Below are 72,089 nucleotides of genomic sequence, written 5' to 3' on the forward strand. Positions count from 1 at the left end.
AAGACGTTATTGCTCTTCTTCCTACGGGATTTGGGAAAAGCTTAATATACCAGTTAGCCCAGTTAACGGCGCATTACATGCGTCACGACCAAATAGCAGCGATTTGTTAAATGAAATAAAGTACCCGCCTACTGTCGAGCAAATGAAATCTAAGGCTGTGAGGTCAGATGGTTTCTATGAAGTGAAACCATCTGGTGAATCAGACTAGTGATTCCCAGCCCTAATCTGAAATATAATTGTTGATAGTACATGTATATTGTATTGTATATTGTAAAGAGTCCATATTACGCTATTTTCTGATATATGTTTAACATTTTGTCATAAAAATATAAGGACATTCATTAAAAAGTGTACTCTAGATATTTTGATATGTTTTTGAGGAGGTAACAACATTATAACATGGCTCACAAGAATCCATTTTGAGTTACCAATGAAAATAATTGCCTATTGTTCTTGTAAATAGAAAACACGTGGGGCCCTAGTGTTGATCCTTGCGGGACACCATCCTTTTACTGTGTGCATATGAGCGCATTTCCTGCCTGTATCACAGTGCTGAAGGGTAGAACTGAGAGGGACGTGGTGTAGAGGAGGAGCTGCTCTTTCTGAGGCTGAACCACGGGGGTAAAACGTTTTCTATCTCCCCCTCCCACACACACACAGCACCACAGAGAGGGGCGGGACCATTAGACCAGCCACTATAACACTTTGATGTCTTCATAGTGGGGGACCTGAGCCAGGCTTTTCAACTCTGAAACTACTGCGGATGCTCAATTAAGGGGAAAAAATCGCAACCACACTTATTTTGGTCTTACTGAGTCTTTTTTTAAATGTTGGATGTTCATAATAACAATGAAACAAGAACAAGAAACAATGATTTAGTCAGAAAAGTACTGTAATGTTTGTAGATTTAGGAGGGTTTCAGAGGGAATTATGGAAAAAAAAAAAAAAAAATTAAGGGGAAAAAAAGCACTATTTACTGATGTATGTTCTATGTAATAATGTTGTTTCCTCATCACAAACATATCTGGAGTTGTGTTTCGTTTCACTTAACAGCATTATTTAGTTTAGTTCTGGTTTACTCCTGTTTAGTCCTAGTTCAGTCCTGGTTCAGTTCTGTTTTAGTCCTGTTTTAGTCCTAGTTCAGATCTGGTTTAGTCCTTTGTTAGTCCTGTTCTAATCCTGTTTTAGTTCTAGTTCAGTCCTGGTTCAGTCCTGGTTCAGTCCTGTTTTAATACTGTTTCAGTCCCGGTTCAGTCTTGGTTCAGTCTTGGTTTAGTCTTGTTTTAGTCCTAGTTCAGTCCTGGTTCAGTTCCGGTTTTGTCCTGGTTCAGTCTTGGTTTAGTCCTGTTTTAGTCCTAGTTCAGTCCTGTTTTAATTCTGGTTCAGTCCCGGTTTAGTCCTGGTTCAGTCCTGGTTTAGTCCTGTTTTAGTCCTGGTTCAGTCCTATTTTAGTCCTGTTTTAGTCCGACTTCAGTCCTGGTTCAGTCCTGTTTTAGTTCTGTTTTAATCCTACTTCGGTCCTGGTTCTGTCCTGATTTAATCTTAGTTCAGTCCTGTTTTAGTCCTGTTTTAGTCCTGTTTTAGTCCTGTTTTATTCATGGTTCAGTCCTGGTTCTGGTCTGGAAATTACTGGAAATTACCACACTGGAAATTACAACCAAAAGCCTCACAGTGTGGCATTAAATCAAGCACAAGTGTTAACAAAACTGATCTTAAGCACAAGTTGAACCCGAAGACAGAAGACAACAACATTGTGAAAACACTACCCAGAATGCTTTGCGACGTAAACAAATAGGGCAAACTACTAATGAAAACATTTTCTACTTTTTTTTTTACTACAAACAAACATATCTGACTTTTTTTTATCATGTTAATCATATAAGACCAGCGTGTTAAAGTTGCCGGGGATCCTTTTAAAGCTCACAAGAGTCAAATTTGTGTAATATATGACACATCCAGGAGCATAAACATTTGAGAGAAGATTTAATATGAATTGCTAAACCAATAACCACAGAGCTACAGAGTATTTATCGATCTAAACTACACAATTGACAGTTTTCTTTACAAAAAATGCAACAACTTGAACTGCTATTTTGAGCTGTGATTCAGTGTTCAGTGAAAACCCTTCCCCCCCCTTCGTCTCCTGCTGTGGAGTCCTTGGACTTGACTGTTTCCTCGGAGATAGTTTTATGACGGTCGTTTAGCTCGGCGCTAACGCACAGACAAAGGCTGTTGTTCTAATGAGATCTGGGCTTCAGCTGATTAGCTTTGGGAGCGCTAACTTTCACGCCTCACATTTTTGCCTCCTCCGTTGTGTTGTTACCACACTCCAAACAGGCCAGAGCCACTCAAAAGAAACACACGACTCTATCTGTGTCTCTGCTGTGTCTGCTGTCAAAGCTCAAGGATTTCTACTGAAAAGTCATGAACATCACGACAGCCAAAAAGAAAAAAAATGAACTTAGACTTAAAAACAAATAATTAACAATGAATTATGTAACATTGGTTTTATAGTACTAACAAAAGGAGCATTCAAGTTAAGTGTTACTAATATTCTGTAGTTATACTGTAGTTAAGTTTAAAGTTTAAGTTTAAGTTTATGTTTTACTTTAGTTTAGTTTAGTTTAAGGTTTAGTTTAGTGTTTAGTTTTAGGTTTAGTTTAGTTTAGTTTTAGTTTGGTTTAGTTTTAGTTTAGTTTATTTTAATTTAGTTTAGTTTTAGTTTAGTTCAGTTTAAGTTTAGTTAAATTTAGTTAAAGTTTAGTTTAGTTTAGTTTTAGGTTTAGTTTAGTTTTAGTTTAGTTTAGTTTGGTTTAACTTAGACTTAAAGACAAATATTTATAACATTGGTTTTATAGTACTAACAGAGTATTCAATTTAAGCATTTTAGTAATATTCTGTAGTTATACTGTAGTTTAGTTTAAGTTTAAGTTTTAGTTTTAGTTTAATTTAGTTAAGTTTAGTTTTAGTTTTAGTTTAGTTTAGTTTAGTTTAGTTTAGTTTTAGTTTAGTTTAGTTTAGTTTTGTTTAAGTTTAGTTTAGTATTAGGTTTAGTTTAGTTTAAGGTTTAGTTTAGTGTTTAGTTTTAGGTTTAGTTTAGTTTAGTTTTAGTTTGGTTTGATTTGGTTTGGTTTAGTTTTAGGTTTAGTTTAATTTTAGTTTAGTTTAGTTTTAGTTTAGTTTAATTTAGTTTAGTTTTAGTTTAGGAAAAGGAAAAAGGAAGTGTGCATGGGGGCGTTTCTGGCCCCATCAGCTCCAATCCACTTTACACTGAGTGCGTGTACATGTGCTCGAGTATTCTGGGTTTGGGGATCGGGTTTTTTGAGTATCCTGGTTATGTGAGTGTCCATGTAGACACAGTATTCTGCTTTCAGTATCTTGGATCTGCCAGTGTCCTGATTAGTTGTTCATTTGGAGAAAGTTAGTAAGCTGCTGGTAAACAGCTTTTTCAAGGACTTTGCCAAAAAACGGCAGATTTGAGATGGGTTGGACGTCGTTCAGTACTGTGGCATCAAGACCGCAGTTTTCAAAGCTCATGGGAATGTTCCAGATTGAAGTGACATGTTAACTATGTGAGCGAGTGGTGAAAGTAAACTGTTGAGGACGGACTTTAGAAATCTAGTGGGTAACACGTCGAGGCATCATGTAGATGAACTCAGACTGGTGACGATCTCTAAGACTAAGTTTTGTCAGTTAAAGGTGCAAAGTGACTCAGCTCTAAGTGTCTCTGAAGCTGAATGATTGTTATTTGCATTGTGGAATTAAACCTTGTCTTTAAAAAATACTGCAAACTCATTACACTTAGATGTGGAAATTAGTTCTAGTGGCAGTGGAGCTGGAGGGTTTGTTAATCTGTTCACCGCTGCAAGCAGGACACGAGAGTTGTTACTGCAATTTTCAATTATATACTCTTGTTCTACCCAAACTGAAGTTGTACATGTGCATCTTTTCTCTGTAAATCTCATAATGAACCTGGAGGTTTGACTCGCGCCATTTCCGCTCGGCCCTCCGGCACTCCCTTTTCTCTACCCCCTTTTTTTTTTTTTTTTTTTTCGAAGTTGTGACAGAGCTCCACAGTCTCATGTTTTTCTTGAATGTGTGCCTTTTTTGTTGTTAGAAACCTTCTAAAAAGCCTTAATTTGCAAAGTTTCTGCATGTTTAACTCCTCACCATATCTTTGCCATAGTTACCATAGCAACCTGTTTAACTATCCAGGATACTCTGATGGTGTAGTTGGTGTGGCGGTAGTTTTCAAGTTAATATCTACATTTTACCGTTTAGTTCAGTAGAGGTTGGCAATTCCAGGGCTGAAATTATCCTGAATGAGTCTCGCGAAGATGTATGGAGTTTAAAAGCACAGTGGAGCACTTCCTGTATTACCACGTGACATCGCAAAGAGATCAGAAAACAGCATAACATGTGTCCTTTCTTCATCTCTTTTACCATCGTACTGTAGTAACCTGATACCGAAGTGAATGTAAATAATTCTCTCTGTACAGGTCGGTTATTTCAGATGCCGCTCTTTTCTCACAGTCTCACTTAAGCCCAAACAAATAATTAACGAAATCAGTGGGACATGTTAGCGCATAGGGTCAGGCAGGGTTCGGCATCTGTGTGTGTGTCTGTGTGTTTGTGTGTGTGTTTGTGGTGGGGGGCGTGCTCGGTTTCTGATATGGGATGCCTCGATGTAAACAGCTGGAGAGAGGGGAGAGAGGGAGAGGAGACAGGGGGTCGGAGGAGGGACATGACCGAGCACCTCCCTGTCGGATAAGGATCAAACCAAGAATGTAGCGGGGACATTGAAAACGAACCGGCCTGCTGAGATGAAACGGGAGCCCCGAGTTAAATTATAAAGTCATTAATTAATAGAAATGCAAATTGTGCGCACTGAAAACATACTGGTATTTGTTTGTTTTATTAAATGTATTAAAAGTACGATATTATGCTATTTTCTGAGCTATTATAATGTTGTTTTCTTGCCAAAAACAGACCTGGAGTTGTGTTTTGTTTCATTCACACAGAGAAGAATTCAGCCTAAATATGCAGAGTTTGTGTGTTAAATGTGTGTGTGAATGAAACAAAACACAACTCCAGGTCTGTTTTTGATGAGGAAACCACATTATAATTATAACATAAGTCAGAAAATAGAGTAATATAGGCCCTATAATTGAGTTGGGGTCAAGGTAAAAATACTACGACTGTTAGTTTTAATAATAATCAAATAATAATCAAATTCAGGTACAGCTCCACCAAAACAATACAGTTAAAGGTGCATTGTGTGAAATTATTTTCTCCATGGAGATGTTACTGTTTTGTCTGGAATGTTTCGGGTCCGTGTCCGTGTAGATTTTTGACCTTTATTTCCTAAATCTGTTTTTTTTTTTTGACACTAAAACGGAAAAATGAAATAAAATGTTTTCATTTTTTGTTCGTAATTGAAATTCAAAAGAAAGAATGGTACACGGACCATTTTGCAGTGTGGTGTTAAACCTTTTTATCATCACGGAGACCAAACCAGACCAAGTTGCAAGGTGGTTCAGGTGGTTTTATAGCTCATAAATACCTAGAAAAACAGGCGTTCTGACTGCGAGTGGGGTCGCCTCTCCACAGATCTGACCTGTAACTTGGTCTGGCTTGGTCTCGATGAAGACCGAGGTAAATAAACCAGAGAGAATCAAATATCAAAATTGAAATAGGCATTTTGAGTGGTGTTATTTAAAATTAACTTTAAATTAAATATAGAGGTCAGAATCAGTTTTTTATTTGACACTAAAATGGAAAAATTAAATAAACTGTTTTCCCATTTTATTGTTTTTCATTCTTAATTGAAATTCAAAAGAACGAACGGTACACAGACCAAGGTAGAGCTGTTTAATGCCAAACTGTGGAACATTTCAGGCAGAGCAATGGGATATCCACAGAAACAAGCAGGTGACGGACCCTCCACTAGAAAAGTTACACAATGCACCTTTAATGTAACCACGGCAGGATGCTTTTGACCTGAGTGGAGGAGGGACAGGGGTCAGAGCGGGTTCAAAGTGAGAGCACAGTTAAAGCTAATCAGTGGAACTTTTCATATTCAGTCCTCATACAGGCCTTAATAAAAGAGCTTTGTGGAGACTGTGAAAAGAATCTCAATCAACATTTTACTAATTAAGCCCAGTTTCACAAGAAGTCATGTGACACATTCAGGTCATTTATTTAATCCTTAATTAGATGGGCTTTTTAAAAACAATATCCATTCATATTATTAGAAAGAAAAGGATTATTTAACAAGACAGATTTAAGGTAAATAACAGGACAAAACTATTGAATGAAACACTACCTTTTGCTTTTTCTTGTAAACTTTTATCAGCTTTAAATTGTTCTTGATGATTTTCAGTTGCAATGGTGTACTCACTGGTGGGTAGACCTTTTATTTTTAGCGTTACAATCGTGGACTTTATGTATAAGTGGACATCGCTGACAGGTAGACTGTGTTCCAAATAGGAAGTGCGCATGGAAGTGTTTCTGGCTCCATCGACTCTGGCTCCAATTGGCTCTGTTCAAGTTTATGTCATAAACCAGAAAGATGGGAAGATGCGATTGCAATTTCCCAGGCCCAGTTTTCTTCATCTCCATGTCATTGTAGTTTTCCGTTATGTTCAGTTAATCAAAAGTTACCACACCTCAGTTTTGATCATTTCCCCACTGACACAAAACTCCGAGCGCTCTGGATTAGGAGAAATGAGGCACCAAATTCAAGATGATTCCAAACATCTCATAAGTATGCAGTCTTCATTTTACCGCTGATCACATTTACTTCAGTGGGTTTTATCACAGTCGGTTTTAATAGATCCATGTTAGGCGAGTCTATTGTCGGTAACAACACTGGAAGTTGTAATGACAGCTTTCCCAACATCATCCTGGTTTGTGATGTAAGTGTGAATAGAGTTTATTCACTTTACATTGAGTACATAATACACATGCGCTCGAGTATCCCTGTTATGATCAGTTTTTTTTGAGTATCCTGGTTATGTGAGTGACAATCATCAATCAATCAAACTTTATTTACAGAGCGCTTTTCATACAAAAAATGCAACACAAAGAGATTTAGACACCTAATTTCAGTATCATGGATCTGCCAGTATTCTGGTTATGAGAAACCAGGATAATTTTACTGAGTCTTTCAAAGAGTATCCAGGATACTTTGGCATGTATACACAGTATCCTGATTTCTCAAAACTGGTGCTGTACTGATCATGTGTGAACTGAAATAACAAAAACTGGAGGAGCAGTTACTTTTTCAAAATGACTCAAACTCTTAACAGGACTTTTTAAGTTATAATATTTTACACTTAGAAACAAAATAAAACAGTCTACTGTTTTACACCAGGCTCAGCTCGGAGGCTGTTTGTGTTGCTCTTGAAGTAAGCAACATAAGCAGATAATTTTTCAAATTATACTGAAGCTGCAACAGTGCACCACTGTTTCATGTTCTTACTTGAATGTTTGTCTTCTTTTTTATTGTTATAAACCTGTTTAAAAAGCCTTAAGTTAGCAAAGTTGCTTCATGTTCAGCTCCTTGTCATATCGGTGCCATAGTAACCATAGAAAATATATAAATATATACTATAATAAATATCAAGGATATTCTGATTCCTCATGTGCACAGTAATATGAGTAGCCCTATCCTGGTTTCTCTTCTCTTCTCTTTGGGTTCATGTAAACACCATATCCAGAATGCTGTCAGAACCGGGATAAGACGCATAACTGGGATTCTGATGCGCATGTAAACACACTCATTGAAAAACCTTCCGCATTAACCTGCTCTGCATTTTAGTTTAGAATCTTTTAGTTTATTTATTTAACGAGACAGGGACAGTGCACACTTTACATTAACCTTAACAGGAGAGATGTATTGTACCAGGTTGTAGCACTAGAGTTAATTTCCACCTGTAGTCCCCGGGCAGGTTGATGTTATAGTTCATAAAATGATGATCCTGATGTTTTTATTTCACTGTTTTGTCCCTGAATCAAGTCCTATTCCTGATATGGAACTCTACTCCGGATTCACCCCTATAACTGCTAGCATCATGAACTTCATTTGACTTGAGGGTCACGTCACACTCCCTTAATTCACTTCTTGATGCGGTCTGTGGTCTTACCTGATGTGATGTTCATTCATTTCTTTCATTTTTCATTTAATCCATTATTTTGAACACTGTAGACAAAAAAACAAAAAAAAAACAAAACATGAATACAATAATATTAATCATGTATATGCTCAAAAAGAATGAGAAGATGTTTTAACAATGTGTTTAGTCCCGCCCCATGTTGCCGTGGAGATCCATTTGGGCAGGTAAAGTCCAGTCTTCAGTCCGAGATTAAGATTCTTCATTAATTACCACTGAAGCCTCCTCTGTCTCTTCAGGCTCTTTGTTGCCAGAGAGAATTAATTTGTGTGTATTGTGTTTGGAATCATCTGTTACATCTGACTCACCCTCACATTAATGTTTAACCTGACTGTTTTGAGACCGGCTGTAGTCCAGGTTTGAGGCCAACCTCCAGGACCCCCCCAGAGGACCCCCGTAGGACCCCCTTTGGTCCAGTCCAGTGTTTGGTCCCAGTGCATCACAAAGACCTCGGCTTGTGTCATTCTGATGCAAACGGACTCATAATCATTAACACTGGACTCAACAATACTACAGTTACCACAACAGCGGCTAATGACCAAGACCAAGACTCGGTCTAACCCGGGACCGCCCTGGGTTTAGAAATGGATTTGGTCTGCTTTGGTCCTGGTTAAGAAATGATTTAGGTTGCAAACAGAGAGAGATACAGGACTACATTCATACTATAATACTCCCTACAACTGTACAAAAACCCACTCTTATGGAACAGATAATACTCCTTACAACTGTACAACAATTCACACTTTTGTAACAGATAATACTCCCTACAACTGTACAACAACTCACGCTTATGTAACAGATAATACTCCCTACAACTGTACAACAACTCACCTTTATGTAACAGATAATACTCCCTACTACTGTAAAACAAGTCACCTTCATGTAACAGATAATACTCCCTACTACTGTACAACAACTCACCCTTATGTAGCAGATAATACTCCCTACAATTATACAACAACTCATCCTTTTGTAACAGATAATACTCCCTACAACAACTCACCGTTATGGAATAGATAATACTCCCTACAACCCTACACCAACTCACCGTTATGGAATAGATAATACTCCCTACAACTGCACAACAACTCGCTCTTATGTAACAGATAATACTCCCTACAACAACTCACCCTTACGTAGCAGATAATACTCCCTACAACAATTCACCCTTATGTAACAGATAATACTCCCTACAACAACTCACCGTTATGGAATAGATAATACTCCCTACAACCCTACACCAACTCACCGTTATGGAATAGATAATACTCCCTACAACTGCACAACAACTCGCTCTTATGTAACAGATAATACTCCCTACAACAACTCACCCTTACGTAGCAGATAATACTCCCTACAACAACTCACCCTTATGTAGCAGATAATACTCCCTACAACAACTCACCCTTATGTAACAGATAATACTCCCTACAACAACTCACCCTTACGTAGCAGATAATACTCCCTACAACAACTCACCCTTATGTAGCAGATAATACTCCCTACAACAATTCACCCTTATGTAACAGATAATACTCCCTACAACAACTCACCCTTATGTAACAGATAATACTCCCTACAACAACTCACCCTTATGTAACAGATAATACTCCCTGCAACAACTCGCTCTTATGTAACAGATAATACTCCCTACAATTATACAACAACTAGGGGTGTGCAAAAATATCGATATACATTATATTGTTTAATGTGATGATACAGTATCGATATCATGGGCTCCTGTATCGAGTATTTTTTGGTAAATTTTACTAAAATATTTTGTTACAGTGCCAGAGTTTTGTTGTTTGTTTAGAGGAAGGAAACAACACATTTGACATTTTCAGTTTAGATGATTAAAATGGGTTTGTTTCCTGTTCACTGACACATTCATACACCAGTGTACACAGACACTGGGGAGGGATTCGAACCACCAAACTTCAGATCAGTGGACAAACACTCTCCCAACTGAGCTACTGTCACCCCTGTTCAGCCAGAGACCCCTGTACGACCCTTGTCCCACATCACTTTCCCCCCTCGATCTGACCTGCACTCTCCTGCACCCCCCCGCACTCTCCTGCACCCCCCCATCATCTGTTAGCTACTGACAGGCTCCAACCACACATTTACATCACATATCTGTCTTTATCATCATTAGCTCAATTAGCATTAGCCTGTGCTATCAGAGCATCAGACCTGAGGCTCCGGGAGGGCCCCCAGGATCCCCCTTCAGCGCTCTGCCCTCTATCTGATCACAGGGGCCTGGTTTTGGATCACCATACATCACTGCTGACCCAGGTGAAGAATCCAGAGAAAGAGTATAATCCAGACACGGTATAAAATAAAATGAATAAATTAAAAATAAAAATAAATAAATACATAAATAAATAAATAATAAATAAATAAACAAATAAATACACAATAATAAATCAAATTAAAGAATAAAAAATAAATAAAGTAAAAAAATAAAATAAAAAAAATTTAAAAATGAATAAAATAAAATACATACAAATAAAAAAAATAATAATAAAATACAATATGTATGTATATATATGTGTATATATACATATATATATATGTATATAATATATGTATATGTGTGTATGTATGTATATATATATATATATATATATATATATATATATATATATATATATATATATATATATATATATATATATATGAAATGAAAATGAAATGGGCCCTGTTTTATAAGCCTTCTCAAAGAAAACCAAAAAGTCCATAGAAGACCTTCATTAAAAAAAAAAATAATAATAAATAAAAAATAAAAAATGCTCTATGCAACTTTTTTGTCTCTATGGAGACCATTGCTTTGGTAGAAATGTTCCTCAGACAGTATCGCATTAAAATTATCAAACTGTGGAGACAAGCAGGCCAAGTTACAGGTTAGATCAGCGGAGAAGAGACCCTAACTTACAATATTTTTTTTTTTAGATATTTTTGAGCAATGAAAGCAAATGTAATTGAATAAATGCAATATATAGCTTTAATGTCATACTGTGGAACATCTTAAGATAATGTTAAAGCTCTTGATTACGAATAGTTGATAGTGGAATCCTCTTCAGAAAAGGCAACAGGAACAATTACCCTATGGCATGTTTTCATTAAGCGTCTCCGACAAGTTTGTAGCAGACCTTTGCTTGGGTGAGGCTTTGGACTGGGGTGGGAGGTTGTTCTTTTTTTTTTCTTTTTGTATTTTAAAAAAACAAAAAACTTGGATTGCAGTAATTGTGACTATGTATGTATGCAAGCTGTACTCGTGATTATTTCAAGAATTTCTGAACTCATGAATGTACAGTCAATGTGATTAAGCAGCATTTCAATAAAATAAAAAGTTGATCACAAAAAAGAAAAGGCAAATGGAGCAATGTATTCAATGGATTCTACATGGACGACAGAGGGATTTTTCACACCTCTTCAGAAAAGTTACACAGTGCCCCTTTAATTAACCAGCTTCATGAATAGATTGTGAGTTTTCTCCCACGCTACAGCGACATCCTCGTCTCCATTCAGGTTTACATTTACTCCATGAGCTATAAACCCATTCTGCAGACAGTGGAGGGACGTTAACGCGTTTAATCCTCTGTGAATCAGGGGTCATTAGCAATGCAGAGTTTTCTTAGTCCAAGAGAGAGCGGAGGAGAGCCCATGTTTCTGAATGAGAGGTGTCTCCTGCCTCACCTGTGGGACTGAGTTTACATAAGAATGGGCTGTGATCGCATTAAGGCCAAGGCTAAACACACACAGACTCTGGCCAGTCAAAAGGATTAATATGGTTAAGCTACGGGAGGGCATCAGTGTCTATTATGTCAACAAAGAAAGTGACCTGCAGTGATAAAACAGGACTTTCTAAGGGTTCATATTACACTGTTTCCTTCATTAGAACCATTTGGGTAATTTCAGCCCTGGGATTGTCAATTTTTACTGAATTAAAGATTTAAAAAAAAATTACCGCTATATGACATCACAAGTTGGAACGGAGCATTTTTGAGCTTTGGAGATGTAGACAGATCAATAATAAAGATTTAACTTGAATTATAAAATCATGAGAGTCAATTTTGTGGAATAAAAGACATTTAACAAAGCCATATCTTCATTTGGAATTTAATCTTATTCTGATATAAAAAATAAAAATAAATATATTTAAATTATGACCAACCAAAAATAATCAAGATAATAACAAAAAAATGTGTTTGGGTTTGGGATTGCGTTTAGGTCTTAATTTGGAACCACACTAAGGTTAAGACCTGGTTTAGTTCTTGTTCAGTCCTGGTTTAGTCCTACTTTAGTCATGTTTTAGTTCTTGTTATGTTTTACTTTAGTCCTGGTTTAGTCCTTGTTTAGTCCTGGTTTAGTCCTTGTTTAGTCCTGGTTTAGTCATGTTTTAGTTCTGGTTAAGTTCTACTTTATTCCTGGTTAAGTCCTGGTTTAGTCATGGTTAAGTGCTGGTTTAGTCCCAGTTTTGTACTGGTTTAGTCTCAGTTTAGTCCTCTCAGTTTAGTCCTGGTTTAGTCCCGATTTAGCCCTAGTTTAGTCTTTTGTCTGGGTTTTTTACCAATTAGTTCGGGACTGGTTTAGTCTTGGTTTAGATTTGACATAATCTGGTATTATTCTTGGTTTTGACAAGTTCTGAATCTTGGTTCAGAAGTTGTTTAGTCCTGTCATGATTTTGCCCAGTTTAGTCCTGGTTTAGACTAGTCCCAGTTTAGCTTAGTCCTGGTTAGAGCATGGTTTTGAGCTGTATGAGTCCTGGTTTAGTCATGCTTTAGTCCTGGTTTAGTCTTGCTTTAGTCCTGGTTTAGTCATGCTTTAATCCTAGTTTAGTTTTGCCTTAGTTCTGGTTTAGTCTTGCTTTAATCCTAGTTTAGTCTTGCCTTAGTCCTGGTTCAGTCTTGCTTTAGTCCTGGTTTAGTTTAGTTTAGCCCTGGTTTAGTCTTGCTTTAGTCCTGGTTAAGTCTTGCTTTAGTCCTGGTTTAGTCTTGCTTTAGTCCTGGTTTAGTCTTGCTTTAGTCCTGGTTTAGTCTTGTTCAGTCCTGGTGTAGTCTTGCTTTAGTCCTGGTTTAGTTTTGCTTTAGTCCTGGTTTAGTCTTGTTCAGTCCTGGTGTAGTCTTGCTTTAGTCCTGTTTAGTTTTGCTTTAGTCCTGGTTAGTCTTGCTTTAGTCCTGTTTAGTCTTTAGCTTTAGTCTTGCTTTAGTCCTGGTTTAGTTTTGCTTTAGTCCTGGTTTAGTCTTGTTCAGTCCTGGTGTAGTCTTGCTTTAGTCCTGGTTTAGTCTTGCTTTAATCCTAGTTTAGTTTTGCCTTAGTTCTGGTTTAGTCTTGTTCAGTCCTGGTGTAGTCTTGCTTTAGTCCTGGTTTAGTCTTGCTTTAATCCTAGTTTAGTTTTGCCTTAGTTCTGGTTTAGTCTTGCTTTAATCCTAGTTTAGTCTTGCCTTAGTCCTGGTTCAGTCTTGCTTTAGTCCTGGTTTAGTTTAGTTTAGCCCTGGTTTAGTCTTGCTTTAGTCCTGGTTAAGTCTTGCTTTAGTCCTGGTTTAGTCTTGTTCAGTCCTGGTGTAGTCTTGCTTTAGTCCTGGTTTAGTCTTGCTTTAGTCCTGTTTTAGTCTTGGTTTAGTCTTGCTTTAGTCCTGGTTTAGTCTTGCTTTAGTCCTGGTTTAGTCTTGTTCAGTCCTGGTGTAGTCTTGCTTTAGTCCTGGTTTAGTCTGGTTTAGCCCTGGTTTAGTCTTGTTCAGTCCTGGTGTAGTCTTGCTTTAGTCCTGGTTTAGTCTTGCTTTAGTCCTGGTTTAGTCTTGTTCAGTCCTGATGTAGTCTTGCTTTAGTCCTGGTTTAGTCTGGTTTAGCCCTGGTTTAGTCTTGTTGAGTCCTGGTTCAGACCTGTTCCAGTTCTGAGTCCCATAATGTCCTGGAGCATCAGATTTACTGCGGTCTCTTGTGAACCTGTCAGGATTATTGTTTTAACCTTTGGCTGCGCTTTTATTGTGAAGAGGAACAGGAAGTACCGAGAGGTCAAAGGTCCTGCTCCGGATCCGGTGCTGTCATATGATCCAGACATAAAACAAGATGGGAATGATGCAACAGTGAATGCTGGTTTAGTTCTCATTTAGTCCTGGTTTAGTCTTGGTTCAGTCATGGTTTGGTCCTGGTTTAGTCCTTGTTTAGTCCCGGTTAAATCATGTTTTAGTTCTGGTTAAGTTCTAGTTTAGTCCTGATTTGCTCTTTGTTTAGTCCTGGTTCAGTCTTGGTTTAGTCCTGGTTTAGTCCTGATTTATTCCTGGTTTAGTCCTGATTTATTCCTGGTTTAGTCCCAGTTTAGTCCTGGTTTAGTTATGTTTCAGTCCTGGTTTAATCATGGTTAAGTGCTGGTTTAGTCTCAGTTAAGTCATGGTTTAGTTCTGGTTTAGTCCTGGTTTAGTCCTGTTTTAGTCTTGTTTTAGTTATTGTTAAATTCTAGTCTAGTCCTGGTTTAATCCTCATTTAATGACACATTTTAGTTCTTGTTAAGTTCTAGTTCAGTCCTGGTTCTGTCCTTGTTTAGTCCTGGTTCAGTTCTTGTTTAGTCCTGGTTTAGTCCTTGTTTAGTCCTGGTTTAGTCCTGGTTTAGTCTTGTTTTAGTTCCTGTTAAATTCTAGTTCAGTCTTGGTTCAGTTCCAGTTTAGTCCCAATTTATTCCTGGTTTAGTCATGGTTAAGTGTTGGTTTAGTCCCGATTTAGTCTTGATTTAGTCCTGGTTTAGTCCTAGTTAAGCTCTAGTTTAGTCTTGGTTTAGTCTTTGGTTTGCCCTGGCTCTGTCCTGTTTTAGTCCTGGATTAGTCCTGGTTAAATACTGGTTTAGTCCTGGTTAAATACTGGTTTAGTCCTGGTTTATTAATCTCAGTCTTTGGTTTAGTTTTAGTTTAGATTTATTTTAACCCTGGTTTAGTCTAATTCTGATATTTAGTCCTGGTTTAAGTCCTGGTTAAGTTTAGCTGTGGTCCTTCCTTGGTCATTCCTTAGTTTATTTCTTGTCTTGGTCTAAATTTTTTTCTAGTTCTTGATTTAGTATCTACAGATTTGACATTATTTAGTCCTTGATCCAGCTTCCTTAGACCTGTTTTAGACCTGGTTTAGATCTTCTTCCAAGTCTGTAGGTGTAAACCCGCGAGAACGATTTTGAAATATTACCTGCTTATAAAAATAAACACCGACATTTCTCAATCTGTCCAGTTCTGTTGTGTTATTCTCTTGGGTTTAGTGGAGCAATGTTTTACAGCGGAGGTCAAAGTTCAGTCCTGGTGGAAGTCATAAAGAGATAAGAGAGAGCTGTTTGTCAGACTAGACCCGGCAACGCGTGGCACTCAACTAAACAAATACACTAAAAATACACTCCAAATTACACTCTCTAATGTTCAAAAACGCTTACACTGCCTTATCTCTCACTATACTCACTCTACACGCCGCTATAAATGATGAATTATTAGTTTTTATTATTATTATCGAGACACAATTCCCACAAGACGAGACGAGATACACGATTGGGTCCACGAGATCGAGACAAAACGAGATTTTAACATAATTCCTAATATACAGTGTACATTTGACGACTCAGTTTCCAATTTTGTCTTAACAATTTTGGATTTATTTGATTTCATGGTTTTGTTTCCATTCTCGTGCTGCTTTTTGGACCATTTTTTGTCCAAACCAAATGTAAACAATTGGAAAAAAAATCTCATGAGATCATTTTCCTCTTAACTCTGTGCATGATCTTGTGGCAGTTTTCTAACCACATTTCTTGTAAATGAACCTTGGAGTCAGTGGGAAGTGTTGAATCTTCATTATTTACTGGAATATATTTTTGCAATTCCTCCAAAATGTTCCAAAAAGTGCTGGTAAATGTCTTGGTTGAAGTTCAAGTATTGCAAACGAAGTGAATGGATATCCGACGAAAAATTGGCATATTTTCAAAAATATTGGGTATTTTAATGTAATCAACCCAACCCAACCTAATAAATAAATAAAAACAAACAAGTAATAATAATAAAATATAAATAAATAAATAATAATAATAATAATAATAATAATAATAATAATAATAATAATAATAATAATAATAATAATAATAATAAATCAATTTAAAAAAATAATAAAATAAAAATAAAAAATAATAATAAAATAAATAAATAAAATAAAATAAAAGGTCTTCATGAATATTCTAACATTCTACAACTTCCATTTTAAGTTACAAATACTGAACCACCCCAATGTTTCCTTAACCCCTTAACGCCTGAGTTTATATAGATGTATTTAAAAAATCGTAGTAAATTAAATTGAGATTATTAATTTGACTATATCAAAAAAAAATTAAATAAAAAATTAAATTGAGATTTGGGTATGTTGCCAATTTGCGACAACTAGAAACAAATGCTTGCCAAAGGTTCCTAGGAAGGTCCTGCATATGCACTAACCAATGTTCGGGGAATACAGTTGCTATCCCGGCTTATATCTTGATCAAACAGTTTGTTGCATATTTGTGACAGTCAGCGTTAAGGGGTTAAAGGGATCAAAATAAATGGTAAAATGGTCAAGAAACCACTCACCCATTCACACACACACACATTCTTTATAGTATATCACAGTTATATACAAGAGGTCGTGAGGAAACAGTGCAAAGATGACGTGTTTGAAAGTTATATTTGATTCTATGGAAGTGATTATTCAAATGTGCACTGCGTAACTTTTCAGGTTTGAGGAGTCCGCTACTGTGGGGATACTATTGCTTTACCTCCGATATTCCAAAGCACGTCATTAAACTTATCAATCTTCACAGAAACAACATCATTTAAATTTTAAAATATTATAAAAATATAATAATTTGTTTTTGCACTCATCAGGTCCCAATCAGCCCAAACAGAAGAAATGAAAAAAATCAATAAAGCCTGCCATGCAAGAGTTCAGGTCTTAGGAGGCTAAAGGTATTTTTGAGCAATAAAAACACCCATAACTGAATCTTTGCATCTTATATATGTTTAATACCATACTGTGGAACATTACAGGCAAAGCAATAGCATCTCCATGGTAGCAGACGATCCCGAACCTGAAAATTTACACAGTGCACCTTTAAATAACACACTTGCCTAAAATCAAATGTATCTATTGGAGCAGAGAAGCCACATTTTTTCACAAAATTTTGTCAACAAACTGTCAAAACATTATTAATTTACATTTACAATGACTTATTTTTAGAGTTCAAAGCACTGGTTGCTGGAATAATACTATAGTAATCACAATGTATTAAAAAAGTCAAGTAATTGAAGTAATCAGGAGGCCAACAGTTGGTGCTCTACATTTTCAGGACTCAGTTGTGCGTGTCCTGGTGGTTTGACTTGTGTAACGCACCGTGAACTGTGGTGATTTTGGCCAAGCGCCGTAAAACTGTGGACTTTATCTCAAACGGAAACAGCTGCTGATAAGTGGCACACGCTTTCTCAACCTCTACAGCACAAACACACTGGGAAATACTCAGAAAATCGACTCATGTTACTTTAATAGACAAAATGGCGCTATTATCATGTTTTTTTATGTTTATGTATTGACCATTTGCAGCTGGCATTCTCTGGGTGTGACGCTAACTGTAGACATGCTCTGTCTGAGGGTTCGTTAGAGTTTAATCTGAGACTTTAATCTATTTTTTGGTTGAAAAATTTGATAGTAAACTGATTAAAGCTCCTATGTTATACAAAACTGACTCTTGTGAGCTTTTAGTCGTGTTATAATGTTATTACCTCCTCAAAAACAGATCTGGAGTTGTATTTTGTTTCATTCACACATGTTTGAGTAATCTTTTATTATTAGTCCAAAGCTCAAAATGCTCAGTTCCACTTTGTGATGTCATGAATTGGTAGTTTTTAGCTACATTTTGCTGTATTTTCAGCAGAAATTAGGACTTCCAGGGCTGAAATTATCCAAATGATTAGAGTAAAAGTGTGTGGAGTTTAAAAACACAATGGAGCACTTCCTGTATCACCACATGACATCAGAAGGTGCACAGAGTGTTTTCAGATTGAGAGAAGAGCTCAGCCTAAATACGCAGGGTTTGTGTGTTAAACATGTGTGAATGAAACAAAACACAAATATTGTAAAAAAAAAAACAAATACTGTAATATACTGTATTTATACTACAATATTTGTTTTTTACTTACTGCGCATTTATATCATTTATGTCTTATTTGACACTGGGTATCGTTAAGAATTTGCTGATACGATACACATCCCGATACATAAACCACGATACGATACATATCTCGATACCTAAGCCACGATACGATATACATACCTCAGTACATAGGCCACGATACGATACATACCTCAATACATAGGCCACGATACAATACATACCTCGATACATAAGTCATGATACGATACATATCTCAATACATAGGCCACGATACGATACATAAGTCACAATACGATACATACCTCGATACATAAGTCACGATACGATACATACCTCGATACATAAGTCACGATACGATACATACCTCGATACATAAGTCACGATACGATACATATCTCGATACAGTGAGCTTTCGATTTGATTTGATTCGATATGGTTCAATAAAAAAATAAAGGCTAAATCATGGCTGTGATACTAAAAGTCTTTGTTAAACCACTTGTTTGTGCAAAGTTCATCATCAAAACAGTGAAAATGTCAAATGTGTCGCATAAACGAGTTTCCTTCCTCTAAACAAGCAACAAAACTGTAGCGCTGTAACAAAATAATTTCATAAAATAAATCAAAAAAATACTCTTGGCGATATATCGATACAGCAGACCGTGATATCGATACTGTAACATCACATTAAATGATACGATATATTGATATTTCAATATTTTTGCACACCCCTATTTGACACCAGCTTTTTTTTTTTTTTTTTATTGCAAATTATTTAGAAGTTTATTACCATTTTAATATATTTTACTCTTTGTTTTTGCATTATAATGTGATGGTATAATGTGGTTTCCCTTGTGGATAAAAAAAATTTGTCTAACACAACTCCAGGTGTGTTTGTGGCGAGGAAACAACATTTTTGATCAGAAAAGTCTGCAGTTACATGTTTTTTATTACTGTATATGTTGACATAGTAATGATACATTAACAGCAAAATCATATGTTTTCTTTCTCATCATGTCCTCCTTGTTTACTCATCATATTTTGAGGTTTACATCTCATTTAAATAAACTTAAAGGTCCAGAAGTCTTATTATAATCAGATTTCGGTATGCGTTATAGTCGTTTGAGGTCTGAATGAGTTTGACTTGTTTGTGGAAGTCAGAACAAAATACCACCGGTGGCTCGTTCCCCACTATAAACATTTCAGCTTCTATTGGAAAAAAAGATGAAGAAGATTTATGATGATCAGAGTGAGTGGAGCTGTGTTTTGTTAGTGACTAGGGGCTAATGGGATTTCCTCATTACTGCGTTTTATTGATGTAATTAAAGCACAGGGTCGTTCACGATCATTGACAGAGGTGTGGAGACCGGCAGCTTTACAGAGCCCGTCCTAATGCTCTGTTTACTTTAGCTACAATTAACAGAGAAAACATAGGTTGGAATTAGCATAGAGGAAAAAATGCCGACTTCCAAGGAAAGTGGAAGATGTGTGGAGGACCTGGTGTAGAGACGATTGGAGGATTGGAGACTTGAGCTGATAAGAAATGTCTGTGAAGTAATCTGATAACAATTAACAAAAAGATGCTAAAGTGTAGTTTGAGCTTATCTTGTTTAAGGTCAAAATGTATCTTGTTTTTATTTATTTTAAAGGTCCTAAAATTGACTCTTGTGAGCTTTAAGACATGTTATAATGTTGTTACCTCCTCAAAAACATATCTAGAGTTGTGTTTTGTTTTGTTTCATTCACACACGTTTGAGTAAAACTTTATTTTTAGTCTACATCTCCAAAGCTCAAAATGCTCTATTTCACCTTATGATGTCGTGTAGTGGTTAGAGGTGTGCAAAAATATCAAAATATCAATATATCATTTCATTTCATGTGATGATACAGTATTGATATCAGGGAAAGCTGTATCGATATCGCCAAGAGTCATTTTTTGTATATTTTACTATATTATTTTGTTACAGTGCTACAGTTTTGCTGCTTGTTCACAGGAAGGAAACTCGTTTGTGCGACACATTTGACATTTTCACTGTTTTGAGGATTAAAATGTTTGTGTTTCATATGAACTTTGCAAAAGGAGTGGTTTAACAAAGACTTTTAGTATCACAGATATGATTTAGCCCAAGGTTCTCCAACCTGTAGCTCGGGAGATACCAGTAGCTCTCCCCCCTCTTCCAAGTAGCTCGCCACGGGATTTCAGAATTATACATATTGCACTGAATAACTCAAATTTGACTGATTAAATGCCTGTTTTCCTTGTAAATGTATCACTTTGATGCCTAATTTTGTGGATAATGGCTTATGTTTTGTAGACATCTAACTGTACCTCATTTTCGGCTTACCACGGCTTTTATATTTAAAAAAAATTCTGGCGACTGGTAAAATGAGTAGCTCTCTGGCATTTTAGTTTTACATTTCATAGCTCATAGGAGGAAAAATATTGGAGACCCCTGATTTAGCCATTTTTATTGAACCGTATTGAATCAATTTGAAATATATTGTACTGAACCAAAAGTGCACTGTGTTGAGATATGTATCGTATCGTGGTCTATGTATCGAGGTATATATCATATTGGCAACTTCTTAATGATACCCAGCAGAAGTTGTAGAAGTTTTCAAGTTCACAGCTCCTTTTACCTTTAGTTCAGTAGAGTACCTATTACCACATGAATGTAGTTTGAAATGAAATGAAAATAAACTATAATGCCAAGGGGATAAATGTAAATAAATAAATATATAAATAAAAAGTAAAACATTAAATATATGCAATTTTCACATTCGATGTTATATTTCTGTTTAGAGCAGAATGTTACATGATGCCGTTTAAGAGTCATAATTTAACCTGAAAAGTGCATCCTGAAATTGTAATACATTTTTATTCTGAGCAGTGTTTAAATAAAATACAGTGTTGTTCAGGTCTACATTGGCCATGTGTCTGAGTGTCCGCTAAAAGAGGGTCTTTCTGTGTCCCTCCCTCTGCTCCTCGTGCGCCTCTTTTCTCCCTCTTGTTCATTTCAGACCATTGTCCTCGTGCAGCAGCGGCACTCCAGGAGCGTGCGTGAGCCGCTTGCGTGCGTGTATGCGTGCGCGCCCTCATGAGCGTCATTCATTCACTCTCTTTCTCCCTCCTCTCTCTCTCTCTCTCCCTCCTCTCTCTCTCCCTCCTCTCTCTCTCACTCTCTCTCTCTCTCTCCCCCACCTTCTCTCTGCCGCTGCACGAGCTGCTTTTACACACCAGCCTCGCGCAGCTCTGGGGCAGACCATTTGAGAGCGAGCAGCGCGAGGACGTGCCGCGTATATACGCACGAGCACCAGCATTAGAAAAGTTACGCACGGTCATCTACAGCAACTTTTATCAATTACCTGAACCGGTCCGTGAGTCTTGAGCGCAGAAAGTGGATGTTTATCTGATTTTGGACATTTTCTTCCAGTTGTTTTTGGGGCAATACGAGCCCGGACTTTGCACCCTGCGCCCATCGCTTGTTTTGGATGGATTTATAACATTTTTTAAAGGAACCAACCAATAATTTTAGCTGGATTGGAGACTGTTCACAATCAACAAAAACTGTTTTTTGGATACGTCTCGGGACAAATGTGGAGTTTAAGACCGAGGCGAGAGGACGCGGAGTAGCCCCGGGACGAGGTGGGTGAGCGGGGGAACCTACGCCTAGGGACAGCTGCGGCTCACCAGGAGCTCCGGCTCTGATTAAACCAAAACAAAACGCGTTTTTCACACTTGGAACCGCTGTGTGTTCTGAGACAGGCTTGTTTTCCATTAGTGAGGTGCCAGAGTCAGAGGTAGTGATTGTGTTTGGGCTTTCGCAATGAGCTTTCATTCATTGGCGTCTCTCAGATATTTACAACTGATTACGACGTCTCCCCAATCAGCTCCGTAATGAGATAAGCTATTTCACGGAACCGCGACGTTTAAACACAACTTCATGTCAAATTGCAAAGTGTTAGTGGAGCTGTTATTGAGATTATAAACTACTTTTGAACAATAGTTTGCTCACAACCCTTTTTAATCGCTTATCTTTTCTCTATTCGTGCGTCTGTGATTGTGCATCTGGAAATACATTGATTATTTTCCATTGTTGGGCTTTTGTGAACCACTATTACACTGTCTCCATTGACGTGTGCTGTCAGTCAAACCCTCTATAATGTAATTTTATCCCGTTATTATTACATTCCCAGCATAAGGTTTGGTTATTTAGTGAAGCAGATGGGTCGGTTTGCACAGAGGGAGGCTGCAGAGAGGAGGAGGAGGAGGAGGAGGGGGAGAGGTTTTTTGGAGGGGGGTAGAGGATTGCTCCATGTATTGACTTGTCATTTGCATTGTAAACTAGAACAACCACGCCACGGCACATTTTACATTTCAATTCCACATTGTTAGCCAGCCCTGGTTGGGAAACACTGGGAGGTTAGACATTGGACTTCAGCTGGGGCTTGGACTCTGACCACAAACCCACAAGATCTTAACAACTGGAAGAAGAAAACTGTTTAGGGAAAAGAGGAGACTGCAAATGGGTAAATACTGGAGACAAGACTTGGTTTAGACCTGGTTGGCACTGATTTTGAGTCAAACTTAGTCCTGGTGTAAGATGGGAAGGCTAATTCTGATTTTATGCATGATTTGATTCTCGCGGCAATGGAACGGTGTAATCTTTATTTAGTCCTATCTCAGATCCACTTGATTCCTGGTCTAGACTTGGTTTTCGTGCAGAGAAGTCTTGGATTTAGTCCTGATTTGGCACTAGATTAGTCCCGCTTTAAGATGAGCGAGATAATTATGATTGAATGTTTTTCGGTGTACTTTGATTTGCACATAAATCGTACACAGTCTAATCTTTATATAGTCCTGTCTGAGACCTGTTCAGTTCTGGTTTGGTTCCTGGTCTAGACTTGGTTTTGGGTCCCAATTTAAAACAGTTTTGTGTGTCATCTTGGTTTGGTGCAACTTAACGCCACGTACTTATCACATTTATAATATCGTTCTTTTTCCAGTAGCAAAACTGGTGGAACATAACAAAGTAAAAGTAGTAAAGTACTGCAGTTAAGTATAAATTTAACCTGTACTTTACATTTTACTGTGGATACTTTTTACTTTTACTTCACTACATTTGAGAGCAGCTATCTGTACTTTCTATTCCATTACATTTTTGAACAGAACTGAAAAGTAAAAGTATTTTTTTTTTGTATTGTTTTGAAGAAAATACTTTATTTTTAACATGTTAAAAGTTTGAGCAAAGAAAAATAGCCAAGGAAAAAAAATGACAGATTCAAGTGTTTCTACTGAACAAAATTCAGCACAAATCATTACCAAAATCACAAAATTTTAAGCTTTATAAGACCTCAAAATCGACGTGAAGTTCTTTTACTTTTTACTCTTTAAGTGTGTCTTCAGTACTTCTACTTAGGTTGATTTTTCATGTGCTACTTTTACTTTTACTTGAGTATTTTCTCACACTGGTATCTATACTTTTACTTAAGTGACAAAATTCTGATCTTCATGTATGTTAGCTTTCAATCTTAACCTTTCAGAACTTGCTGCTTCTGTCCTTGCTCAGTATTTTTGGCAGAATTAGCCGGAGTGAGAGGGTGCCGTTTGGGTATAGGAGCTTTCCAGGCTTTAATTGGGAGAGAATGGGGCTCATTCACTGGAGACTTGTTCATTAAAAGTGCACTGCTGCCTCAGACCTGGCGCCTGCCGTTCACCACATGTTGATTTTTCCAGGGTAGACCTCCCCAAAAGGCACGCACACAAAATATAAAGAGTCTTAGTTTCAACCTGAGCTACAATCAGCCCACTTTTCTCGCCATAGGAAGCGATTCATTGAAAAAACGAAGACGTAGGAATAAGCAGATTTCAAGTTTGGACGTTTCATTTAAAGGAGCATTGTGTAACTTTTCTGGTGGAGGTTCCGTCACACACTTTTTTCTCTGAATATCTACAGTAATTTCTTTATCTGGAATGTTCCACAGTATGAAATTAAACAGCTCTACCTTACATTTACTCAATTATAGTGGTTTTATAGTTCAAAAATACCTTGAAAAACAGGCATTCTGACTGTGAGCGGGGTCGCCTCTCCACAGATCTGACCTGTAACTTGGTTTGGAAGGTTTACTACCACACTGTGAAACATTAGACTTAGACTTAGACACATTTTATTGATCCACAAGGGAAATTATTTGGACACAGTAGCTTACATATCACAAAACGTCCAGACAAAGCAATAACATCTCAAGGAAAGTTACACAATGCACCTTTAATAATGATAATAACACATTTTATTAGTCTAAGAAGTCCAATATTACACGAAATTGACTCTTGTGAGCTTTAAGTCATGCTATAATGTTGTTACATTCTCAAAAATAGACCTGGAGTTGTGTTTTGTTTCATTCATGTTTGCATTATTTCTTTCTTTTTTTCCTTCTTATTTCTTTTTACATCTCCAAAGCTCAAAATACTCTGTTCCAAAGTGCTGTGTTTATTCGTGTTTTCACCAGCGAGTCCAAAATATTGATGAAATTGTATGCTTAAATGTTAACATGCAGGATTTATTCTTACAGTTTTATATAGATTATCATTGTCAAAGATTTAACAGTATTATCTTAAAGTTTTATAGCTCAAAAACACCTAGAAAAACACACATTCTGACTGTGAGCAGGGCTGCCTCTCCACAGATCTGACCTGTAACTTGGTCTGGCTTAGTCTCCATGAAGATAGAAAGGTTTAAGACCATCCATACTGTGACACATTCCAAACAGAGCAATAGCATCTCAAAAAAAAAGAAAAATTACACAATGCATTCACCTTTAAGTCAATGCAAATCTACCTCTAAAAGTACTTTAAATCCCGTAATTGTAATATTAACATCCATTTTAAGTAATCTATGCTGCCAGTAGAGGCATAATTATTTAATCCGATAGTAAGAATGTTTCTAGGCAGCTCTGGAGTGTTTTGGTCCAATTCAAACCCATTGTCCAAACTGTGCCCTTAATGCACATTATTCACAGCTCATTGGGCTCCATTTGAATTGGACATTAACCTGTGTGTGTGTGTTTGTGTGTGTGTGACCGGCGCGTCTCCGAATGTGTTTAAATATTCACGTGTCTAGTAAAGTCCAATGTACATGACAAATAACATGGCATTGAGAATAGTTCATTTTGTTTGTAGTCTAAGTTAAAGGTCCCATATTACAAAAAAGTGACACTTGTGAGGTTTAAGTCATGTTGTAATGTTGTAACTTCTTCAAAAATAGATGTGGAGTTGTGTTTTGTTTCATTCACACATTTGAGTAATCCATTATTATTAATCTGTCTACATCTCCAAAGCCCCAAATGCCCTGTTCCACCTTGTGATGTCATATAGTTCAAGTTAACAGCTCCTTTTACCTTTTTTGGAGTAGAAATGGACAATTCCAGGGCTGAAATTATCCCCAGTGATTTCAGTGAAGGTACGGAGTTTAAACATAGAACTATAATAAATCAAATCTGGAAGATGAATCCAAGATGGTGCCGTATTGTTTTCAGTGGTCTGTGCTCATTTAACTTGATTCATCAGCCGGTTTCACTTCGTAGAAACCATCTGACCTCGCAGCGTTAGGATTTGTTTGCTTGACTGTAAACGGGTACTTTTTTTATTTAACCAATCGCTGCTATTTCGTCGTGACATATGTAATGCACCGAATTCCCCTTGATAAAATTCACCAAACATTCTCTTTATTCCGGCTTTAAATCCTCGATCTCGGGAATCGTTGACAACACAGAATGTATGGCTCTTCGCTCTTGGCTGGTGCCCGAACTGCACTTCTAGGCTTTTTGCGAACCGTCTAGTGTATTTTGATTCCTGACCTTGTTGCTGGAGAGAAATGAAATGGAGTGGAGGCACTAGGCGGCGCCAGCCTGGCTACAATGGCGCATGGGCCCCAAAAAAATTTCACTTCCGCATTTACTTCCTCAATCCGGGCGAGCTCCTCCCACCCGTGTGACATCTGTAATGTACATGGCGTGGTTAGGCTAAGTCTTACAAACAAAATTTTTGGCGCCTTGAGGATTTTAAAAAGTTTATGTTGTGAAAATAGAAAAGAATCCCCACAAAATCTAACCTAAACTGAACACGGACCGTTTGAATTCCCAAAAAATGCACCTTGCTTTTACAGAGCTGCAGTACCTGGAGCGGCCACTAGTCGGTCTCGAGCCAGGACAGAGCGTAAATGCCTCATCCAGTTTTTATTATAGATCCATGAGTTTAAAAACACAGTGGAGCACTTCTTGTAGTACCACATGACATCATGAGGTGGAACAGAGTGTTTTCTGTTTGAGAGAAGAATTCAGCCTAAATATGAAAGATTTGTCTGGATTCTTCCATAGAAGGTCGTAGTGAGTGGTCGCTTCTCCACTGATCTGATCCATACCTCGGCCTGGTGGCATCTCCTGCTCGTCTCCATGGCAACAGATACATTTAGGCAAGAAAACTGTCGTTGTGTCCTTAGGCAAGACACTTCACCAGCATTGCCTAGTATGAAAGAGGTGTGAGCGTGAGTGACGGTGGTGGTCGGAGGGGCCGATGGCGCAGATTGGCAGCCTCGCTTCCGTCAGTCTGCCCCAGGGCAGCTGTGGCTACAATAGTAGTTTACCACCACTGAGTGTGGAGTGACTGAATAATGAACTGTAAAGCGCTTTGGGTATCTTGAAAGGCGCTATATAAATGCTATCAATCAATCAATCAATAAATCAATTTAATGCCTGGTTTGGTTCAGCGTGGTCTTACTGAAACTGAGCCACGAGTCTGTTCTAGTTTGCTTTGCTAGACCGATCCTGGTTTGGTCCCATTTCGAGTCCAGATCAGATATACAGTCTAAAGGGTTTAGTCCGAGTCCAGTCCAGGTTTCCAGGTGCTAAACGCTGCTAAATTTAACATCTTTAACTCTGACCTCTTTTTCCATTTCAGGTTTTCCGAGGTCTGTCCGATGCCTTTTTCCGGACTGTGGTTCTGAGGCGGTCTCCAGCCTTGGTCCAGTCCAGGTCCAGTAGTTCTTTGGTGGGATCCTGTCAGTACTTCGCTGGAACCATGTGCGGGCTAAAACTGGTCTTGGTCCTGGTTCCGATCCTTCTCCCGAGCCTGTTCTCCTCAGTGACCTGCAGATCCGTCGAGCACAAGAACAAAGGTAAGACATAAGTTTAAAAATATAAAAATACCGTTTTCAAAAGTCATATTTGTCAGATTTTTCTTTTGAAACCTATAACAATTTTCACTTTTTAAACAGAAAAACTGGACAAAAAAGTGTTTAGCTTATTTATTTGCACTGGTGGAAGGTAATGAAGTACAAAATTAAAAGCTAAATACTTAAGTACATCCCTTGGACCCCATACTAGACTAAGTTACAGGTCAGATCTGTGGAGAGGCGACCTTACTCGCAGTCAGAATGCATGTTTTTCTAGATATTTTTGAGCTATAAAACTACCTGGAATTGGAAAAATGTAAAATAGAGCTGTTTAAAGTCACACTGTGGAACATTCTAAGCAAAACAGTGACATATCCGTAAAAACACGCAGGTGACGGATCCCAAAAAAGTTCCACAAGGCACGTTTAAGTACATTTTACCACTGATAATTTTTACTTTTACTTCACTACATTTGACTTTTATGGTTTAAGAGCTGCTGAAAACAATGAGGCTTATTTTTAACACATTTAATTTGAGTTAATGCCCCGACTTTGAGCAAAACCAAACACACAAAAACACAAAACACCTGCAAAAATTAAAACATCAACTCCTGAATCACTTAAAATCCACTAAATCCACTAAACACATGATCAAAATCACCACATTTTATCCTTTAATTGTTCTGAAACTCTTTGCGAAACACTTTTACTTTTACATTTTTAAACAGATACTTTTAAAACTTTTACTTAAGTAGTTTTTTCAGGTGATACTTTTACTTTAATTTAGTAACTTTTTAGTTTTATATCTGTATTTTCACTTAAGTAACAAAACTGAGTACTTCATCCACCACTGTCTATTTGATATTTGGACTGTATTTTTGTGGAGGAAAATGTGTAAAATGTGAAAATTGTGTAATACTAGAACAAAAACTGGTGATACAATTTAAAATGTATGCTTCTAGTGTTGTCAAAACAATCCACAACTAACTGAATTTCATTTGTTATCAGTGCGTTTTGATTAATACCTTAAATTAATGACATTTATACTGAAGTATTTGACGGGCGTTCCACCAGAAAAGTTACGCAATGCAGCTTTAAATGTTACTAAATAAAATGATTTAAATGCTCGTGCCTGTGGGAATCGCTGTGACCCAGAACACATGCTTCTGAAAGTGCAGTTTGTCCTCTCCAGGCACCTGTAGAGATTAGTAACAGGAAGTGTTTTTAACATTTGACAGCTGTGGTCCATTTCAATGCCAGGACTCAGATGGTTCAGAGATAGAGTTTAGTCCTGACTAAGTCCTGGTTTAGTTCTTGCTTGGCTTTGGTTTAGACCTGGTTGAGTCCTTCTGGTACAGCCCTGACTTAGTCTTAGTTTACTTTTTGATTAGACCTAGTTTAGTGCTGGGTAAGTCCTGGTTTAGTTCTTGCTTGCCTCTGGTTTAGACCTAGTTTAGTACCTAATAGACCTGGTTTATTCCCTGGTGTAGTTTCTTGGGTAGACCTGGTTTAGTCCTTGGTTTATCCCTGGTTTAGTCCCTAGTTTAGACCTGGTTTAGACCTGGTTTAGTACCTGGTAGACCTGGTTTAGTCTCTAGTTTTGACCTGGTTTAGCTCTGGTTTAGACCTGGTTTAGTCCCTGGTTTAGACCTAGTTTTGTTCCTGATTTAGACCTGGTTTTGTCCCTGGTTTAGACCTGGTTTAGTCCCTGGTATAGACCTGGTTTAGACCTGGTTTAGTTGCTGGTATAGGCCTGGTTTAGTTGCTGGTATAGGCCTGGTTGGTCCCTGGTTTAGACTTGGTTTAGTCCCTGGTTTAGACCTGGTTTAGTCCCTGCTTTAGACCTGGTTTATTCCCTGGTGTAGTCTCTTGTTTAGACCTGGTTTAGAACTGGTTTAGTCCCTGATTTAGACCTGGTTTAACTCTGGTTTAGACCCAGTTTAGCCCCTGGTTTAGACCTACTTCAGTCCCCGGCTTAGTCCCTGGTTTTGTCCCTGTTTTAGACCTGGTTTAGTCTCTGGTATAGGCCTAGAGTAGTCCCTGGTTTAGACCTGGTTTAGTCCCTCGTGTAGACCAAGTTCAATCACTGGTTTATTCCCTGATTTAGACCTGTTTTTTTTTTTGTTTTTGTTTTTGTTTTACATTTGACAGCTGTGGTCAATTTGAATTTCAGTCCTTCAATGGCTCACAGATAGAGAGTTTTTGCCTCGCTTTGTTGTTTTCTTTTAGAACAAGATAAGCTTCTTTCTTCCAAATCTCCCTCAGAAGTCTCGGGTTTCCTCTCCAGAACCCCGCAGACAGTAGCCCTGCATGTTTTTACACAAACGCTGACACTCAATGCTACACAACTCACCGATAAAGAGCTCAGATAGTGCCGGACCCCGGGCTCCACAGTGCCATCCATTCACCGGGGTCCACGTGCACGCCCCTCTGCTCACGTGCGCGCCCCTCCGCTTCCGTGCGCGCGTACAGAGGGGCGTGCATGGGCAGTTAGTGTAAATGAGCCGTTTTTCCAGGGCAATTTTCGATGTGATTGCTTCCTGCGGTGTTCGTTTAGTGAAAAGGTGATTTGTGGGTTTGCAAGGGGAAAGGGGAACAGAGCTCGAGGAGGTAATGACTTCTGAGAGAGGGGGGGGACTAAACGAAAAAAACAACAAAAAAACTAACAAAAAAAAGACAAAATTGTACAAGCAAGAGGCTGACTGAGATAGGAAGATTTTTGTTAAGTTTTGTTTTAGATTTTAATTTTGGTATGAATTTATTGTTAATTACTCAGATTATTTAGCTTGTCCAATCCTGGTGTAGTCCTGGTTTAGTCCTGGTGTAGTCCTGGTTTAGTCCTGGTTTAATCCTGCCTTAGTCCTGGTTTAATCCTGGTTCAGTTCTGATTTAACCCGGGTTTACTTCTTGCCTTTTCCTAGTTTAGTCCTAGTTTAATTCTGGTTCAGGCCTGGTTTGGTCCTTTCTTGGCTCCAGTTTAGACCTGGTTTAGACCTAGTTTAGTCCCTGTTCAAACCTGATTTAGACCTAGTTTAGTTCCTAGTTTAGATCTGGATTAGTCCCTGATTTAGACCTGGTTTAGTCTCTGGTTTAGACCTAGTTTAGTCCTTGGGTTATACCTAGTTTAGTCCCTGGTTTAGACCTGGTTTATTTTCTGATTTAGACCTGGTTTAGTCCCTGGTGTAAACCCGGTTTAGTCCTTGGTATAAACCTGATTTAGTCCCTGATATAGACCTGGTATAGAACTGGTATAGACCTCGTTTAGTCTTTGATATAGACCTGGTTTACTTGCTTGTTTAGACCTGGTTTAGTCCCTGGATTTGTCCCTGGGTTAGACCTGATTTACTGTCTGGTTTAGTTCTTGGTTTAGTCCTTGGTATAAACCTGATTTTCTCCCTGGTTTAGTCCCTGGTATAGACCTAGTTTAGTACCTGGTTCAAACCTGGTTTAGACCTAGTTTAGACCTGGTTTACTCCCTGGTTTATAGGCCTGGTTTAGACCTGGTTTAGTCCCTGGTAAAGACCTGGTTAAGTCTCTGGTTTAGTCCTGCTTTAGTCCCTGGTTTAGACCTGGTTTACTCAGTGGTTTAGACCTGGTTTAGTCCTGGTTTAGTCCCAGGTTTAACCCTCTTTGCTCTCGTCCTATAGCTCGGCGCGCACAGTAGCTGCCTGTACCTTTTTGTTACATTGAGGTTAATTGAGACGCAGCTGAGTGTGTGGATTCCTCCGAGAACAGGCCTATAAATAGAAGAATGAAGAGTTGGCGTAGTTGGCCGGGCAGCCTTTGTTTGGTTTGTGTTGTGTTTGCCCTCTCGCCTTTGGGTGACAATTCACACTCCGCCGAGGGTTCAATTCCAGGGCAGCGTACCCTGGTCTCTGCAAGTTCATTAGCAAGGCACTTCATTACAGATATTACAGAAACAGATATAGGTTTAGTTAAACTTGAGTTTTGAGAGTTTTGGCTCAATTTTGGATCTTGGAACTAACCTTGCATCGCATGAATCGTCACATGTTGAGGGACTATTTTCTCATATATCAGTCCGCCGCTGCCAAGCTTTCTATCAGGAAGTACAACCCGCTGCTGTTGCTCAGACATAAATCCTTCAAATGCAAGGTGGGTTTTACTTCTAAAATTATTTTATTGCCACAAACATTCACATCGACAGTCTGGTGTAATAACTGTTTTGCTTCGGGTGTTTTGTGGAGTGGGTAAGACTGTTTTTAGTGGCAGGCTAACTATGGCCATTGACATGCACTAGCCTAGCACCAGCGACCTCGGCAAATACAAGGACTGGATGGAATATTTTAAAAAGTTTCTCCACATGTCTCCAACACTCTGGCTCACTAGGAAATGAGGTCCAAAATTCCAAACTGTCCCTTTAATGTATCTTTATATCCTGCTTAGTCCTGGCTTGGTTGATACTGGCTATCAAATGTGATCCCGGTTTAATTTTGATCTTAGTTCATCTGTATTTCTTTCTACTTTTGGCCCCAGTTTCTTTATTCCAATCAGTTCAACCTCATTCCATTGCATCAACGAATCTAACATACACCGCTTTGTTAGGAACAAATTTCAAAACAAGTTCTTAATCCAAACATGACAGCACTGTGAACGGCGTCCAAAAAGCTATTACTGATTTTTGTTTCGAGGGTGTTAAATTTAAAAGAGATTGCTACTTGATTTTGAAGCAAGATAAAACCTCCCTGGGGCGTTTGGCTTCTCGGTCTCCGGTCTGTCCCAAAAGTCCCCCCCTCAGTTCAGTTTCTGAAGTCTGGAGGAGCCGGTTTAAAGTCAGCGCTACTGTTTGGAGTGCCGATGGAAAAGCCCTGGAGAAAAAAAGAGTGAATGTTATCAAAGAAAGGAGAGGCAGCTTCAAGGAAAAAACACCCAGCTTTGAAGTGAGGTGAATGGGGTGGAGAGCGAGGAGGAGTGGGGCTAAACCTGGGCTGCAAATTGAGTGAAAATGAAGTCGTAACTAGGACCAAACCAGGACAAAAACTTAAAGATATAGTCAAAGCTCCTATATTACACAAATTGACTCTTGTGAGCTTTAAATCATGTTATAATGTTGTTACTGCATCAAAAACGAACCTGTTTAAGAGAAGAACGCAGCCTAAAAATGCAGGTTTTGTGCGTTAAACAAGTGTGAATGAAAAAAACACAAGTCCAGGTCTGTTTATAATGAGGAAACAACATTATAACAGCTCAGAAAATAACGTAATACGGGCCATTTAAGGCTAATTTAGAACAAAGATAATTGTGGTAGTACTTACTTGGACTAAACCAGGATTAAACCAGTACCGAAACCAAGTCTACATCAGAACCTAATGTAATCTAATTGTCATAACACACTGATAAACACACCACTAAAAGATTTACAGTAATCTCGCAATTATCTCGAACAAAAACACACGTTACAAAGGACTGACCGCAAGACTCAACCAAAGATACACCCTGTTACTACATTACCAAACACACAGATCCAGCGCAATTACTAATACCAAACAAAGATTATCCCGGGATCAAACCAGAATTTATCACGGCTCTAAGTCAAATATTGCCTTGACAGAAAGCAAAGCTGAACCAGGTCCAAACCCGCGGGCATATTTCCAGTGGTGGAACGCAACGATGTAAAATTGGTAATAAATGTGCGCTGTGTAACTTTTCTGGTGGAGGGTCTGTCACCTGCTTGTTTCTATGGATATGTCTGCCTGGAATGTTCCACAGTATGGCATTAAACAGCTGTATGTTACATTTATTCAATTACAGACTGTTTTATAGCTCAAAAAACGTAGAAAATCATGCATTCTGACTATGATCAGGATCATCTCTCCACAGATCTGACGTGTAACTTGGTCAGGTTTGGTTTCCAAGATGATAGAAAGGTTTAATGCCATACTGTGGAACATTCTAGACAAAGCAGTAACATCACCTCGTCATGGAGAAAAGCATTTGAGTGCATTTTTAAGAGGATACTTTTTACTTTTACTTACGTTTGAGAGCATGTATCTCTGTTATTGCTTTGTCTGGAATGTTCCACAGTATGGCATTAAACCTTTCTACCATCTTAGAGACCAAGTTACAGATCAGATCTGTGGAGAGGCGACCCCGCTCACAGTCAGAATGCATGACTTTCTAGTTTTTTTGAGCTATAAAACTGCCTGTAATTCAAAAAATGTAACATACAGCTGTTTAATGCCATACTGCAGAACATTCCAGGCAGAGAAACAGCAATGTAATATCCATAGAAACAGGCAGGTGACGGATCCACCACCAGAAAAGTGACACATTGCAGCTTTAAGTCAAATATTGCCTTGACAGAGCGCAAATCTTGAACCAAAGCCGCGGGCATATTTCGCTCAAGGTAAATCCCTGTGGAGTGTTTTATGGAAAGAATGCACCTCTTTCTCCTCTCAAAGCTGTTGTGATTAAATGGTTTTCAACGAGTGGAGCGGGCGTTTCCTGTCATGTCTCCAGAGATCGTAAATCTGTGCGTGCTCCGAAAATAATTACACGTCTAATGACACCCACGCGGCCTGTCGCTACAAGCAGCTCTCATCCACTACAGACACATTCACTCAGCAGATTTAGTCAATACAAGGAGTCAAAACACAATACACAAAACAATGCTACTGCCGCGATTGTAAATAATAATTTGCTTTTCTTTTGTTGATGCAAGAATATAATATAATTTGTGAAAGGCTTGTAGCTGTAGGCTGTTAGTTGGTTGTACATGTGGTGATATCTGAAATACAAAAGTACAAATTTTGAACTTTTTAGACTACCGGTATATAAAATTATAAAGTAGAGTGACCAGATGTACCTATTTACTCCATCAGATTTATCCAAAACCATTCATTTGTCCGTCACCGGTCAGTTTTATACCAGAAATGTTCCTATTTTGGCCAATTTGATGCTTGCCAAAAGTAAAAAGGAGAATATTATCATTTGTTTAGCTAAAATACAGAAAACTGTGCTTGAAAATTACCAGATTATATACAAGAATGAACAATTATACACTCTTTTTTTATAATTTATAACAGAAAACACTGTTAGTAATAATTTTAGTAATTTAAAGCTGCAGTGTGTAACTTTACGGGTGTGGTATTGACCTCCTACTTGTTTCCATGGAGATTTTTATGACATTTCCTGCAATGTTCCAGAGCGAAGCATTCGCCTCTCCACAGATATGACCTGTAACTCAGCTTGGTGGTGTCATTTTCAGCTTGTCTCAAAGGAGAGAGATCTATTTATTGGCGTCCTGTAGAATATCCCAGGCAATCAATGAAATCCCCATGGAGACAAGCAGGTGACAGATTCTGCACTAGAAAAGTAACACAATATAGCTTTAATACAGATTTTGGCAGTCTAGTTGGTCATTTCTCATAAAGATGGTGCATAAAAATAAAACATAAACTAACTGAGTGAACTACTATTGTACTATTGCATGGTGTAAACTAGGGTGGCCAGATTTTCTAAATCTGGGATATCCCCAGTTTTTTGGTGGTTGGTAATAAAAGAATTGTGAAACGAGTGCGTAATTAAGGAAAATTGTTATGCAGAGACCACTCATGACTAACATGTGAGTCAGTATGGTCACATTTTCTTTATGTTTTGGTCATTTCTAAGCAGCTTTCCTGTATGTTACCTAAACAAATGACAATTTATGCCTCATGACTAACATGTGAGTCAATATAGTCACATTTTCTATATGTTTTGGTGATGTTTAAGCAGCTTATCTGTATTTTACCTAAACAAATGACAATTTATGCCTCTCTTTACTGTTGGTCATAAATAGGGACACCTGGGATATTTCTTGTATAAAACTGGGACAAATTACTGGTTTTGAATAAATCTGCTGGGACAGGGGACAAAGGGCTCAAAACTGAGACTGAGGTAAATAGGGATGGCTGGTCACCCTAACAATACACTTTTAATACAGATTTTTGAAGTTTAGTTGGTCATTTCTTATAAAAAACAATGCATAAAAATAAAACATAAACTGACTAACTGACTACTATAGTACTTCTGTATTGTGTAAACTCACATATTTAATTTATAGTCTCATTCTTGTCCTTTTTCTCTTCAGGTTTGCGCGTTTCCAGACCCCTCATCCTGCCCGGGTTCCCAGAGAACAGCAGTGTGGCTTTGGGCGGACAGGCTAAGCTCCTCTGTAAAGTTCACCGACCAGACAAAACCCAGGTCCAGTGGCTCAAAGCGGAGATCAGCAGCAGTTCAGAGGAGAACCAGGGCCAGCGTTTCCATCTCCAGGCTCTGACGGTGAAAAAAACAACACAAAACAACCATTAGCTCCCTACACTGCAATGCTAGGCTAATTAGCAACACCAGGCTAACTGTTTACATTTTTAGACTGACTTTTTCTAAGTTTGGTATTGCATTCACCATTTTAATTGAGCTATAGTGACTTCTTTCTAACATTTATACAATTTGTAATGTTGTGGTAAAGCTCATTCTTTTTTTTTTTTCGGGGTATGTGGCCCATTCCGACATCCCTTCATTCCGGCATGCCTCAATTTAGACGTGCCATTTTCCAACACTTTTTAGTATCACTATTCTGACACATCATATGTAGGGCTGGGTATCATTAAGAAGTTGCTGATATGATGCATGCCTTGATAAATAGGTCACGATATGATACAAATCTCAGTTAGCTTTCGATGCAATACGATTTGATCCAATATATTTCAAATGAATTCGATACGATTCAATAAAAATAATGGCTGTGATACTAAAAATCTTTGCTAAACCAACTCCACGCCCATTTTAATCCTCAAAACAGTGAAATGTCAAATGTGTTGCATAAACAAGTTTCCTTCCACTAAACAAGCAACAAAACTGTAACGCTGTAACAAAATAATTTTGTAAAATATACAAAAATGACTGTATCATCACATTAAATGATGCAATATATCAATATTTAGATATTTTTGCACACCCCTATATCGCATTAATATTGTTCGTGTCAGAAAAGCTGAATGTTTTAAAAAAAATAGTAAAGTGCAGCTACTCCGACAATGGAAAAAAAAAGTCTAAGTAGTGGGATGCGTGAGAAATAATGTTTATACGGCTACTCCGACAGTTAGACGTCAATGTCTAAATAGCTGCATGTTAGAATAGCAGCATGTGGGCGGCTCTATTCCTACATACCATCACTCCAACAGACTCCCACCCCGACATACTGTCATTCCAACACTTTTTGATACCCTCATTCTGACACTTTGATGCAGCTCTAATGGCACCAGAGGTGGCCGCATACGGAATAGCGCCTACCGACCCGCATTCAACATAGAGCCGTACCAGGACAGAAAGACAGTCTGCGGACAGAACAAGCTGTGTCAAAATGGAGGGATGTTGAAAAAAAGGCTTAAGTGCCGCCACTCCGACAAAAAAAAAAAAAAAAAAAAAAAAGTCGGAGTGCAGGGACTTTGATTTAAAAAAAAATGGAAATGCCGCCACTCCGACAATAACACGTCAATGTCGGAGTGATGGTATGTCAGAATGGCAACGTGTAACGTAACCACTCGCTACACTGCGATGCTAGGCTAATTAGCAACATCAACAGTTTAATATTAAATTTTTCGACTGCTCTTTTCTTAGTTAGGTTTGCATTCACTACTTTAAATCAAGCTATAGTGACTTCTTGCTAACATTTCTACAATTTCTAATGTTGTGGTAAAACTCGTTCAGTTTTTCACCTAACTAGCTAACAAAAATCAGCGCTAAATAGCTAACAAGGCTAACCACTGTAGCCTAATCATCTCTTTTCTCAGTTAGGTAATAATGCAGCCAACTGTTTCTTTTATCAGTAATGAAGCTATGCTGATTACTAACATTTCTAATTACTAATGTTATGGTTTACTCTTTTTTTTAAACTAAACTCAAAAGCGGGTGCTAAATAGCTAACACGGCACGGCTACCGCATCTTTTCCAACACAAAACACAAGTATAATTAATGGAGAAATGTTTTGTGTGTGTGTTTCATCTTTAATGTATAACTTAGAATTATTTTTATTCTTTGTCCAGCCTTTACAGAATAATGGCACTAAAACCTACTCACTCCATTTGAGCAACATCACAGCAGAGGACGGAGGAGAATACATCTGCCTCGCCCAAAGTGTCCACCAGGGCCAGACTGTGCAAGCCATGGAGTCGGCCTGGCTTCAAGTTATCCCGGGTAAATAAAGGATTTCCTAACCTGATTTACAAAATAAAAAATTGGACATCCCTGGTTTATGGTGGTTGGTAATAATAAAATTGTGAAATGAGTGCATAATTAAGGGAAATTGTAGTCACATTTTCTTTGTGTTGTAGTCAGCTTTTCTGTATTTTACCTCAATAAATGAAAACAGGGTAAATAGGGATGTCTGGTCACCTTAAAAAATAACTACAGGAACTTTCAGTATTTGCTAATAAGTCAGATTTGAACATTTTTTTTCTTTTTTAGGTACGACTGTATCCAAAACAGTGGACCGGTCATCCTCTGAAGCATCTCAAGGTTGGTAAAAGATGTTGTAAATTAAAAGTAGTAGTTGTAGTGGTGAAAGTAGTACTAGAAGAGAAGTATGTAAGTAATCTTAGAGTTAGCGAGTAGTAGGACGATACAAGACACATATACAGAAGCAATAATTATTATCTGAACTTTGCACTGAGAAGTAGTAAAAATTGCAGCAGCAGTTCTTTTAATAGCTTTAGTATTAATAGGTTGTGGTAGTAGTTGTAGTAGTAGTTAGTAGTAGCTTACCAGTGGCCTCATAATAAGTAGTAATAATAGTAGTCATTGTAATAGTAGTAGTAGTAGTAGTAGTGATAGTGCTGTAACCGCAATATTAGAGTAGTAGTAGCAGTAGTAATAGTAGTAGTAGTAGTAGTAGTGGCCTACTTGTGATTGTAGTATTTTAAAAGTACTACTCTCTTCCCAGACGTTCTGGTAGTACTAGTAGCAGTAGTAGAAGTAGTAGTAGTAGTAGTAGTAGCAGTAACAGCAGCAGTAGTAGTAGTAGTAGTAGTAGTCGTCTAGTTGTCATTGTAGTATTTTAACAGTACTACTCTCCTCAGATGTTATGGTAGTACTCGTAGTTGTAATAGTAGTAGCAGTAGTAGCCATAGTAGTAGCCTAGTTGTGATTCTAGTACTTTAAAAGTACTACTCTCTCTTCAAACATTCTGGTAGTAGTAGTAACAGCAGTAGAGAGTAGTAGCAGCAATTTTGAAGCAGCAGAAGTAGTAGTATTAGCCTAGTTGTCATTGTAGTATTTTAATTGTACTACATTTTCCTCAGATGTTCTAGTAGTAGTAGTAGTAGTAGTAGTAGTAGTAGCAGTAGTAACAGTAGTAACTGTAGTAGGAGCCTAACTGTGATTGTAGTATTTTAACAGTACTACTCTCTCCTCAGACGTTCTGGAGGACCTGCTGGACGACACCACAGAGCACCTCTTGCTGGAGCCGGGGAACGTGCTGAAGCTGAGGTGTGACCTGAGCTCTCGACCCGGGATGGCGGTCTCCTGGTACAAAGACGGACACCGGGTCTCGGCCACGCCCCGGGTCCAGATGAGAGGGACCTCCATGGAGATCGCCGACGTGAACTACGACGATTCTGGGGTCTACGTGTGTGCCCTCAGAGGAACTAAAGCACCACTCAGGAACTTTACTATCACTGTCACTGGTAAGGACCTGGTTCAGACCTGGTTTATTGGTCTAGACTGAAGACCAAATGTTTTTTGATGTAATTTTTTGCCTTAAGTACTGGTTGTTTTGGTTTAGTCTTGATTTTGGACGGTGTTTAGCTCGTTTTTGTCCTTTTCAGACCAGTTTTATCCTCTTGTCTTAGTCCTGTTTCAATCCTGGTTTAGTACTGGATTACTTCTGCGTTTAGTCTTGGATTTGGACCTATTTATAGTCTTGGTTTAGACCTGGTTTAGTTCTCATTGTCCAAATAATTTCCCTTGTGGATCAATAAAGTTTGTCTAAGTCTAAGTTCTAACTTTTGTGACTTTCTCTGCACAGATGCTCTTGGCTCCGGTGACGACGATGAAGACAACGGTTTGGACGATGCTTCGGCTGAAATTGAAAACGACCAGGTTTACATTTCACGAGGTACGTTTAGAAAATCTCCCTAAACATTTTACCAATCAGTTTCTCATTCTTATATATGACATTGTTCCTGTGTCTGCGCTCAGGCCCTTACTGGACTCACATACAGCGGATGGAGAAGCGGCTCTACGCTGTTCCCGCCGGCAACACTGTTAAGTTCCGATGCCCCGCCATGGGAAGCCCTATGCCCTCAATACGCTGGCTAAAAAACGGGCGAGAATTTCGGGGAGAGCACCGCATCGGAGGAATCAAAGTAAGAATATAGACATAAAATGAAAAGTATATTGCACACAAAATTGACTCTTGTGAGCTTTTAGTCATGTTATAATACTGTAACTTCATCAAAAACAGACCTGGAGTTGTGTTTTGTTTCATTCTCACATTTTTATAATTCTGTCTACATTTCCAAAGCCCAAAATGCTCTGATCCCCCTTGTGATGTCATATTGTGGTAATACTGTGGTAGTTTTCATATTTAAACACTCCTTTTACCTTTAGTTCAATAGAGATTGCTAACATTACCCATGATTCTAGTGAAAGTGTATGGCGTTTAAAAACACAGTGGAGAATTTTGTGTATTGCCACATGACATCACAAGGTGGAACAGAGTGTTTTCTGTTTGAGAGAAGAACGCTAAATATGCAGGGTTTGTGTGTTAAACGTGTGAATGAAACAAAACTAAACTCCAAGTATGTTTGTGATAAGAAAACAGCATAAAATAGTAGGGATGTAACGATATCCAAATCTCTCTGTACGATATTTATTGCGATATTTTGAAGAGGCTGATATAATTGTAGATGGGACACTTTTTTGCTTTTCAAATACCTTGACAAGATTTTGGTGTGAATTATTTCTGTCATAATCCCAAGAATTCATTTAGAAAACATATATATTCATGTTGTCTGTGCTGAAATGAATCATGGGATATGTAGTTTCTGACGTTTCTAAGGTGTTGCTGCTATAAACCATGAATTTAAGCAAAGGAACTTGTAATTCGTTTTATTGTGATGGTACACAATATTATTGTGAGACTTTTGACGATACGATATCACGATATTTTGGTTATTGTCTGCCCATTAGACTTTGTACCATCATATGAGATGAGAATTTGACCTAATTTTGTTGTTTATCTTTCACATTTCTAGCTAAGGCATCAACATTGGAGTTTGGTGATGGAGAGCGTGGTTCCGTCTGATCGAGGAAACTACACCTGTGTGGTTGAGAACAAATATGGTTCCATCACTCACAGCTACGTCCTGGATGTTCTGGGTAAGAAAACTGTATTCTTGGGATAATGTATTGTGTGACGCATTTATCAGTCACGCACAGTTACTCAACATGGTTTAAGTCCTGGTTTAGTTTCAGTGAGATCTTTCTTTGTTCTTATTTAGACCTCATTTAGCTTTGGGACCTCATTGATCTTTTTTTAGTTCTGGTTTGGTCCTGTTTCAGCTATTATTAAAGGTCCTATATTATGCAAAATTGACTCTTGTGAGCTTTAAGTCTGGTTATAATGTTGTTACCTCCTCAAAAACATATCTGGAGTTGCGTTTTGTTTCATTTACGCATGTTTGAGTAACTTGTTTAAAGTTATATAGATCAGAAAATAGCGTAATATCAGCTCTTTAAGTCTAAGGTTAATATCTGATTGGTCCTTCTTCAGACCTGTTTTAAATACTTTTTTTCATATTCACACTTCCTTGTTTTTTCCTGGTTTAATTCTAGTTTTGTCATGGTATATTCCTGGTTAGCTTTTGTTCCCAGTCCTGGTTCAGTCCTGTTTCCAGTTATTGATGCATTCCTCAGTCTAATCCCCTTAGCCCTACCTCATTTAACTCATATGCTTCTTCTCTCTGATCACTCCTGAACTTTTGAACTTAAGTTAAACCCTTTCTTCTAAGTTGTATTTTTCTTTCTTTCTCCACGTCCAGAGCGCTCCCCCCATAGGCCCATCCTCCAGGCCGGTCTCCCCGCCAACACCACCGCCATCGTGGGCCAAGACGTTCGGTTCTTCTGCAAAGTTTACAGTGATGCTCAGCCGCACATCCAGTGGCTCAAACATATCACCAAGAACGGGAGTGGATACGGCCCAGATGGGATGCCATATGTGCAACTTATCAAGGTTAGACAGATAAATGAATGTGCAGATAGTCCTGGTTCAGAAATGGTTTAGTCTTGGTTTGGTCTTGGTTTGGTCCTGGTTAAGGCTTGTTTTAGTCCTATTTTAATCCTGGTTTAGTCTTGATTTAGACTTGGTTTAGTCTTGGTTTGGTCCTGGTCAAGGCTTGTTTTAGTCCTGTTTTAGTCTTGGTTTAGTCTTGATTTAGACTTGGTTTTGTCTTGGTTTGGCCCTGGCTAACTGGCTAAGGCTTGTTTTAGTCCTGTTTTAGTCTTGGTTTGGTCCTGGTTAAGGAGTGTTTTTGTCCTGTTTTAGTCTTGGTTTAATCTTGGTTTAGTCTTGGTTTGGTCCTGGTTAAGGCTTGTTTTGGTCTTGTTTTAGTCTTGGTGTGGTCCTGGTTAAGGCTTGTTTTTGTCCAGTTTTAATCTTGGTTTAGTCTTGGTTTAGTCTTGATTTAGACTTGGTTACGTCTTGATTTAGTCTTGGTTTATTCTTGGTTTGGTCCTGGTTAAGGCTTATTTTGGTCCTGTTTTAGTCTTGGTTTAGTCTTGGTTTGGTCCTGGTTAAGACTTGTTTTAGTCCTGTTTTAGTATTAGTCTGGTCCTGGTTAAGGCTTGTTTTTGTCCTGTTTTAGTCTTGGTTCAGTCCCAGTTTTGTCCTGTTATAGTCCTATTTTAGTCCCGGTTTAGCCCTGTTGTAGTTCTGTTTTAGTCTTAGTTTAGTCACACTCCATTTGTCCACTTTTTAATACAGTCTGTGAGTGTACTTGCTTTTGGATTTTGATTGATTTGTAAGTAACTGGCTTATTTCTCCTTTATTTAGACTGGCAGTTTAAACATGTCTGAAGTAGAAGTCCTCCATCTTGCTAAGGTAACTCTAGAAGATGCAGGACAGTACACGTGCTTGGCTGGAAACTCCATTGGCTTCGCTCACCAGTCTGCGTGGCTCACCGTGCTATCAGGTAACACAACTACTCCAAAAACCAAAACAAATATCGAACAGTTATAATAAACGTGCGTGTTTTAAGTGTTATAATCTAAACTTTCTATTCACAGAGGAGGAAGCCAACGCGATGGAGGCGATGGAGACCAAATACACAGATATTATCATTTACGCCTGTGGGTTCGTGGCTCTGATCATGGCGGTTATCATCGTGGTACTGTGCCGGATGCAGGTTCACCCCAGACGAGAGCCATTCGACGCACTTCCTGTTCAAAAACTCTCCAAGTTTCCTCTGCGCAGACAGGTAAATCATGATTCAGATTTGATTGGTTTCCTGTTTAGTTTTGTTGTCTTACATTTTCTTACATTTGTTAAGAAAAAAATGGGCCTTGGTTGCCATAGTGCTCACAATTCAGAAAGACTGGATTTAGTCTTGGTTTAGTCTTGGTTTAGACTTGGTTTAGTCTCAGTTTAATCTCTGGTTTAGTCTTGTTTTAGTCTCTGGTTTAGACTTGGTTTAGTCCTGGTTTTGTTCCTAGTTTAGAGTTGGTGTAATCTTGGTTTAGACTTGGTTTGCTCTTGGTTTAGTTCTGGTTTAGTCCCTGGTTTAGAGTTGGTTTAGTCCTGATTTATTTTTGGTTTAGTCCTGGTTAAATCCTTGTCTAGTCCTGGTTTAGTCTCTTGTTTAGGCTTGGTTTACTCTTGGTTTAGTCCTGGTTTAGTCTTGGTCTAGTTCTGGTTTAGTCCCTGGTTTAGAGTTGGTTTAGTCCTGGTTTATTCTTGGTTTAGTCCTGGTTTAGTCCCTGGTTTAGTCTCTGGTTTAGACCTGGTTTAGTCGTAGTTTAGTCCTAGTTTAGTCTTGGCTTAGTTTCTGGTTTAGTCGTGGTTTAGTCCTTGGTTTAGACTTGGTTTGGTCCTGGTTTAGACCTGGTTTATTCTGATCCAATTCCAACGGTAGCCCCAGTTTAATTCCTATGCTCTCCTATAAATTAGTTGTAATCATAAATATTGTTCTTGTTCTTGTTGCAGTATTCGGTGGATTCCAACTCGTCCGGGAAGTCTAGCGCCTCCTTGATGCGAGTGGCGCGACTCTCCTCCAGCTGTTCCCCAATGTTGGCCGGAGTTATGGAGTTCGAGCTGCCCTATGACCCCGAGTGGGAGTTTCCCAGAGAAAAGTAAGCCCCACCCCATTCCAATACAACATTAAAAAAAAAAAAATCTAAGAGAAAGATTTGACCATTTTGTAAAGCTATATTTCAGCGGTATGGCAGCAGTATCTTAATCGAGCCCCAAACACTTAACTTCCAATAAGTTCTGGCGTCACTTTTGGGGATGAAAACAATTAAAACTGCTGGTCTAACAAAAACTAAAAGACAAAGGCACTGATTTCAGATTAGACATCGACCAATATGGGTTTTTTCTTCGCTGATACAATGGCTAATAAGTTCTGGTGACATTTTTGAGCCGATTTGGGCAATTTTCTCCAAACAATCTAATACAAATTTAATACAAACTCACCCACAACCTTTGTACAAACTTTGTAGGGAGCAGTGTAGTCTAATTTTTGCACTAAGCTCTTTGGATTTAAGTGTTCGGATAGTCTTTATGCATAATTAGGCAGCTGGTTGGGCCAAAAAAAAATATCAACCTCTGAAGTTTTATGGCCGATATCTGACAAACATCGGCCAAACGATATATCGGTCAACCCTCATATCTCTAGTTCAGATTGAAAAAATAATATGAATCTTACTCATGACCAAGATTTGGCAGAAAAACATGAAACAAATTAGAAAATAAGTGCAATTTTGCTTTCACTATTAGCTTCAGCTTTCACTACTACTACTAATTCTTTTCAGAATAAAACTTTCTGTCACTTTCTGATTGTGAATTGTCAAAATGTCCAAATCTAAATCCGTGTATCATTCGTTCATTCATGTTTCAAAATAAAAACAAAAATAAGAAAACAAAAAAAAAACAATAATTTTCTTCATTATTTGTCTCCAAAACCAAAATGAAAAAATGGATAATGGTTCATTTTTTCAGTGTTTGATTTTGTGTTTAAATGAAGAATGGAAAAAAAACGAATAACGGCCATTTCCCGTTTCCATGACTTAAACTGCGATGCAAGACGGAACCAGGACTGAGACCAGGACTGAGACCAGGATTGAGACCAGGACCAGACCAGAACCAGACCGGGAATGACACCAGGACTGAGATTGGGACCAGACTGGGACTGAGACTGGGTTTAGTCCTGGTTCAGTCCTGGTTTAGACCTGGTTTAGTCCTGTTTTAGTCCTGGGATCAGTTCTAATTCAGTCCTAATCCAAGTTCCGGTCTGGTGTATGGTCCCGGTCTCAGTCCTGCCCTCAGTCCCGATCTCAGTCCCAGTCTCAGTCCTGGTCTCAGTCCCAGCCTGGTCCTGGTCTGGTCCTGGTCTCATCCTGATCAGTCTACATGGGCACACCTCCGGGTCTGTCCCTACAGTCCTGGTTTAGTCCTGTTTCAGTCCGTATGTGGCGCCAAATTCGGACATTGCAGTTTAAGTCACGGAAACGGGAAATGGTCATTATCCGTTTTTCATTTTGGTTTTGGAGACAAATAATGACAAAAAAAGTTTTTTTGGTTTTTTGTTTTCTTGTTTTTGGTTTTATTTTGAAAAACGAATGAACGAATGATACACGGATTAAATTGTACTGATCTAAATCCTTATTTGAACCTTTGCACTGGTCTGATCCTGTACAACCCTGCGTATTCTTCTCCGGTTTTATTCTGCCCTTTACAAAACTCCAGCTTTCGTGTCTCACTCTGTCCGCCGTGGTTTTCAAAAACACAGAAAAAGCATAAATTACAGCTGCGTGCAGTCGTCTCCGTCCTGTATATTTTTAAAGCCCTGTGTTTTCTTCTCTTTCTAGTCTGACTCTGGGTAAACCGCTGGGAGAAGGCTGCTTTGGTCAGGTGGTCCGGGCCGAGGCGTATGGTCTAAACAAAGATCAGATGGACAAACCCACTACAGTCGCTGTCAAAATGCTCAAAGGTAAACCAAAAATACCAATCTGGACACCGTATATCTGACTAAACGGTTTAGATTGTAATGTAAATAAACTTTTTTTGTTTCAGACGACGCCACAGATAAAGATTTAGCCGACCTAATTTCAGAAATGGAGCTGATGAAGGTCATGGATAAACATAAAAACATCATAAACTTGCTGGGAGTCTGCACGCAGGATGGTGAGTTTTATGTGAAAGCCAGAAACGTTCTTAAATTTGTGTCTAAAAACACAGCACAGCCAATTGAGTTTGACCCTTCAAGGCTACTGTAGTTAGAGTTTCAATAGATAGACACCTACTACCTACTACTGTTTTATAGTAAGTATAGTTTATAGTTTTTTTTTTAATTTTCAAGTAATAGTAGGAGTAGTGGTATTAAAAGTAGTAGTAAAAATGGTATAAAAAGTAGCAGTAGTAACAGTAGAAATGATAGTAAAAGTAGTACTAGTAGTAGAATTGGTATTAGTAGTAGTAGTAGTAGTAGTAGTAGTAGTAGTAGAAACTGTATTAAATGTAGTAGTAGTAGTAGTAGTAGTAGTAGTAGTAGTAGTAGTAGTAGTAGTAGTAGTAGTAGTAGTAGTAGTAGTAGTAGTAGTAGTAGTAGTAGTAGTAGAAAAATGGTATTAGTAGTAGTAGTAGTAAAAATGTTTTTTATAAGTAATAGTAGTAGAAGTAGTAGTAGTAGAAATGGTATTAAAAGTAGTAGTAGTAGTAGTAGTAGTAGTAGTAGTAGTAGTATTAGAAATGGTATTAAAAATAGTAGCAGTGGTAGTGGTAGCAGTAGAAAAAATAGTATTAAAAGTAGTAGTAGAAGAAATTGTATTAAAAATAGTAGTAGTAGTAGAAATGGTATTAAAAGTAGTAGTAGTAGTAGTAGTAGTAGTAGTAGTAGTAGTAGTAGTAGTAGTAGTAGTAGTACAAATGTTTTTTTAAAGTAGTACTATAATAAGTTAAATCTGGAGTTATATAAAGGCCCTGTAAAACATAAAAAACAGAAGTTGTTAATTTTAAATAATTTGCTGTGGGCCAAAGTTATTCCTCACTTACCGCAATGAGACTGTAATTGCTATCATGCTAACGTGCACTTCCTGATAAAGCGCCCCTGTTAATCGTCCCTTGCCTGATCTGTAAGCTCCATCCTAACCGTAACTGTCTGTTCTTAGGCCCTCTGTATGTCCTGGTGGAGTACGCGTCCAAAGGGAGCCTCAGGGAGTACCTCAGAGCCAGGAGACCGCCCGGGATGGACTACAGCTTCGACATCACCAAAGTCCCCGAGGAGCAGCTCACCTTTAAAGACCTGCTCTCGTGCGCCTACCAGGTCGCCCGAGGAATGGAGTACCTCGCCTCGAAAAGGGTGAGAAACGGGAGGACTTTTCAAATGTTTGTGGAGACGCCTTCTGTTTGTTTCACAAAAATCTCGTAATTGTTTGGGAGATCGTTGGTACATTATCTGAAACCGTGGCAATTTAATTTATTTATTTATTGTTTATTTGAAAAGGGATAGATACTTAAAACTGTTCACTAAAACGCAGTGTTTGTTGGATGGAAAAGCAATAAATATGGGGCTGGGTATCATTAAGAAGTTGTCAATACGATACATACCTCGATACATAGGCCACAATACGAATACTTTTTGATACCGTGCAATTTTGATTTAATAAAATTCGATATGATATATTTCAAATCAATTTGATACAGCTCAGTGAAAAACAAAGGCTAAATCGTCGCTGTGATACTAAGTCCACTAAGTCTGAAACCCATTTTACGCAAACCATGAAAAAACACAATTGTAGCTCTTACACAAAATAAATTTGTAAAATATACCTAAAAATACTCTTGATGATATATCGATACAGTCTCATCAAATTATTATTTTTATTTATTTATTTTTCTTTATTTGTTTGTGTGAGGTAAAACTAAATCAAGAACATTAGCAAAAAATAAAACAAAAGCAAGGATATGTATATGTACATATTTGGGACCTGTTGCTCAAAAGGATTAGGATAAAAAAAATAAAAATAAAATTATAATGTCCTACCCCAGTTGTTTTACATAATCAAGTGGTTGACACATTTTTTTTTCACCTTTGGAGTGCTTACCTTAAATTATACGATATATCGATATTTTAATATTTTTGTACACCCCTAGAATCAAAATATATCATAATATCAAAAACATACAAACTCACACACTTTTAATTTTATTTTATTTCAAGAATACATTGTCATTTTGGTTCTTTGAAATTAATTTCAATTTAGGGTTACCTCCTGAATTCTTGTAATTTACTTGTAATATTTTTTAAAACCTCAAATTGTTTTTTTAACTTCAACAAATCCAAATTTTTCTTCTCAGTTTATACTTAAAGATGATCTATGTAACTTTTCTGGAGGGGGTTCTTTATCTTATGACATTACTAGAATGTTCCACAGTATGGCTTTAGACTCAGCTATGTTGCATTTATTAAATTACAGGTATTGTTAATGCTAAAAAAATTGAAAATACATTGAAAAAACCAATGCATCTTTTAAGTATAATTTTATCTCCATGGAAACAAGTCGGTAGCAAATCTGACACACAGTACAGCTTTAAATACATCACCCTCTAACGCTAAATCTTGGACACGGCCTTTTAGACTACAGTACATGCAGACAACCTCCTGCGCATTTCCGCTCATTTCCCAGCATGCATCTGTCTCAGTTTTAATCAGCCTGCTCCGTCTTTGTCCGTTTTAGCTCCGTAGTCGTAAATCGCGTCGCAAACACTAAATTTTGGGTGTAGCTTTGAGTTTCGAGGGCCCTCTTTCTGTCCAAGAATGCACCATTTAGCTCAGAACCCTCCATTATGGTTCTCCCCGCAAATCCCAAAGTCTATTTCCAACAAAAACCAAAATAAACTTAATGACATCCATGCGTTTCAGTGGGTTCGCTCAGCCCGGCTCCCTGCCTCCCTCCCACCACGGGTTTAACGTTCCTATTTAAAGACGTAGTAACTCTCCCAAAACGCCTCGCTTTTGTTGACTTTTCATTTTCGGAGAATTGAAGCAGTGAATCTTTCAGACCATTGCTGTATTTTAGGGCTGTCAGGCCAAAAACCACAACCCATACAAGTATTTTCATAGACTTTGTAAAGCCATACATGGTCACAACATCCAGGATTTCCCGTTTGACAGAATTTCTGAGACGAAATATGTGTTTTAGTTTGTAGTTTTAATGTTGTTTTGTTTTCCTGCAGTGCATTCACAGAGATTTGGCTGCTAGAAATGTTTTGGTGACGGAAGATAACGTTATGAAGATCGCAGACTTTGGTTTGGCCCGAGGAGTTCATCAGATCGACTACTACAAGAAAACTACCAACGTAAGTATCAAATATATGTGTGTATGAACTATCTCTCCTCTGGCTCTGCTCCTGTTTGCTCCACATTTCTCTTAAAAAATCCTAAATTACAAACACCAAACCCCATAAAACAATAATCTAAACCCATTGTTTCTTATAGGGACGTTTGCCTGTAAAATGGATGGCCCCTGAAGCGTTATTCGACCGTGTTTACACTCACCAAAGCGACGTGTAAGTCTTTATTTCAAATCGAGTAAATCCTTCCAATCCAATTTAAATCTGAAGTATTTTGCCTTGTATTGTTTCAGCTGGTCTTTTGGCGTATTGATGTGGGAGATATTCACTCTGGGAGGCTCACCGTACCCTGGCATTCCCGTGGAGGAACTTTTCAAACTCTTAAAAGAAGGACATCGAATGGACAAACCCTCAAACTGCACGCACGAACTGTAAGAAACCAATATGTATTATAGTTTTTAGTTGTTTCCTCGTCACAAACAGACCTGGAGTTGTGTTTTACTTCATTCACACTTTTTTTTTTACACAAAAACCCTGCATATTTAGGCTGAGTTCTTCACCGTCACTAGAATCATTTGGATAATTTCAGCTCTAGAATTGCCAATCTCGACTGAACTACTGAAAATACATGACATCACAAGGTGGAACAGAGCATTTTGAGCTTTGGAAATGTAGACAGACTAATAATTAAGTGTTACTCAAACATGTGTGAATGAAACAAAACACAATTCCAGGTTTGTTTTTGAGGAGGTAACAATTCTAACATGACTTAAATCTCACAAGAATCAGTTATGTGTAATATTGGACTGTTGGAGTTATTTTAATTGAACATTTTTAAAAGGTATGAAGGCACATCATATAGTTTCCACACTCTCAGGACATGTATATTCAACAAAAAAAGAAACAAAACAACAGAGTAGTTCAAAAAAGTGTTAGGAAAAAGCATATCTTATTTTAATCCTACCCCTACAATTTACAATATTTCATCTACATCAGACATGTCAAACTCAGGCCTGGGGACCAAATTTGGCTTGTGATATAATTATATTTGGCCCGTGAGATCATATCAAACATGTATTAGTGCTAGACCATTGGCTACAGATAGACTATAGAGATATTATGTATTTCAAATTTTGTTATTATTTTATATTATGATTGTTCTGGATTAAATGTTTAAGCAAAACTATTATTAAACATTTATTTTAATAAGAAAAGATTTAACATTACATATCTTGAACGAAGAGAAAACATGCAGATGCAAATGCGAATTTTTCAATAAATATTTAGTTTGACCCACGACTTAGTCCCAGTTTTAATTTTGACCTTTGTGAACTTGAATTTGACACCCCTGATGTACATGACTTTCATTATATATGGCAGTTTAGTACATTAAAGTGTATTTTTAGACATTAGATAAATTAGATGAAAACACATACATGTTACAAATACACACAGGTTTATTATATTATCACTAATCACTTTTTAATAACAATTCATGAATATCTGCCTTTGTACATTTTTGGGCACATTTTTTTATACTTATCTCCAAGTCCATTCCATAAATATTCTCCACTTATAGCCATACTCATTTGTCAAACTGTTGTCTTACTTTTACTTTATTAAAATTTAACTCATCTCTTAGTCCATTACTCTTTTGTTGACGTTTTATACTGTAGCATTTGTGTTAGCATGTGTCCATAGACTTTGTACTAATTCACTTTATGTTTTTTAGCTACATGTTGATGCGCGAGTGTTGGTACGCTGTTCCAACGCAACGACCTACTTTCAAACAACTGGTGGAGGAGCTCGACCGGACTTTACTGTCTGTTTCTGATGAGGTATGTTTAAAATAATATTATCTGTTTCTCGTTGCTTATGTGCTTTTTGACAAACCATGGGTGTTGAACTGATTAGCAAAAAGGGAATAGCCTTAAGGACCTAAAGTGCATTCACACTTTCTGGGTTGGTTCTGGTTTGAGCCCAGTTTAGTCCTGTTGGAGACCTGGTTTGAGGTGGTTTGCGGTTTGTTTGTGGTTTAGTCCTAGTCTGGTCCTGATTTACTTCTGGTTTGTTCCTGGTTTGGTCCTAGTTTGGTCCTGGTTTAGTCCTAGTTTGATTTTACTTTGGGCCTGGTTTGGTTCCATTTTGGTCTTAGTTTAGCCCTGGTTTGGTTCTGATTTGGTGCTGGTTTGGTCTTGGTTTAGTCCTGGTGTAGTACTGGTTTGGTCCTGGTTTGGCTCTAGTTTGGTCCTAGTTTGGCCCTAGTTTAGCCCCAGTTTAGCCCTAGTTTGGCCCTAGTTTGGCAGTAGTTTGGCCCTAGTTTGTCCCTACTTTGTTCCTAGTTTGGCCCTAGTTTGTTCCTAGTTTGGCCCTAATTTGGCCCTAGTTTGGCCCTAGCTTGGTCCTAATTTGGACCTGGTTTGGCCCTAGTTTGGCCCTTGTTTGGTCCTAGTTTGGGCCTAATTTAGTCCTAATTTGTTACTTATTTGGTCCTAATTTGATCCTAATTTGGTCCTAATTTGGCCCTGGTTTGTTCTGTGAAACATTTCAGGCAGAGCAATAACATCTCCATGGAGCAAAGCATTTGATGGACCAGAAAAGTTACACAATGCACCTTTAAGCTTTATTATTTAGTATCTCTTGGTGTGATTGTTTAAAATGGCAGAAGCGTACATATGTTTGTAAATGTGCAGCACAGATGTCCAAACAGTTTAAATGAGATCGCAGAGGAGAGCTAATAAACTCCGGCAAATAAAAGGCTTTAGTGCGCGGAGATGCAGGGGCCAAATGGAGAAAGCTTAAAGGCAAAATTTACACAACACCACAAAGACTCCACACAGAACACATTTCAGGATAATAACGGCTTTAAACTAGTCAAGCTTACTTAAACTAGACCTCAATGAATCCTGAATTACACCCAGTAAATTAAAACAGGTAGAACATCTTTTTACATATTAAGGGTCTATTACACAAAATGGACTCTTGTAGCTTTAAGTCATGTTATAATTAAATACACCTCATCAAAAACAGAGCTGGAGTTGTGTTTTGTTTCATTCACAAACACAAACGATTCAAGCGAAGGTGTGTGGATTTTAAAAACACAGTAGAGCACTTCCTGTATTACCATATGACATCACAAGGTGGAACAGAGTGTTTTCAGTTTGAGCAAAGAGCCTAAATAGCAGAGTTTGGGTGTTAAATATTTGTGAATGAAACAAAACCTGATGAGGAAACTACATTATAACATAGATTTTAAAAAAAAGCGTAATATAGGATCTTTAATTAATTAATTTTTTTTTTGCATGTTTGAGTGTGGCTTTAATTTTTCAAGCACGACTAACTACAAAAATATGTAAAAATGTAATTCCAATAATATTTAGCAGGATTTAGCCAGTTATTTGTCATAATATTATTCAAATATTAAACCGAATATCAAAGTAAGGTCACTTTAGACTGCTTCTTCTTCACCTTCACTCTGATTGGTTAAATCCACCTGTCACTCACTCAGCATAACAGAGTCTGACCAATAGGAGAAGTGGGCGGGGAAAGGTTTTTGATGTTTGAATTAGATCACATTAGATTAGGGCTGGGTAGTTGTAGTAGGAAGTTGTTGATACAATACATACCTTGATAAATAGGCCACGATACAATATGTTTTTCGATACAGTGCCCTTTCGATTCAATACAATTCGATATGATATATTTCAAATCGATTCGATACGGTTCTGGGAAAAACAAAGACTACTAAAAGTCTACTAAGTCCACTGAGTTTGTGCAAATTTAATATGAAAATCACCCATTTTACTCATCAAAAAGTGAAAATGTCAACACAATTATAGCTCTTACACAAAATAATGTAGTAAAATATACCTAAAAATACTCGTAATATTAATACAGCAGCCCACGATATCGATTCTGTATCATCAAATTAAACAATACGATATATCGATATTTCAATATTTTTGCACACCCCAATCACAATAAAATTTTTATCATCTCATATCATTATCAATGCATTGTACAACCAAATAAAACACATGAATTAACCCATGTCTTTTCTCTTTCCTCAGTATTTGGACCTCTCTACACCTTTCGAGCAGTACTCCCCGTCATGTGAGGATACTTCCAGCTCCTGCTGCTCTGACAATGACTCGGTTTTTACCCACGATGCCTTGTCCACGGACCCCTGCCTTTTGGCCTATCACGACGTGCCTCATCGAATCCACGCCAAAACCGCGCTCAGATAAACTCAAATCTGCAACGTTTTCCGTTTTTGTCGGATTTCCAGAGGCCTTACTTTGGATTGCATTCAGAAGCAAATGGGAGTTGACACACTTTTAAAGCAGTAGCATTTTGGATGTTTCTTCAAATCAATTTCCTGGAATAAAATAAGCAATAACTTTATTTAGATATTTTTATAAGAGCACGCTTAGCCCTCTATTATTTATTTAGCTGATGTTGCTACCGGACCAAAATCAATGGTACTACTACAGTTTGTGGCTAATGTTGTGCTAACTCCTTGGTTCATTCATACATACTGAAAAACGTAGCAATTAGCGTCAGTTAGCTGCTATGTTTGTTTCTTCAAATAAATTTCCTGACATTAAACAAATAAGCAACAACTTTATTTAGATTTTTTTTTTTTTTTATTAGCGCGCCTAGCCTTCTATTATTTATTTAGCTGATGTTGCTACCGGACAAAAACGGTACTTCTGCTGTTTGTGGCTAACTTCTAAATGCTAACGTTGTGCTAACTCCTTGATACTGAACAACATAGCAATTAGTGTCAGTTAGCTGCTACATTTGTTTCTTCAAATACATTTCCTGAAGTTATGAAAATAAGCAACAACTTTATTTAGATGTTTTATGAGAGCACGCGTAGCCTTCTGTTATTTATTTAGCTGATGTTGGTAATTGGACCAAAATGGTACTACAACACTTTGCAGCTAACTTCCTAAATGCTAACGTTGTGCTAACTCCTTGGTTCATACGTACTGAAGAAGTTAGCTTCAGTTAGCTGCTATATTTGTGTATTGGTCAACTCCTGTTTACTGTCAATGCTACGGACATTTTCCAAAGTCCAAGGATCTCATGTTGGGACCACGTTTGGGACCTGTTTACGGACCCTCGGCTGGAGCACTGTGGAGATAACTCTTTTGTTGATTTCAATGTTTTTTGGACATTTTTGGACAATGATGTCAGAGAAACTGCAACAAAAACGCAGCACTAATCCACCAGAGGAGCAGAAGAAGAAGAAGAAGAAGACATCGTTCTGACACACATTTAAAAGACATTTTTAAACTAAAAAAGATTTATTTTGATAAAAAAGAAAGTGATGTTAATTATAAATCTCTTTATATAAGATTATTTTACTGTTGTTGCTTATTTAAGAAGAAGAAGCTGTATTAAACTCAGGAGTTCTTGTGTTGAAGTTGCTGTAGAGGCCTGATCATGATTTCCTGTGAATATATTTAGATTATTAAAGTATTAAACTATGTACATATCATTAAATAACACGGTCTCTTCTCATTTTTATTTTATTTTTTACAGTTTTTTAGAAAATAATATTTAATTGGAAGATATTTGTGGTTTATTACTGGTTTAGTTTGGGGCATCGACAGACATGACAGTGACAATCAAATGACTAATTTTATTATGTCCTTGGGCAAGACACTCCCAGCTCAGTTTTATATTATGTTTACCTGACTGCGTAATAGGCAGCAGTCGATGGGCACTGGTTAGGTGCCACTGAGGCTGCAGAAGTAGCAATTGAGTAAGTAAAGATCTGAATCATAATCACCACCTGAATTAAAATGTCCTTAAAAACAAATACATACAGATGGTTTGAAGAAGAAGCTCCTGCAGTCACTTATCACAGTTACACAACAATTAGCCACTATATCACTGCAGTTATTCTTTAAACTCTAACATTTTTTACTTCACCACAATTCTAGTATGTCTGAGTTTGTGTTTGGTCATGTTTAAAAGCACTCTACCTTATTTTCTGATTGTGTAACTTTTCATGTGGAGGTTCCGTCAAATGCTTTTGCCAATGAACCTTTAAAATGTTAAAAACAGAGCTAGTTCATTTTAAACAGTTTGCAGAGGCCCACAGTTATTCCTCACTCACCTTCTGTATTCAGAGTTTACAACACGCACTTGATTATTATTGATTTCTGGACAATAAAACACTTTAATTAGATTCAGGAAGTACACAGTGGACTTATTTTGACCTCAAGAACTGCTTATATAATAGGCTGTATCTGTAGTGGGACAAGACAAAGGCTACATTTACATGATGTTTTTTGATTTCGAATGAAATGTTCTGAATTAAATAGCTGGAGTTTACATGGAAATAATAACTGTGAATTGACGTTTACATGGAAAATATGTTAAATTGCCTTTATTTAATTCAATGTCTGGGGGTCGGGAAGGGTTCTGATTGACAGGGGGCGCATGAACATATTTACTTCTACCGGAAGAAAACACACGGCTTTTTTGTCATCTCAGTTTGTTAACTTCTTAGGTTCTTTTTAAAGACAATGCAGTAAAGTGTATTTACCTTGTTGACATGTTTCGGCTGCTAGCTGCAAGCCATCTTCAGAACTGTCACCGGTGTTGGTGGTGACGTGTCGTATATCAGCTGTTGTTACTTCCTGTAGGCGTGGTCAGCCTGATGGACCTGGCAGGTCGCTCAGACTGACCACGCCTCCCGTCGCCCGGTGTTCTCTGGAGGAGGGTGTCCCAGGTGTGTGAAAGGAGGAACGCGCCGTCATCACGGTTAATGCTGTCCGTGCCTCGTTTCCTGATTTCAATGGCCTCCTTGATCCAGCGTTTGAACTTGTTGTTTTCTCATCCAATGACCCGAGCCCCGTCCCAATCCATAATCTCAGTTTGTTGTTAAGCCACGGACACGAACATGATCCAAATTGACTTTGCCCTGACAAAGACCGTCTTGCTGGTCGAAAAGCGTTGGCGTCCCTTCATGAAATAAAGGACTTTTAATATATTCCGATGGAGTGCCTCGGGTTTGTACCTTGCCCAGTTTTACATTTTCCAGTAAGGGTAAAGCACTCTACCTCTTTTTCTGCATCAGATGATCCAAACTTTTTTCGCAGTTGTTCCGATGATAATTAAGCAGCAGCTCAGAAATGTTCTCATCAAGCTTTACATCTGTCAGCTGAGAAGGAGAAGGAAAGAATGTCGGAGAAGGGAGGAAGAAGACTGCTCTACCTCAGCCCAATCCTGCATCCAACTTGCAAATCCAAAGAGCAGTGGATAAAAGTCTGAATCCAGGATTGGTGGAGCCCGAAGAAGAGCAACCCAACGAGCATGCGCTGAACAACCGGAATTATTTTTAAGAAGGAAACGTTTACATGATCGAGGAATAAATAAATTTGGCTTTAAACCACCCATTTACTTCGAATTAAGTTTAATCCCGAATAAGCATTTTCTTTAGGAATTGTGATTACATGGTCTTTTAAAAGTGGAATTAATTTCTTTTCATAATTAAATGCTTTTTCTTCGCTCTCATGTTCAAATACATGGGGAAAAAAATCAGGTTTAAGGGCATTTAAGTGGAATGCAAAACGTTCAGTGTTTTGACTCATTTTGCAGGTATCTTTTGTTTCGTTTCATAATGAGGTCATTGTGTTCGTGTTGTGGGACAGTAGTGCATGAGAAAAGCCACTGCATTTACTTCTAATGTAGCAGAAGACCCCAGTTTGGTCTTGGTTTAGTCCTAGTCTGGTCCTTTGTCTCGGCCTGTCCCTGCCGCTGGGGGACAATGGGCCTGGTGAATGGGGACCCCCTTCACGGTGGGAGGGGCAGAGCGGAGGGGCTGTGTGTAAATGAAGAGACTCTTATTATGATAATGTCCCACAGAAACGCCCCTGTCTTTAGCACAATCACGGGCAGCCATCTTGGACACCCCAGACAGATTCTACTGCATTTGTGTCACGTTCACCGCAGCGGGAAACTGTCTTTTTTATTCCAGCCGAGACAGAATAAATAGATACAATAAATACTACTACAGGAAGTACTACTAAAGAAATTCTACCACTACCTAATACTACCAGTAGTCCTAGTACCTACTACTACTCCTATTACTACTCCTACTACCTACTACTATTACTACTACTATCAAAAGTACTACCACCACCACTACCACTACTACTACTACTCCTACTACCTACTACTCCTACTATTTACTATTACTACCATTACTCCTACTACTACTACCACCACTACTATTACCACTACTACACTACTACTACTACCACTACCACTGCCACCACTACTCCTACTCCTACTATAACTACTACTATTACCACTACTACTACCACCACCACCATTACCACTACTACTACTACTACTACTACTACTACTACTACAACTACCACTACTCCTACTACTGCTACAACTACCACTACTACTACTCCTACTACTTACTACTACTACCACTACTACCACTACTACTACTCCTACTACTTCTACTACTACTACCACTCCTCCTCCTCCTACTACTACTACTACTACCTACAACCACTACTACTACTACTACCACTACCACGGCCACCACTACTACTACTCCTACTATAACTACTACTATTACCACTACTACTACCACCACTACCACTACTACTACAACTACCACTACTCCTACTACTACTACTACTACTACTACTACTACTACTACCACTACTACCACTACTACTACTCCTACTCCTACCACTACTACTACCTACTACCTACTACCACTACCACCATTACTACCACTACTCCTACTATGACTACTATTACTGTAACCATCACCACATCTACTACTACTATAACTACTACAACTACCACTACAACTACTCCTACTACCACCGTTACTGCTACTCCTTCTACTACCACTACTACTACTACAGTTCTACTACAATGCAAAAATTATTTCGTTATGAGCAGTAATTGGCCTGCGCTGATGCGAAAGGACCCGATAGGTGGAGGGCGACCAATGACAGAGCAGCACTCAGGTTTGAGCAGAGCCAAAGGTGAAGCGCCCACACAAACTAAAACCAAGATGGATAATTTGTGAAAAACAATGAGTGGGATGTGATTGTGCATTAGTGGACAGGGAAGATGTCTCTGCTTTTTTCTCAACTGGATTTAACTCAAGTTTTAAAGCTTTCTCAGATTCTTCTGCTGTTGTGACGCTTCAGCCAATCAGATTTGAATAATCGTCACGAGATTCCACCTTTTGTCTAATCTCTTTCAGTACTAGCTGTTCCAGATTTTGCTGGGTTTCAGATGACACACAACACTCTATAGGCCAATATTATTTAATACATGAAAAAATGAATATTATTTAGTCACTGCTGATTTTTGTTGTAATACAGCATGGTCTTGTGTCTGGTCACTATTAGAAATGATCAGGTTCCATACTTGTGAATTTAGCTTTTGTATATTTCATAGTACAATGTTATCAAGAGGGAAAACTATCTCTTGCCCCTCTTCTAGAATCTGAAAACCACCCATGATAAAAAAAACAACAACTTTGACCACTCCTCAGATGAGCTCATGCCGTTACACCTCTGGGCACAGAAACTCCACACTTTTTAATGAGCTTTATGGACTAATTTGGTTGCCTTGTATATTTTTTTCGTATCCTGTTTTTCCTTTTCACTATAGACTGGACTGTATTTGTGTCTGAAGTAAAGAATAAATACAGTAAATAATGTGCAGAAGTGATGCATACATCAATCTGGCATTAAGTTAGATGAGCAGCAGAAGACAGGCTAACCACTCTGCCACAGTAACACAGAGAGAACATGCAAACTCCACTCAGAGAGATCAACCCAAGTTCTTCTCCGTGTACTCGTCAAAGTGACAGATGGACAGATTGATATGTCAGTTCTGAATGAGCCCATAGACCACACAGACCCAAATAAAGACACGCAGTCTGGAGACCGTGACCTCTCCTCCCCGCTCTCGACCTCTGACCTCTGACCCCCTCGTCTTTCTTCTCAACAACGCCCGCTCGGTTCAGTCCACACTTTTCTTTTTTATCATCAAAGAGCAAGAAATACAGTGGAAAGGATTGACTTCAAAATTTTACTTTTCCTCCTTCATCTGACCCTCTCCTCTTCATCCTCTGCTTCATCTGACCCTCTCCTCTTCATCCTCTGCTCCATCTGACCCTCTCCTCTTCATCCTCTGCTCCATCTGACCCTCTCCTCTTCATTCCTCTGCTCCATCTGACCCCTATCCTCTTCACCCTCTGCTCCTTCTGACCCTCTCCTCTTCATCCTCTCCTCCATTTGACCCTCTCCTCTTCATCCTCTGCTCCATCTGACCCTATCCTCTTCACCCTCTGCTCCTTCTGACCCTCTCCTCTTCATTCTCTGCTTCATCTGACCCTCTCCTCTTCATCCTCTCCTCCATTTGACCTCTCCCTCTTCATCCTCTGCTCCATCTGACCCTCTCCTCTTCATCCTCTCTCCATCCATCTGCTCCATCTGACCCTCTCCTCTTCATTCTCTGCTCCATCTGACCCTCTCCTCTTCATCCTCTGCCACATCTAACCCTCTGCTTTTCATTCTCTGCTCCAACTGACCCTCTCCTCTTCATTTTCTGCTCATCTGACCCTCTCCTCTCTCATCCCTCTCCATCTGACCCTCTCCTCTTCATCCTCTGCTCCATCTGACCCTCTCCTCTTCATCCTCTCCTCCATCTGACCCTCTCTCCTCTTCATCCTCTCCTCTTCATTCTGACCCTCTCCTCTTCATCCTCTCATCTGACCCTCTCCTCTCATCTGACCCTCTGCTTTTCATTCTCTGCTCCATCTGATCTTCTCCTCTTCATCCTCAGCTACATCTAACCCTCTCCTCTTCATCCTCTGCTCCTTTGACCCTCAGGGGTCTACTATTGTAGCCACAGCTGCCCTGGGACAGACTGAAGGAAGTGAGGCTGCCAATCGTCTCCATCGACCCCTCTGACCACCACCAACACACACACACACACACACACACTCCACTGTCTTACTGTGTGTGTGTGCATATATGTGTCTGTGTGTGTGTGTGTGTTTGTGTGCGCACATATGTGTGTCTGTATGTCTGTGTGCATATATGTGTCTGTGTGGTTGTGTGCGTGTGTGTGTATGCATATATGTGTCTGTGTGTGATATATGTGTCGGTGTGTCTGTGTGTGTATCTGTGTGTGTGTCTCTCTCTGTGTATATGCATATATGTGTCTCGGGGTTTGTGTGTCTGTGTGTGTGTATGCATATGTGTGTGTGTGTGTGTGTGTGTGTGGGGGGTGTGTCTGTGTGTGTGTCTCTCTCTGTGTGTATGCATATATGTGTCTGTGTGTGTGTGTGTGTGTGTCTGTGTGTGTGTGTCTCTCTGTGTGTATGCATATATGTGTCTTGTGTGTGTGTGTGTGTGTGTGTGTGTGTGTGTGTCTGTGTGTGTGTGTGTCTCTCTGTGTGTATGCATATATGTGTCTCTTGTGTATATGTGTCTGTGTGTGTGTGTGTCTGTGTGTGTCTGTGTGTGTGTCTCTCTGTGTGTATGCATATATGTGTCTGTGTGTGTGTGTGTGTGTGTGTGTGTCTGTGTGTGTGTCTCTCTGTGTGTATGCATATATGTGTCTGTGTGTGTGTGTGTGTGTGTGTGTGTGTGTGTGTCTCTCTGTGTGTATGCATATATGTGTCTGTGTGTGTCTGCGTGTGTCTGTGTGTGTGTGTCTGTGTCTGCGCGTGTGTGTACCTGTCAGTGTGTGTCTGTGTGTGTGTCTGTACATGCATGTGTGTCTGTGTCTGTGTGAGTCTCTGTGTGTGTGTGTGTGCGTGTGTGTGTGTGTATATATATGCGTGTGTGCGTGTGAGAACAGTTAATCCTCATCCTTCCTCTTCCTCGTCCTTATCACGGTTCCTGTAGTTCAGATAAAACAGGAGCCAAGAGACTCTGTGTGTAAATGTGTCCAGGACCTGCAGACTTTCACTGGATTTGTTCTGGCACAAACACACCTGGACTTTTATTTTGTTTCATTCACACACGTTTCTCACACAAACCCTGCAGGTTTAGGCCTAGGAGTTCCTCTCTCGAACAGAAAATGCTCTGTTCCACCTTGTGATGTCATGTTTATGTTTGTCCACAGTGTTTTCAAAGGTCACTCTGTTCTGTTCTGTGCTCAGTTCTAAAATGAGAGCATCATTTCATCATCATTCTCTCTCTCTCTCCTTTTTTCTCTCTCTTCTGTCTCTCTCCTTCTCTCATCTCACTTTCTCTTCCTCTCCTACACACACTCTCTCTTTTTCTCTCTTCTCTTTCTCTCTGTGCTGCTCTCTCTTCTCTCTCCCTCCATCTCAGTATCCTTTTGCCTTTTTCTCTCTCTCTTCCTCTACCCGTCTTTCTCTTATTCCCCCTTTCTCTCATCATCTCTCTCTTTCTAGCCTCATGTCCTTCTTTTATTCTATCTCTGTCCCTGTGTCCTTTCACGCTCTCTCCCTCTCTCCTGTCTGTCTCTCCGTGTTCTACTTTCTCTCTCTCTCTCACTCTCTCCCTGTATCCTTCTCTCTCTCTCTCTCTCTCTCCTCCTGTCTCCACTCCTCTCCCCTTTCCCTCTCTCCTCTCTCTCCCTGTGTCCTTCTTTCACTCCTTCTCCCTCCTTTCTCTGCTCCCTGTCTCCTCTCTTCCTCTCTCCTCTCCTCTCACTCCCTCCCTCTCTTCTATCTTTTCTCTCACTCCCCCTTTCTTCTGTCTCCTTCTCTCCCCCTTTCCCTCTCTCCTTGTGTCTCCCCTTCGCTCCTCTCACTCCCTCTCTCTCTCACTCTGTCTCCTCTCCTGTCTCTCCCCCTCTCCCTCTCTCCTTGTGTCTCCCCTCCTCTCCCTCTTTTTTCCCCCTTTCTCCTCTTGTCTTCTCTCCAGTCTCTATCTCTTTCTCTCTCTCCTTGTGTTCCCCTTCCTCTCCCTCTCTCTCCTTTCTCTCACTCCCCTCTCTCCTCCTGTCTTCTCTCCTGCCTCTCCTCCTCTCCCTCTTTCCTTGCGTCTCCTTTCTCTCCCCCTCCCTCTCTCTCTCCTCCTGTTTCCTCTCCTCTCTCTCCTTCTCTCTTTTTCTGTGTCGTTCTTTCACTCCCTCTCTCCTTCTGTCTTTTCTTCTGTCTCTCCCAACTCCTTGTGTCTCCCCTCCTCTCCTCTCACTCCCTCTCTCCCTCACTCTGTCTCCGCTCCTCTCTCTCCTCTCACTCCCTCTCTCTCCTCCTCCTGTCTCCTCTCTCTCACTCTTGTCTTCTCTCCAGTCTCTCTCTCTCTCTGTCTCCTTGTGTCTCCCTTCCTCTCCCTCTCTCTCACTCCCACCGTTCCTCCCTTTCTCCTCCTGTCTCCTCTCCTCTCTCTCCCTCTCTCTTTTCCTATGTCATTCTTTCACTCCCTCTCTCCTTCTGTCTTCTCTCCTCCTCTCCCTCTTTCTCCTTTCCTCTGCTCTCACACACTCTCTCTCTCTCTCCTCCTCTCTCCTCTCCTGTCTCTCGCCCTCTCCTGTCACTCTCTCTCTCCTCCTGTCCCCTCTCCCTCCCTCTCTCTTTTCTCCTGTCTCCTCCTCTCCCCTGTGTCCTTCTCTTCTCCCCTCTCTCTCCCTCTGTTCTTCTCCCCTTCCTTCTCCTGTCTCCTCTCCCCTCAGTTCCTTGCTCTCTCCTTCTGTCTCTCTGTCCCTCTCCTGTGTCTCCTCTCCTCTCCTCTCCTCTCCTCTCTCTCCTCTCCTTCCTTCCTTCCCTCCCTCCCTCGTTCCCTCTCCCCTCTCCTCAGCTGTTCTTGTAAAATTTACTGCTGTGTAATTCCTGGAGTGAATGGATTGTGCGCGGTTCTGGGACAGAGGAAGTAGCCCGTGCCCAGAGAGCTGTGATGAACGATAGAAGAGCGGACGAGTGATATTCAAAACCAGACGATGCGGTTAAAGGGGAAGTGTTTCTGACCCCAAACACAAATAAAATGTGACCTTTAAGAGCCCGCTGACCGCAGAAATGCACCAATTACACAATCATACGAGCAAGAGTGACGCTCTTCCCCCGGATTCGGAAGCACATTTCAAGTACATTCATTTTCTCTCCCTCCCACTCTCTCTTTCTCTCTGTGTGTGTGTGTGTGTGTGTGTGTGTGTGTATTTAAGTATTCCCTAACTTACTTTGGCTACATCCACACGACAACGCTCCTGGATTTTTTTCTTTTACAGGCTGAAAAAAAAATTCACTTCCACACACGTGTCGGATCAATAAATATTCACGTCCAGATGAAAAACGAGCCCTGAGTGAAAACGATGTAATACATATGACACACCTGTATGTGGCGCTGTAAACAATGATAATAATATTTAATAATTCATATCTCATCAGTTTTTTAAATCTTTAAGGTAATTTTGCCGATTTTAGACCCATCCCAGAAATATAGCCGTTTTTGTTTTTAGCCATAAGATTTGGATGAGAATTATTAGAATAATTTGCGTATTCTTTGTTATTGATTATCTGTGTGCGTAATCTGCGAAGCGTGTTGTGAGCATTAACGTTAGCGCCGCGTGTCTCGGTTACTGGACGACGGGAGCAGCTCTGTACTGTAGGCTACACCTGTCACATTTCGGCAACGGCCTTGCGGTCTGGGGAGGCCAGTTCGAGGCCTTCGCTGCATCGGAGGATCCTGGCGGTGACGGGGTTGTGACATCATCGCCAGGGTCATTGGCCTTCTCAGATTTCTCCATTCTGTAACCTGTTCTCAAAAAACACCATTTTCACCCACCCAAAACGCCGGCTCCGTGTGGACGAAAGGCCAAAATAAATACAAACTTCATCGTTTCAACCAAAAAAGCATTGTTGTGTGGACAGGCCTTTAGTTACCCTCTCTGGAAAGTAACTGTTTATGTCACTCATTACTTTTTGGTGATACACTCCATCTAAGGCCAAACTCTGGCACAAGACTGATAGTCGACAAGTACCTTAAGGGAAAGCTGAAAAGAATTTTGAAAAGAGAGTTCAAGAGGACGTGAAACTGTTAAGAGGTAAGGGTCTGTGTAGTCTGCCCTGGGGATTCAACTCCGGCCGCTCGGTGCAGGAGGATCCCCTCGAGGGACCTCTCCCCAGGCGTCACAGACCCCCTGCAGAGCGCACTTCCTCTGAGGTGGTGCACGACCAGCTCTGGGTCGACCAGGAAATTGTGTCTCTCTTTATGTCTTGATTAATGTGTCTAAAGTTTGATTGATTAATTTCTCTGTGTGTGTATCTCTCTCTCTGATTTTTGTTTTCTCTTTTTGTCTCTTTCTCTGTGTGTGTGTGTCTCTCCTTTACTCTGTGTGTATGTCTCCGTCTCTATGTCTGTGTCTCTTTCTGTCTCTCTCTGTCTGTCTCTTCCTCTCTGTCTCTCTCTGTGTCTCTCTGTCTCTCTGTGTCTCTCTGTGTCTCTCTGTGTCTCTCTCTCTCTTTTCTGTTTTTCTAGGTATTTTTGAGCTATAAAACCACCTGTAATTGAATAAATGTAAAGTAGAGCAGTTTAATGTCACACTGTGGAACATTTGAGACAGAGCAATGACATCTCCACTGACATATTCTCTCTTTGTAACTGCTGCAGTGAAAGCCTCAGTGAGCTTCATTTGACTGAAACCAAACGCTACGGGTGCCACAACTATCGATAATATACCCAGTAATAAGTTCAAAGTTAATCTGAATCCTGAAACTACGGGTATGATTTTGAGAAGAAAACAACATTCTTTTTGAGTTGTTACCTCCAAGTTCTCAAGATTTGACTTTGGACCTTTAGTATCAGACAGAATGTGTCAGAATTGTCTAATAGTGACACAAACAGTCACTAAAATACAGCAGAAATTAAACCCCCCCTCCACATGTTTACGACGGGGGTTTGTGTAGCACGCAGAGCCCCACAGAGCCGTACAAATATCAGCGTTAGAGCCTCGAGCGACTCATTAAAGACTCTTACAGAGCTGTGTTTTATGATGGAGGAAGCGGTTTTGTTCCGAACACGGGAGAGAGACAGACAGAGAGTCCTATTGTTGCCTACATGTACAATTTATTGAGCTTTTTTTAACCAACTAGAGTCAAAGGTCAAGATGGTCCAAATCCAAATGATAAATCTGGTTTTGAGTCATTTTTATTCATTTGTTTTATTTACTTTAAGATATTCGCTGTCATTATCTATGTTATAATGTTGTTTCTTCATCACAAACAGACCTAGAGTTGTGTTTTGTTTCATTCCCACGAGCTCAAAATGCTCTGTTCCACCTTATGATGTCATGTGGCAATACAGGAAGTGCTCCACTGTGTTTTTAAACTCCATACACCTTCACTAGAATCATTTGGACAATTTCAGCCCTGGAATTTCTGATCTCTACTGAACTAAAGGTAAAATGAGTTGAAAACTACAACTACATGACATCACAAGGTGGAACAGAGCATTTTGAGCTTTGGAGATGTAGACAGACTAGGCGCCTCTTTACACGAGAACGCTTTACACAAAAACGACTAAACATTTTATCAGAAGTGCCTTTCGTTTTAGACAGTGATGGCATTTTTGGGGCTTAAAAATGCAGAAATCTGAAACCACCCTCCAGAATGGAAAAGCTGAATATACTCAGCTGTAGCATTTTCATCTACACTGCCAAAGACGCAAAACTCTGGTCTGATCTGCTCAATTCGCGTACGGGTTTACGTCACATACATACAGTACACAGAAACCTGGCATGCATATCCAATCGAATTCCACACACTTTTGCGTCACTGTATCCATGCAGATTTCTTCCAGAAAACGCTCGTCTAAACGCGGAATAAAAAGTGAAGACGCGACGCCACTTTTGCGTCTTCTCCTCAGACTGTCATCATATAAATGTAGCCTTAAAGAGTTCTTCAAATATGTGTGAATGAAAGAAAACACAACTCCATGTATGTTTTTGACGAGTTAACATTACAACACGACTTAGAGCTCATAAAAGTCAGTTTTTGGATAATATAGGACCTTTAAAAGTGCATTGTGTAACTTTTCTGGTGGAAGATCTGTCAAATGCTTTTCTCCATGGAGATGTTATTACTTCATCTGAAATGATTCACAGTATTATATTAAACCATTCTATTTTCATAAAGACCAAACCAGACCAAGTTGGTGTCCGCACAGCAACGTTTTTTGGTTGAAATGGTGAAGTTTGTATTCGTTTTGTCCTTTCATCCACATGGAGCCGGTGTTTCAGGTGGGCGAAAATGGTGCTTTTTGAAAACAGGTTCCAGAGTGGAGAAATCTGAGAACGTTGGCGTTGCGTTGTCATGACAAGCAAACCGCAGCTTTTGGAAAACAATGATGTCGAGACCCCATCATCGCCACTTGACTAGAAGAGAACCCCACACAACAACCAGTAACAAGCATAACAACAACCATAGTGGACAAGGGAGCTGAGTTTGTGGATGCTTCTAAGTTCATTTGCACTGTTGCATCTTCTATGTAGTACAACATGATACTACAACATCACCTCTTTGTAGTATTGTGTACTTAGTGGCTCTGGCTGTATCCTGTCAACAGCATCACTTATGGCATATGTATTACACCATTTTCACTCACTTGACTTGAATATTTACTGATCCTACACGTGTGGATGCAAATTCTTTTCAACCTGCAAAAAATAAAAAGAAAAAAAAGAAAATCCAGGATCATTGTCATATGGATGTAGCCAAAGTTACAGGTCAGATCTGTGGAGAGGCGACTCAGCTCACAGTCAGAATGCCTGTTTTTCGAGGATTTTTGAGCAATAAAACCACCTGTAACTGAATAAACATAAGGTAGAGCTGTTTAAAGTTTGTAATGTAGCTAGTCCATTACATGGGCCTAGTGCTAGTGAAAAGGTAAGATAATAAGAAACAGAAACAAGTGTTTATTGAATAACTGATTGATGTGCAGATTGTGAAGTTACCTGTAAAAGAAAAGGAAGTAAGTAAAAGAAATAAGTGCATTTAAGTGATTGTAGTTAGAATGAAATGTACTTACCCTCTGGTGTGGTCTGCTTCAGGTGTTCCGGCCAAAAGTGTCCCCGGGCAGCCGGAGCACCTTAAGAAGGTTCCGGGGCAGTCAACCATGTTGTTGGGAGGATGGGAGCACAGATTCTATTTAGTATTTTAAATTGGTCCTTAAACACTGCTAATTTAAAATAAAGATATATATTTTTATAGTTAATCGTAATTGAATATTTTTGGCACTATTTTTGACAGTTAACTTTTAAATATATATATTTTTTTTTATTTATAATTTATGAAGTTTGAGGGATTGGATACCCAACAAACAACAAACAAGACAAACTTAACTAAATATAAAACTAACACACATACCAAAATAATAATAATAATAATAATAATAATAATAATAATAATAATAATAATAATAATAATAGTAATAAAAAATTAGGGAGGGTGGAGGGTGTGTGTAGTACAGAGTTTCTCAATGCAGCGTTTGCATGTGTGTGTTTACATTTTAAGGCTGTCAAGTCAAATTTACATTTACATATTTTCTCTTCTCTTCCCATATTTCGTTCATTTGTTTTTGGCAACCCCAAAATTACATTATACAAGCGTTTACATACACATATCTTTTAACATTGTCCAACAATTTGATGTCCATATTTTACTGTGATTTGTCCAAATGGGGTTTTGCCACAGTTCATAGGTCAGCACTGTGTTTGTTTTTTTGTGTCCAATAACTGAGCAGCCTGCTCCATAGAAATTAAATCCAAAAAGTCTTTGTACCAATTGTCTATGTCGAAGCACTTATGTTTACGTTCCTTCCAGTTCATCATAATAATACGTTTCGCTGATAAGAAACCCAGTGATAGTATGTGGTCCAATTTTTGGGATGACAAAACTTGAGTTCTTATTCCAAACAGGCACAACAACGGGCAACTTTTAAATATTAAATGTAAAGGGATTGGAACTTACCTGGTTGTTAAGTTGGGTTCACCCAATTATGACAAGGCCTATAAAAGAAGCCAGCCTCACCTTTGTTGGGGAGAGGTGCTGTGTGAGCGCAGGTGACTGCAGTGCCTGTTTTTTAACCTTTTGTGGCTTTTGTAAATATTTTTCTATTTTTGTGTCTGGAAATGGAATAAATGCCCTGGGGATCTGCACTATAAATGGGCTCAACTTGACTCTGTTCCTCTGTTCCAGGCAGAGCAATGACATGTCCATTGAAACAAGTAGGTGACGGATAAACAAAACAAAAAGTTACACAAGATTCTGTTTAAAGATGCACTGTTATTAAAACGTAAATCTCAAATAATTGGAAGGATTGTCAGAAAAATCACATATTTTTACTCAACTCGATACACAACATATTTGATTTACTCTGATTCTCACTATGTCATGACTAATAAATAAAAAAGTGTATTTGGTCCCAGAGGAGGAGAGGAGGGGGGGGGGGGTGGGGGGGGGCTGTTGTTATCACAGAGGAGGGAGGGGGGTGTTATCAGAGAAGAGCCCTTGAGAGGCGCTAACGAAGCAGAACAAACCAAACATCCTCCACTGGGTCACAACAAGAAAACATCTGCAAAAGATTTATCTGAAATGATCCAGTAGAAAGAAGGGAGGAGAGAGAGAAGAGAGGAGAGAGGTGGAGAGAGGAGGAGGAGAAAGAGGAGAAAAGAGGAGGGAGAAGAGGGGAGGAGAGAGGAGGAAAGTGGAGGAAGAGAGAGGAGGAAAGTGGAGGAAGAGAGAGGAGGAAAGAGGAAAAGAGTGGAAGAGAGGAAGAGAGAGGAGGAAAGAGGAGGAGAGAGTAGGAAAGTGGAAGAAAGAGGAGCAGAAAAAGGAGGAGGGAGAAGAGAAAGGAGGAGAGATGAGGAGAGAGGTGGAGAGAAGAGGAGAATAAAGAGGAGGAGAGAGGAGGAGAGGAGGGAGAAAAGAGGGGGGGAGAGAGGAGGAAAGTGAAGGAGAGATGAAGAGAGAGGAGTAGAAAGAGAGGAGGAGGAAAGAGGAGGAGAGAAGAGGAGAGAAAGAATGAGGAGAGAGGAGGAAAGTGGAGGAAAGAGGAGCAGAAAAAGGAGGGGGGAGAAAGGAGGAGAGATTAGGAGGAAAGAGGAGGAGAGATGAGAAGAGAGGAGGAAAGGGGAGAAAAGTGGAGGAGAGAAGAGGAGTGAGGAGGGAGAGAGGTGGAGAAAGGAGGGGAGAGGAGGAGAGAGGAGGAGGAGAAAGAGGAGGAGAGGAGGGAGGAAAGAGGAGGAGAGATGAAGAGAGAGTAGGAGAAAGAGGAGGAGAGAGGAGGAGGAGGGCAGAGGAGAGAGAAGGAGATGAGAGAAGGAAAGGAGGAGAGAGAGGAGGAGAGAGGAGAGAGATGAGGAGAGAAGAGGAGGAGAGAATTAAAGAGGAGAGAGGAGGAAAGTGAAGGAAAGAGGAGTAGAAAAAGGAGGAGAGGGAAGAGAAAGGAGGAGAGATGAGGAGAGAGGTGAAGAGAAGAAGAGGAGATAGGTGAAAGAGGAGGAGAGGAGGAAAGAGGAGGAGAGAAGAGGAGAGTGGAGGGATGAGAACAGATTAGGAGAGATGAAGAGATGAAGAGGAGAGAGAAGGAAAGAGGAGGAGAGATAAGGAAAGAGGAAGAGAGAGGAGGAAAGATGAGGAGAGAGGAGAAGAGAGGAGGAGTGATGAGGAGAGATGAGAGTCGAGGAGAGGAGAGATGAGGACAGATGAGGAGAGGAGAGATGAGGAGAGAGGAGGAGAGATGAGGAGAAAGAGAAGGAGAGATGAGGAGGAGAGAGGAGAAAGGAGGAAAGAGGAAAAAGGAGGAGAGAGGAGGAGAGATGAGAGATGAGAGAGAGAGAGAGAGAGAGAGGAGGAGAGAGAGGAAAGAGGAGAGAGAGAGGAGAGAGGAAGAGAGAGGAGAAGAGAGGAGGAGAGAGGAGGAGAAAGAGGAGGAGAGATGAGGAGAGTTGAGGAAAGAGGGAGATAGAGAGGAGGAAGGAGGTGGAGAGAAGAGGAGAGAGGAAAAGAGAAGTGGAGGAGAGAGGAGAGTCGAGGAGTGAGGAGGAAAGAGGAGGAGAGATGAAGAGAGAGGAGGAGAAAGAGAAGGAGAGAGGAGGAGGAAAGAAGAGGAAAGTGGAGGAAAGAGGAGGAGAGAGGAGGAGAACAAGGACAGAGAAGAGAGAAGTGTGTGTCGTCTGTGCCGTTCGCTTCACAAACACAGATATCGTCTACATCTGCACATTTCCAGTAACTGCTCCTCAAACATTTTATTTTTGTCCAATATTCCGCTGTTCAATGTGCCCTGGATATTTCTGTCATGAATAAATCTGTGTTTCTCTGATTCAAAGGCTGTTTTGTGTTTGGATGTGTCAGAGTTTACACACACACGCACAATCACACACACGCAGTTTCCTTGACGTAAAATGCAACGGCCAAAAATACGTCTGCAGCGGCGTTAAAGGCCCTAAATTACACAAAATGAACTTTACTTCCTCAAAAACATCTCTCAAATTAGTTCTAGTTTTGATTCCAATATTAGTATCAATTAGCATCTGATTTGAGTAAAAAAAAAAAAAAAAAAAAAAGAGTCCAAAATCTCACTGTAATACTCCATTCATTCACCCATTTCGCCCCGAGACTTCAATCTCCTCAGACACTTCGTCCAGCTCTTCCAGGTGGACCCCAAGTCGTTTCAAGGCCACAGAGACAGAGTCCCTCCAGTGTGTCCTGGATTTTCCCCGAGGACTCCTCCTGGTGGGACATGAGCACCTCCAGGGAAGAGTCCAGGAGCCTTTGGAACACATGCATTTCACCAGATTTAGAGTTTTAAACATGCTTTTTAGACTTAACATAATCACAGATATTTATGGATTTTAGTTAACATGCAGCTGGTTAGTCTCCTTTATTCTTTAAATGTTTTAATATTAGAATTTTGGTTATCACTGTTGAGTTTGATTCATAACCAACTCAGGTCTAAACATGGCCTAAACCAGGACTAAAAAGGGTCTAAACCAGGACTAAACATGGTCTAAACCAGGACTAAACCAGCACTAGACATGGTCTAAACCAGGACTAAACCAGGACTAAACATGGTTTAAAACAGGACTAAACCAGGACTAAACAGGACTAAACCAGGACTAAACCAGGACTAAACAGGGTCTAAACCAGGACTCAAACAGGACTAAAGAGCCTAGACCCTCAGACCCTGAGCTCCTTCCTCTGATTCACAGTTTGTGTCTGTGGTCGGATCTCACGTCTCTGTGAAATACCTCAAGTGTCCGAAGGACGGATCTGACCCTGACTCACTCCACACTCATCCTCCCTTCCTGTTTTATTCATCCTCTCCTCCTCCTCCTCCTCCTCTAACCTCCCCTCCTTTTCACTTCTTATCGTCTCCTCTCCTCTTTTCTTCCTCCTTCTCCTCTCCGCCTTCTCCCCTCTTCCTCTTTTCCTTCTCTCCCTCCCTTTTTCCTCATCTCCTCCTCCTGTCTAATCTTCTTCTCCTCTTCTTCTCCTTATCCTCCTCTCCACCTTCTCTCCTCCTCTTCCTCTCATCCTCAACTTCCACCCCTCTCCTCTTCATTTTCTCCTCTTCTTATCATCTCCTCTTCCTCTTTTCCTCCTCCTAAACATGGCCTAAACCAGGACTAAACAGGGTCTAAACCAGGACTAAACAGGACTAAACATGGCCTAAACCAGGACTAAACAGGATCTAAACCAGGACTAAACAGGACTAAACAGGGTCTAAACCAGAACTAAACCAGGACTAAACAGGGTCTAAACAGGAATAAACTAAACCAGGACTAAACTGGCCTAAACCAGGACTAAACAGGGTCTAAACCAGGACTAAACATGACTAAACCAGACTAAACTGGCCTAAACCAGGACTAAACTAAACTAAACATGGCCTAAACCAGACTAAACAGGGTCAAACCGGACTAAACATGACCTAAACCAGGACTAAACATAAACCAGGACTAAACAGGATCTAAACCAGGACTAAATGGGACTAACAGGGTCTAAACCAACTAAACAGGACTAAAACAAACCAGGACCTAAA

The 72,089-nt window shown here is 39.3% G+C and overlaps 1 protein-coding gene across 2 annotated transcripts; it reads left to right on the forward strand.

The window, feature by feature from the left end:
- Positions 1–21,583: 21,583 nt before the first annotated feature.
- On the forward strand, positions 21,584–54,582 carry fgfr4 (fibroblast growth factor receptor 4). 2 transcript variants are annotated; one of them, XM_020920665.2, is made up of 21 exons: positions 21,584–21,979; positions 27,290–27,506; positions 35,592–35,782; positions 37,547–37,697; positions 37,968–38,018; positions 38,915–39,184; positions 39,526–39,615; positions 39,699–39,865; positions 40,757–40,880; positions 41,543–41,733; positions 42,553–42,691; positions 42,786–42,976; positions 43,702–43,847; positions 45,585–45,706; positions 45,790–45,900; positions 46,884–47,074; positions 48,952–49,074; positions 49,214–49,284; positions 49,362–49,499; positions 50,801–50,906; positions 53,139–54,582. In XM_020920665.2, exons 2-21 carry the CDS (start codon positions 27,410–27,412, stop codon positions 53,313–53,315), a joined length of 2,847 nt encoding a protein of 948 aa, XP_020776324.1. In that variant the 5' UTR covers positions 21,584–21,979; positions 27,290–27,409; the 3' UTR covers positions 53,316–54,582. The 2 variants fall into 2 exon arrangements, with proteins under 2 accessions (XP_020776324.1, XP_020776325.1); XM_020920666.2 differs by lacking the exon at positions 21,584–21,979 and adding an exon at positions 22,793–22,863.
- Positions 54,583–72,089: the final 17,507 nt, after the last annotated feature.

The sequence above is a fragment of the Boleophthalmus pectinirostris genome, unplaced genomic scaffold (assembly GCF_026225935.1).
Source record: "Boleophthalmus pectinirostris isolate CB_2022bp ecotype Guang Dong unplaced genomic scaffold, ASM2622593v1 HiC_scaffold_12, whole genome shotgun sequence".
NCBI classification, from domain to species: Eukaryota; Metazoa; Chordata; class Actinopteri; order Gobiiformes; family Gobiidae; genus Boleophthalmus; species Boleophthalmus pectinirostris.

Coding starts and splice junctions, on each gene's coding strand:
- fgfr4 (XM_020920665.2), top strand. CDS start 27,410: ATGTGCGGGCTAAAACTGGTCTTGGTCCTGGTTCCGATCCTTCTCCCG. Junction 42,977..43,701: donor AGTTTCCTCTGCGCAGACAG/GTAAATCATGAT, acceptor TTCTTGTTGCAG/TATTCGGTGGATTCCAACTC. Junction 47,075..48,951: donor AGTACCTCGCCTCGAAAAGG/GTGAGAAACGGG, acceptor GTTTTCCTGCAG/TGCATTCACAGAGATTTGGC.